Here is a 72,089-nt window from a genome sequence, read left to right as displayed (position 1 = left end):
GTGTTGAGCACTTTTTGGTTAAGTATATGGCCTTTGACCTGATCATCCTTAGTCTGCATTTCTCTGTACAATTAATGTTGAAAATACCCATTACATAAAATATTTCTATCACATTCCCCTCTCTGATCATTTTAACACGATCACATTCTCAATAAAATGACCTGCTTTTGACCTACATCTTCCTCTACTTAGTTTCTTTCTAAAAATTATCTGATGTCAACATTTCTCTCTGCTCTCCAAATATCAAAGACATTTTTCTCCAACTTAATCATTTGTACACACACACTGTCCTTCTTGCTTGCTTAACACTTCTTAACTTTCTCATTAGTGCATGAATACATCTAGCAGTATATATACTATGATAATCAGAGTAAGTAACAAAGGCATAAAACGAACTTTAGAATTAATCCTAAAAATTTAGATAATCAAAATTACTTGAATTAAGTATCAACTTATTATCAACTATTGTTGTCACACTAATCAGAATCATTTGCTGGCCCACGGTTGAACTCAGACCCCATGCTTGTCTGGCCAATCCCACAGATGTCTCAGCATTTTCTTCCTCCAAGATGTTGCGTTTTCTTTTTGACTGGTGTATTTCCTCGATTTAGTTTGCGTGCCGTCAGGTTTGGGAGGTTTGCAGTGCGACACGTGAATTCAGGTATCACGCTCGGCATCCTTGATGGCAGTGTTGGTTGTCAGGATGATCTCATGGCCCCAACCACTTTGGACAATGCCACTCCTTCCTCAGGAAGTCTTTGTCCCAGATCCACTGTCCCTAGGTTCGTCACCTAAAACCGGCAAAGCAGCTTTCACCTGCGATTGGATATATTTTAAAGTTTTAGTTGAAGACATCATATACTTTCTCAATTGTTCATCGACCGCCACAAGGTCCTCATGGGGAGGAGGCTTGATTCCCACTCCCATAGGCCAACCTTTAAGAATTTAATGTGGGCTGAGGTCTGTCCTGGTCCCCTTTCGGGCTCTTATGGCCATCAAGTCTATTTGGTTTTTACAGTCTGATTTGCCCTTTCCACCTCGTGGATGAGTTTTCAAATTTATTCTTAATCCGCTTAATCTTGCCAATTTTGTGATTAAATTTATTTACAAAATGTGTCCCATTATCACTGGACAATCTTTTTGGTACTACCCATCTTGGGATAACTTTTCCAATTAGAGCTTCTGCTACAGCCGTTGCATCAGCTTTTCTATTTTGGAAACACTCAACCCACTTTGAAAACATGTCAACAATTGCAAGACAATACATATAACTTTGGCATGGTGTCAACTCCAAGAAATCCATCATGATGTGCTGAAAAGGAAGTTATTTTGTGGGGTGGGTGGAGTAAGTTTTTGGCTTACTTCATCTTCCCACGTTATTCGCTGCGCAAATGTAACAGTTCTGACAGAGTTTCTCTGCCACAACTGTAAATCATGGGGCCTCCCAAGAAGTTCCAATTTAATCATTCATTGCCAATTGAGATGTGGTCTTCCTCGTGAGACCACTTTGTGAAATTTGGATACAATTGTTTTGGCAGGGAAGGCTTTTTGTTTTTGTGTGTTACTGTGTAAATGTTACTACAGGTGCCTCTCAGAAGCTACCAGGGCTGCCATAGACCAGCCAATAGCTCTGGACGTCTCCTTCGTAGCATGGTGAGACAGATCCCTCACCTTCATCAAGATCAGCAGGTCAGCCTGGTAAGCCTACGGTATTCCCATAGTGTGCAGAAACACATTGGCCTGACCTGCAGCCATATATGCCTTCCCAACCAAAGTCAAAGTTGTTCCGAGTGGTTTAAAGGGAAGGGTCTGGGCCTTAAGGGATGATGCCGTGTCAGGGGAGAGATAGCTCGCGAGCATCTGCTCCGCCTTAGGCATCGCCCCATACCCATGATCTTTGGAATACCCTCAATTCGAAACCTGGGGGCCAAAGCCATGGGAAGATAGTGGTTTCTTCCATGATCTCGACACCTCGGAGTGGAGATCTGGAAAAAATGGCAGGCCCAGACGCAGAGGTTTGCACTTGCAGAAAACATTTGTCGAGTTTTAGGATGGAAGTCCTGACTTTCAGCCGGCCAATCGATGTTCAGTCTGGCCACGGCACAAGTGACAACCCTTTACCAACTCCTCATAAGCAGGGGCTTGAGGTGGCGAGTCCTCAAAATCTCCTGCCTTGATGCTCAGCACATCAATCTCCTCAGAGGAAGATAGCTGAAACTTCGGGCCCTCACTTGGAGCGGAAGAAACCACAGAGTGTGCTTCCAGACCCAGAGAGAGAATGCTGGACCCCATGGGTGAAGGCAGAGAAAAGGCTGAACCCGTCTCTAACCCCTCTACGACATCCATATGCGAACCCCACAATCTCAACTACCAATAACCTCAGCAGCAGGGGGGCCAGAACCGCGGGGAATGTGAGCCTGGGCACCCTCCTTGAAGGGTGCATTGCGGGAGTGGAGCCTAACTACGCTGTGGAAGCTGCTCACAATGAGCACAGTCAGCCCCCTCGAGAGCTGACCGTGCACGCTCCGCTCCGCTCCCAAACAAACTACATATAAATCATGTGTATCACTGCCCGCGAGGGCAGGGAGGAACACACAATCTAAATGATGCCATTATAATGATACATTTAGTGGATTTGACATATAAAACTGCAGACAGACAGTTTCACACAGAAAGATTGATATAATCCAAACAATAAATAGATCCCAGGCCTTCACATAGATTTTATAACAAATCAACAGATGATAACACATACCTCAGAAATTTGATTAAATCACAAAATTGACATAAGTTAAACACAACTGAACAAGCTAATGTTGCGTAGTTTGCTGATTTGTGTACCATTCAGTAGCGTGGATATGAAAATCGAATAAATCACTGTTATAGTAGCGTGGTAAAAAAAAAAAAAAAAAAAAACACTTTATAATAACGTTCAGTTGTAAGTCATTTATAAGTGGTTAGTTAATGATGAACTAATCATTTACAGAACATTCATAAATGATTAGCAAGTGATATACTAACATTGTATGTATGGTTTGTAAATTCTGTTACAAGTAATTTACAAGTGATTAGTAAATGATTAACTAATTTACGAAACATGACTATGCGTTCATAAATGATTAAAGGTCCCGTTGCATGCGATTCCATGTTTCAAAGTTTAGTTAGTGTGTAATGTTGTTGTTAGAGTATAAATAATATCTGTAAAATTATAACGCTCAAAGTTCAATGCCAAGCGAGATATTTTATTTAACAGAAGTTGACTACAAAAAACGGTTGGATTGGACTACACCCCTCTACTTCCTTCATTAGTGACATCACCAGAACCGTGTTTAGACTAAACTCCGCCCACAGGAACACAGGCATATTGATGGCGAAATGTCAACAGACGGTTGATGTTTATCTATAATCGGATACCGCAAAAGTTTAATTCGAAGTTGTTAGTTTGCTCTGTCCATTTCACCCCGGACTGTTTTTCTAACCTGGGATAATATCAAGCAGACTTCTCTCAGCGTTTCATACTGACGAAGGGGACTATTTCAACTATATTCCAGCAAGCGGTAAGTACAAGTAGTGATTTAATATGGAAGTAGCGATCAACTTCACATCGTTTATCTTAGTAGGATGAAAATAATCTTACTTAAACTGTGATTAATATACAGAAAGCGATCACAGAACAATCCCTTTCCAAACGGCCAAGCTGTGACACACAGCGCGAGTTTATATGGACACTTGCCAAAACTCGTTATGAAATCAATGACGCTGTTACACTGCACAACGAAGCTCTTACTGTATTTATATGCCTCATGTTTGCATTGGTGAAATCATTAGTGAGTGCAGAAACTGCGTTGCAATGATAAGATCTTTAATGCGATCAACAGGCTGTCATCTGCTCAATGCTCATCATCACTGCAATTTTCTATGTGAATGAAATAGATCTAAATACTTAAAAAACTTCTCACGATTCGTTAATCCCAATAGCTGTAATAGTAAAAACGTATAATAGCTGTAATAGTAAAAGTTTTCCAGATAGTTCCACATGTAATGCCAGATATTTCATATGCAAGCATGTCAGCCAATCACAGCAGAGGGCGTTTACACTGAAGTCTCACAGAGACACGCCCCTTCAAACAGAGTGTTCAAACCAGGGAATGAAATCAGGCTAGGAAATATGCCTTTTACTTCTAAATTATAACAATTTTTGATCTAAAAAACATACTAACATTATAAGGGCACCCCTGGAAACATGATAAAATAATACAAATAATCCATGGAATGGGACCTTTAATAAGTGATATGTTAATTATTTTATGTATGTTTTGTAGATTCAGTTATAAGTCATTTACAATTGATTAGTAAATGATTAACTAATCATTTACAAAACATGACTTGTAACGAAATTTACAAAACATACATAAAATGTTAGTATATCACTTTCTAATCATTTATGAATGTTTTGTAAATGATTAGTTCATCATTAACTAACCACTTATTAATGACTTACAACTGAACGTTATTATAAAGTGTTGCCAAAAAAATATTGTAAATAATATCACAGAGAAACACTGACTTTGATAAGTTTGCAATTACCTTGATAAATAGGTGAAGGAGAAAGCGCCATCCACTTGGCAGGGCCGCTGTGACGATGCAGGGTTGAATCAACGGAGGAAGCAGGATCCAAAAGCAACAGATTTAATAAATAAACTTGAAACAAGACAGACTTAGATAAGGGAACAAGACACAGGAACAGAACAACCAAACTAAAACAACATCACAAATGACAAGAACCCACAAACACTGAACCAAGACACAGGGTATAAATACAGTGACTAACCAGCTAAACAAGATAACAAGGGGGGCGTGACTAAGAGAAAACACCTGGGGATACTAATAAACTAGAAAAACTACAAAGGACTACAAAACATGACACAGAACAGGAAATAACTAAAGTCCACACAAGATGAGGGAAACACAAGACAGGAATCATTACATAGCCCCCCACTTAAGGAGTGGATTCCAGACACTCCTCAAAAAACAATAGTCCAGGAGGGTGGTGGATCGGAGGCGGAACTGGGGGCGGGATGGAGGGCCAGGCCCATGGAACGGAAGGGGGCCTGGAGACTGCGACAGGACGAGAGACCAGGGTGGAGCAGGCTGTGCAGGCGACCCGGGCGGAGACGACCCTTCTGGCGGCCACGGCGGAGACGACCCTTCTGGCGGCCACGGCGGAGACGACCCTTCTGGCGGCCACGGCGGAGACGACCCTTCTGGCGGCCACGGCGGAGACGACCCTTCTGGCGGCCACGGCGGAGACGACCCTTCTGGCGGCCACGGCGGAGACGACCCTTCTGGCGGCCACGGCGGAGACGACCCTTCTGGCGGCCACGGCGGAGACGACCCTTCTGGCGGCCACGGCGGAGACGACCCTTCAGGCGGCCACGGCGGAGACGACCCTTCAGGCGGCCACGGCGGAGACGACCCTTCTGGCGGCCACGGCGGAGACGACCCTTCTGGCGGCCACGGCGGAACAGGAGACCACCCCTCTGGCCATCCTGGCGGATCGGGCTGGTCCAGAGGTGTATTGCCCCCCCCCAAAATTTTCTTGGGGAGGCTCCCCGGTAAAGAGTCCTGGACCAGCGATGAAGAGGGCTTTGAGCTGGGCAGGACCAGCGGCGAAGAGGGCTCTGAGCTGGGCAGGACCAGCGGCGAAGAGGGCTCTGAGCTGGGCAGGACCAGCGGCGAAGGAGACTCTGGACTGGACAGGACCAGTGGCGAAGGAGACTCTGAGCTGACGTGAAGTGCAGGCTCGGCTGGACTGGCGTGAAGCTCTGGATCGGCGGAAGTGGAGTGAACAGTCTCTGGATCAGCAAAAGCGACGTGAACAGTCTCTGGATCAGCAGAAGCGACGTGAACAGTCTCTGGATCAGCAGAAGCGACGTGAACAGTCTCTGGATCAGCAGAAGCGACGTGAACAGTCTCTGGATCAGCAGAAGCGACGTGAACAGTCTCTGGATCAGCAGAAGCGACGTGAACAGTCTCTGGATCAGCAGAAGCGACGTGAACAGTCTCTGGATCAGCAGAAGCGACGTGAACAGTCTCTGGATCAGCAGAAGCGACGTGAACAGTCTCTGGATCAGCGGAAGCGACGTGAACAGTCTCTGGAATGAGAGCTAATGTGGGAGTACCACGTTTCTCTTCCGTGATCCCCACAGCATATCCCGAATCACTCAGCTGCAGGGCCAAGTTAATATAAAGTTCTAAAGTGCCGTGGGGAGAATGCAGTGGCATGGTTGACCCAAGTGGCTCTGATAGCCCTCCTCTAAAAAAGATCATGAGGCACATAGGGTCAATAGGGGTAACATTTGCCAGATTGATAAACTCCTGTACGTACTCCTCAATTTTCCGGTCTCCTTGACGGAGACACATAATCCGTGCTACAGGATTCCTGGGAATCATTGTTGCTGGATCCTTGTTGTTTGGTGGGTTCTTCTGTGACGATGCAGGGTTGAATCAACGGAGGAAGCAGGATCCAAAAGCAACAGATTTAATAAATAAACTTGAAACAAGACAGACTTAGATAAGGGAACAAGACACAGGAACAGAACAACCAAACTAAAACAACATCACAAATGACAAGAACCCACAAACACTGAACCAAGACACAGGGTATAAATACAGTGACTAACCAGCTAAACAAGATAACAAGGGGGGCGTGACTAAGAGAAAACACCTGGGGATACTAATAAACTAGAAAAACTACAAAGGACTACAAAACATGACACAGAACAGGAAATAACTAAAGTCCACACAAGATGAGGGAAACACAAGACAGGAATCATTACAGCCGCAGTCAGGGCGTAAATAGTCTTTTTTAATTCTGCTTCTTATTCTTCCTTCTCTTTTTAATAAAATATTATAGATTTGACATTTTAAACCTGTTTGACGTGTTATGTTTTTCAGATAAGTGAGTGAGCAACATCGTCAGACTGAACAGTAGCTTGCTGTTATTATTTGCTCCTCTCAAATGCATCATCAACAGTATTCAACCATATTTACGAAGAACGGTAAATTGCTGTACAAAATTTCCTGTAGTTTTACAGCAATTATTTCACAGTGTGGACCAGCACTATCCAGCATAAACCAGCCTGGACCAGCATGGAATCCAAGAAAAAAAAATATATATATATATATATATATAATTCTCACAAATGAGTCATACAGATAGTTATGTTAATAAGAATCCCATTATTGTCTGGCTACTAACTGTGGGTGGAAGCCTGTGCCACCTAATATATAGTATATGTATGGTAAATGTTCACAACTATAGGTCTTCCAAATAAATGGAAAGAAAACAAGCAGAGATGTAGGCCTACACCAACAATCTTCTTTAACTGACACTTGGTTGACAGATGTTTAAGACATACTTGTACAAAAGACACATAATAGGCTAAGTTGAGAACAAAAATAAAATACACAAAATACAAATTTATACCAAAGAAAAAGAATCCTGATAACAGCCAGTGGCCACCTGTAAAAGTGTATCTTGAGCTATCAATATCCCATAGGATAATTCATCATTTAGGAAGGGGGGAAATAAGGAAAATCCAAATAAATTCAATTCAAACCTCGAAACAACAAAAGTACCCCAACTCAAATGAATACAACTCATGTGAAAACCACAATCCACACAGCAAGCAGACAAAATTAATATAAATAAGGTAAACCCTCCCAATTGGATAATAGCCTAAGGGATTTGACAGCAGATAATCAAAGGTGTCATGGCCACTCACAGTACTCAAGAGAACAATAAACAAAAAAAAAATCCAAATAAAAAAAAATAGTACAACTGAATCAATCAAATAGAAAAAAATACAACACCGACTAACCCTTGTTGATTATAAGGGATTTGACGGCAGGTAATCAGTGGCGAGAGCCAATCACAGCACTCAAAAAAACAATAAACAGAAAATACCAGAAAATACCAAATGAAAGGAAATACAATTGAATCAAATAGAAAAACACCGACTGATCTCAACATATACACTCGTTCACACAGGAGTGTAAAACACTCGCTCACATACAATGCGCTACTACTGTATGTGGTGCGATTTGAGGACATTTAACTTCTAAATTAACTTTAGCTGGAAAATAACTTTATTCAAGAACTGCTTTAAAGCCAAAACAATCTCTGTTACTTTAAACTATCCTTGTATCTCTGTAAAGCTGCTTTGGAACAATCTACATTGTTAAAAGCGCTATATACATGAAGATGACTTGACTTGACTTGACAAAACAGCAACGGACAGATTTCTATAAAATAATCACCCAATTTGGTCATTAATCACACATACACTAAATCTAAAATTACGTCTTTAAATGGCAAACAACTTATGTATAATAAATAATTCGATGCAACAAACTATGAAATGCGTTGATACAGTTTGAGCACCCTCAGGCCTACGTCCAACATTAGATGGGAATTTTCCTTATCCACAGCACTTAACCCTTTCGCCCATCCCATCCTTTTATCTTTCATTTCATTGTAATTTGATTATATTTCACTCTGTTCATCAGAAAGGGGTCCTCTTTCGGTTTGCTCTCTTTAGACACAGACGGGAAAGCATTTGTGTTACTGTTCTCATGCCATGTCAGGTCTTTCAGTCGATCTGAAAGCACTGTGTTAGGCCCATGTTTTGTCCTTGATAAGTCAAATAAATATGACATCTTACTGTTGTTCCAATTTAGGGAGGCCATAATCTCACAGGAGACTCCAGCTTCCTGTGTAAATGACAATAACAAATTCTCATCAGAATTGTGCATGGAAGAGTGAAGCAAATCTGTTCTTTCATATCTGGTGGCTTTTATCTCAAGAGCAGTTGTGTAGCGGGAGGCGAAAGACACTCTGCCGCTAGTTCAATTAGCACTTGTGCAAGAAGTCACAAAGAGCTGTGAATTAGAGTTTGAATGCAGGATGAAAAGGCTCTATTCACTGAAGGTCATACAGAATGTTCTTGATGCAGGAAAAAAGATTTCCCAAAAGACATTCCAAAAGAAAGGCATATTTACACAAAGGATGAAGTGGATTAAAAGAATAGCAAATGGAATATAAAAGTTCACTCTCTTTTCTTATGTGAAACACAAAATGAAAAGTTTAGTGGAATGTTTCCAAAAAATATAAGTGAATGGTCGGTCAAGTTCCAAAAACACCACATAAGTAAAAAATCATCACAAGTAGCTTTTTCACATAGGCCTACTGAGGTTAATAACAATGCTGTTAGTGTGTGTTGGATATCAGGAATGGTGAGAGAACATTGTGCTTGGTACGTTTTTCGTCTTCAAACCAAACTTGGGTCTCCAGCCAACAAAGTTTAAATCCTGTCTGGCTAGTGCGCTTCTCATAATGTTTATACATTTAGTCAGTAGGCAGAGAGTAGGTGGTCTTTTGTGGCTGTTCAAACACATGAGTGTCTACACTATAAAAGTAATCCTGTCGAATGCATTTTCCATTACCTCTGTGATTGAAAGTGGAAAACTCAAAATGTTTTAGACCCCGTTTACACCTGAATTTAGCGCTGTCCACTTGTGATCCGATTGACCAAAATGCATCTTAGGCCACATTTACACATAGCCGGATATATAGATATTCGTGATTCACGTGATTCAACTCAATAGCTCATTAACCCATGTGATAATGAGCTGATGAGTTGAATCAGGTGTGTTTGATTAGGGAGACAAAGAAAACGTGCAGTGTTGGGGGTACTCCAGGACAGGTTTGGGAACCACTGGTCTATAGTGTTTCATCGCCATCTAATGGCCTGGCAGAAGAATACCGCATTTTTAGTCGTTTTCGCGGATCAGTGTGAATGGGGATCGTTTTGACAATGGTGTCTTCTGTATGTGGAAAACTCAAAGGAAAAACTTCTCAGTTTTAAGCATATCGTTGTCGTGTAAACATACCCTCAGGGAGAACTTGGCTTATAAGCATGACCAAACAAAAGGAATTAATAAGTTGATTAATAAGCCACTTAAGTCTTTGTAAAAAACATTGACCTGTAAGGAGCCATGGATTTTTTTTTTATTATTATTTTTGCTGTATTTATTCATGCATTTAGCAGGGGCTTTTATCCAAACGACTTACATAGAATTCAATGTACTTTTTACTTTATTGCCAGTTCACTCCTAAGGACACAAAGAGACAAGGCCTCATTGGACTACACAGAGCAGTGCCACATTGGGCCATGCATAGACAGGCCTCATTGAACCACACAGAGCAGGCCACCTAGGGCCATACATAGACAGCCATACATTGGACCACACAGATTTTACCACATTGGACCACATGGCCATAATTGACCACAGAGACGAGGCCTTGATGAGCCTCACGGCCATTATAGACCACAGAGACAAGGCCTCGATGAGCCACAACAGCCGCTAATGCCACATAGAAGACAAGGTAGGACTAGACGAGCACATAAAAAGTGTGCTTTTTTTTTTTTTTTTTTACATAACAATGACATGCTACAAGGCATTGATAGACCACACAGAACTTATGCCCCGAAGGGCTGCTGGCCAACCATAGGCATATTTTAAAGGACAAGACCAAGCCGCTAAGGCCACACATAGACAAACCACGCAGAGACAACGGCTACTAAGCCACACTGAACCTATGCCCTGAAGGGCCACACGGCCAACAATGGGCATCTTTTTAAAGGACAAGGCAACAATGACACTAGGCCAAAAATACCCACACAGAGACAATCCACAAGGCCACTAATGCCACACAGATACAAACCACTCATAGACAAGGCCACTAGGCCACATAGAACCAATGTCATAACTGGCCACAAGACCACGGGACAAGGCCACATTAGGCTACATGGTCACAGTAGACCACACAGAACTATACCTGGAACACTTTAATAGGTTTGTGTAGCCATTAACACTATCCTACACAATAATTAACATGAACTATCAATACTTTTAAAACCCTTTAAAATTTTGGTTTATGTCAATTTCTACAAATGCCAATTTTTATAGGCTATTAAATTAAAGTTAATAATAATAGCATCATTAAGAACTAACATGAATTAACATTAACAATGGACAATGGATTTTTTTTTTTTGCCCCCACTCTCTGACCCCCTGAAGGCCGCTGTGTATTTCGCACCCTGACTAAGACACATTGGGGGAAGCCTTTAAATAATTCTATGAATGCATATAAAATATGCAGAATCGAATAGCATCGAATTTGAATGTGAATCGTCTCAAATCGAATTGTTCTGAATTTACAAAAATAGTTCTTGAATTGAATCGAAAACCTACGAATCAAAGATAACCAAGTGACGTAGTCCTTTACTGTGGCAAAATTAAATTGGCGAGTTTGCTTCAGCGGGCGTTCCCAAAGAGTAATTACATCATGACATTCCTTGAAAGGGAACCCTGACATACTGATATTAGTATTCTTCCTAAGTATACTTAATAAAATACTTGAACTTTACTTAAGTAGACTTAATAAAGTGAACTTAAAGTATAGTTGTTGTTGATTTTGTAAGGGAAGACATGAGGGTGAGTAAATGTTGACAGGCATTTAATTTCGAATTAATTATTTTCCCCTAATCTTTCTACATGTATTCCGTTTGCAACTTGTAGCTATTGGAATGTCAGCATTGTGATTAAAAAACACTTAAGATGCCAGTTCCTCATGCTACATTAGCTCCATATGGACTTATACACACAAGCATTGCGGTGTTTTCCCCAAAGCCCTTAGCCACTAGAGAGAGAAATGAGGGAAAGAACGAATGAGCGCAGAGAATTCCTCCATCATCAAACAGATGGTTTGAAGCATCATTAACATGTTAATATGAATGTCTCTCTCCCCTCTTTCTCCCTATTTACTCACACATATACAGTCAGACACAATCCAGTAGTCAAGTTTTGTGATATATCTTATATTTTAGATTCCGTAATATAAGGAACAGGTTATAAGCCAAGCCATTCCGACCCAACACAATTAACCTTTAACCCTTATGTAGTTTTGTTCATGGTTATCGAAAATGATGGCATGTCATGCATTCTATCCATGTTGGCAACTGACAATTAAAGGTTGTATCAGCGATTTCAGGCCCAAACATAAATGATCACATTCATCTAATCTTTCCTAACGATCCGCTAGCTGCCCGCCCCATAAGCAGGTCGTCAAAAAAACGCTTCTCTGTAGGCAGCCTAGGCTCTGAGATCTGCACACAAGAACAGTTGGTTTCACCACCACTCAAAACCAAAATAAATAGTGTTCCAACCAATCACCGACAGGGGTGGGTGTTGTGAGGTTTTGCGTGCAGCCGTCATAGGCAGCCGTGCACGAGCGCAAAACCTCACAACACCCACCCCTGTCGGCATGCTTATATGGGGCAGGCAGCTAGCAGATCGTTAGGAAAGATTAGATGAATGTGATCATTTATGTTTGGGCCTGAAATCGCTGATACAACCTTTAATTTGGCTATTGCTTAAAGTGAGAGATTAATTTGTACAAAAATACCATACAATACGAGTTTTACTTGTTTCAATAGTTGGTTATTCACAGGTGACACAACTCTAAAGTTAATAGAAACACTGTATAAGAAGGCAATAAAAGTGTTTGATAAAAAAAACTTTAAGAAAAAAAAACTCATTCCATTACTGTAAAATTCAATTTATTGAGTTTTGAAAATGTAAAAAAATTAAATTGCCTGTTTTATTCATAAAGTCTGGCATGGACTTGCCCCACGTTAAATGAGTTTGTAAAACAGAGGACAGATTGTGGTATTGGTACCAGGTCTGTTCTGAGGGGATTGTGAAGTGCCATATGAAACATCTTTTGGTCAGAAAGCATTATCTGTGATAGGGAGCAAATATTGGAATAGTTTACCACAGTCAGTAAGACAATGTTCTACTTATCACACTTTTAAAGATCATCTTAAGAAGTGGCTTATGCGAATCAGGTGTGTAAACATTTTTCTTAGTAATTTTAGTAATGTGTTTTGGGTATTGTTTTTTTTTGTGTGTGTTGTGTTGTGTTGTGTTGTGTTGTGTGTATAGCTGAGTATTTGTTCTTGTGTGTACCTGCCTAGGGACTGCGGACGTAAATTAGCAATGTTGCTAATCCGGATTGTTCACATTGTGTATTTTGTACAAATGTTCATTAACATGCTTTGTCCCTATATCAAATAAAAAACAAACTAACTGTCAAAAGATATGGCAATCATTTTCTCCTCCCTTTTAAAAGTTGATAAGCCTAACTATTCACAATTACATGGTTTGTTCCATTTCACCATTTGAATAAATCTTATTTTCTGCTACTTTCAACTGTATCATAAATGACCTACGTCCTACATTACTTATAACTCCAGCAGTTGAGAACCACTGCTAGATTATACTGTCCTTTTATTTGCATTTGGCGGATTGTTTTATCCAGTTGAATTCAGGATTTACATCAGTTCTTGTATTCCCTGGATATCAAACCCATGACCTTGCCATTACATGCTGTGATCTTAGAGCTACAGAACTGTTATACAGTACTATAATTATACAGCAATATATGACACTGTTCTGCAGTTTGTTCTCTTTGTACAATCTTAAAAGCAGTTAAAGATTATATTTTGAGGACCCTTACACTAAAGATTAAATATAGCCTAGTGGCTCCCACACTGGTGAATATGTAAATATTTTCTGCACACTTTCCTCTCAATAATGAAATAAACACTTAAAAAATGACAGCGCTGAGAAAACAGCATTTAAGAAAGCATCTGATCCTAGCAATGTGGATATGTTTGCATTAGGACTGCAATTTGGCACTCCACACATCACTTTATACAATAGATAAAAAACAGTGTCAGTGTCAGTTATAGTTTCTACTATAAAGCAGCTTGCCAGTGTGTTCATGCTTTAGTTTTACTCATGTCTGATCTTGATGGACTGAACAGAAGAAATGAACCAGAGAAGATGTCCATGTCAAAGAAGGCGGAGCCTCAGCTCACATGAATGAATAAGTAAATAAATTTTGCACCAAGGCCCGGTTTCACACAAAGCGAAAAACCTGTCCCTTTAGACAGTCCCATGTTAGAATATTGGAAGAACTACTAGAAAAAAAAACGATTTTTTTTTTTTTTCTGTCGTCATGACTCATCTTGCCTAGGGCACCAAGTGAGGCTGGACTGTCACTGGTGTCTCTTCAAAAAATAGATGCTCCCTGAGTGCAGTTGAAGCTAAAGTTCAGTTTAGCCTTAAGGCCTCTGTGCAGCATTTCAGATAATACTGTACTTTTACAGTATGTGCATATTTTCTATTTTTCTGTGTGTACATTCCTGAGGCAGCCTCAGGTTCTCTTACGAGAGTTCTCTCGTACTGCGTCTTAGCTAAGACGCTGCGGGAAAAGTCTCTTTTCACGAATATTGAAGCAAAAAATTATCCTTAATTTTAATATTTGTAAAACGCATTTGCCACAGTATGCAGCCATAGGCAAGACGGCTCGTTTGCTCATTGGCTGTTGTACTAGCAAATGCATAAGCCTATCGAGCGCAGGCTGATGCAACTTCAGACCAATGAGGCCACTTCCCGCCGACGCGGGCGTGGCCTCGCCCTATAAAGGTAGCTCGAAAAGGCTGACTCACTTGATTTTTCACCTCTTCAGCGAACCTCTCACATCGCTGGATCTCGGATAGGAAGCAAGCGTCGTCTGAGTGCAAGCACATCAGCGGGACGAGCCATCTGAAGTCGCTGGCCTTCGCCGCCTTCCACTGCCGTACCTGCTGCGCTTTCCGGCGCTCATATCCTTTTCTGTTTCTCTGTGTGTGTGTGTGTTCGCCCTGCGACACACACTCGTAAAAGAGCTCGCGTCTTTTTAAAGATGCCTTCCTGCGGCTCGTGCCGAGCCCCACTCAGCGAGGGAGACCGTCATGTCATCTGTGTCTCCTGCCTGGGTGAAGATCATGCAGCGCTCGCACTCGCTGACGGCGGCTGCCCTCACTGCGAGCTTATGCCTTTGGCGACTCTGCGGACTCGCCTGGCACTTTTCTCCGAGCCTGCACTCCCCGCCGCGTTGCCGCGCCGTAAAAAGCGCCGCTCCCAGCGGATTCCGGAGCCCTCTACAGCCCGACCGAGCTCGCCGGAGCGCCCGCTCGCTTCGCCGGCCTCGCCTATATCACTTCCTGATGCTCAGCGCCCGCAGTCTGCCGCCGCTTCATCAGAGGAAGTCGATTTCAAAGCCGCGTCGGGGGATGAGGACACGTGCTCTCTGTTAGCTTCGGGCAGCGGCGATTGGTCGAGCTCTGAGGATCTCGCGCTCGCTGTTCGTAAGCCTAACAGACGAGCCAACATCGAGAAAGAGTTGATGCGGGTGCTCTCGCTGGCCGCGACGAGTCTCGGCCTCGAGTGGTCTGCACCAGCACCTCCCTCTCGTACCCGGCTGGATGGTAGCTTCCTTCCCGGTGAGCATGCTTCTCCTGAGTCTAAGCCCGCCCCCTTTCTTCCTGAGCTTCATGAAGAAGTGGCAAAGGCCTGGAACGCTCCCTTCTCAGCACGAACTCGTTCGTCTGTTTCTCCAGCATTCTCCGCCCTGGACGATGCTAAAAACAGAGGCTACCAGTCACTTCCGCCGGTTGAACAGGCGATAGCGACGCACCTTTGCCCGCCCTCTGCTGGACGGCGGACGAAACCAGTGTTGCCATCCAAAGCCTGCCGCACGACGTCATCGCTGCTCGCGCGAATCTTTTCCGCTGCTGGGCAGGCTGCGTCTGCACTACACACCATGGCCACGCTGCAGATTTTCCAGGGAGATCTCCTCCGTAAGTTGGACGAGATGGGACCTGATGCAATCTGCCTCGCGGATTTGAGAAGCGCTTCGGATCTCACCCTTCGCGCTACTAAGTCTGCCGCTCAAGCTATGGGACGTGTTATGGCTTCCGCCACTGTGGCTGAAAGACATCTGTGGCTGACGTTTTCAGACATGGCCGAGTCTGAGCGCACCGCGTTCCTCGACGCCCCGCTGAATCCCACTGGTCTCTTCGGATCCTCTGTCAATGAGTTCATAGAGAGATTCGCAGAGGACCAGAAAGCGTCACAAGCCTTCAAGCACTTCCTGCCGAAGCGCTCCAGTTCTGCAGCGAGTCGTGCTAAGCCGACCCAGCGGAGCTCTCAGCCACAGCCCCCTCCTCCTGCTGCGTCATCACGACAGCAACGCAGCGCGAGACCCCGCTCTCGCTCTACCAGCCGTCGCCCCGCGCCGCGTGGCCCACGGCAGAGGATTGTGGTGAAACCGGAAGCCCCGAAAACATCCTAGCACGCCTAGGAAAGCGCCGGTGTACAAGTCCCGCTGCGGCCGGACTCACACCCAAGCGCGCCGCTGTTTCAGTTCCAGGTATTGCGACTGTCTCAGCGTCTTATGCAACGCGCAAGCCCGTACAGTTGCCCGCTTGCCTGCACACAAAAGCCGTTTTCACGGCTACCCAGATATATCCCATAAAGAGTGTATTTTCTGGTGTCCCGGCCACGGCCCTTGGTGCTATAAATGTAACGCTGATGCCCACTTCTCAGTGCCCATCCGTACACACAAGCACAGCCCTTCACACAGGGCTCGCGCCCATAAAATCGACTCAAGTCGATCGCGCGCACTACATAGTAGACGTGTCCACTCCTCAGTGCACACGATCACTATGTCACGCACGTCTGACGGTTTCTGTAAAAACGAAACCTGTGCACGTTCGCTCTGCTCAGGCAGACAACGCGCCAGAAGTAGTAAAGGTGCGCGCTTCCAGCCCACACTTACTCACAGACGATATGAGTCCCACGGGACCCGTTCAGCCCTCCCTCACTCAGCTAAGCGCCATAGTGGGGTCGAGGACGAGCGCTCTGCCCGCCGTCATCAGCGCGCCCCACGCCTCGAATGCCGCAGACATAACGCCTGTGTTACAGCACACCGAAGCGCTTCCGTTGCTCAGTCAACAGAGTGCGCTTCGCATCCAACCCTTAGCCATCCATGCAGATGCATGGGCAGCGCTTCCAGGGGTTTCGGAATGGGTGCTAAGCATTATAAAGAGAGGCTACTCGCTACAGTTTTATCGACGCCCTCCCCGCTTTACGGCGCGTGTCGAAACTACGGTGAATTCGGAAGTAGCACACCTACTCCGAGCCGAAATTTCAAAACTGATGAGCAAAGGGGCTATAGAGCCTGTATCTCATGCTCAAAGCGAACGGGGGCTGTACAGCAGATACTTTCTGGTCCCCAAAAAAGACGGGGGCTGCAGACCCATACTGGATCTGAGACAGCTGAACAAAGCATTAGTGAAACGCAGTTTCAGAATGCTTACGACCAGGAAAATCCTCGCGCATATTCGCGAAGGAGACTGGTTTATGTCAATAGATCTGAAGGACGCGTATTTTCAAATACAGATAGCGTCACGTCACAGGCAATACTTGAGATTCGCCTTCGACGGTCAGACATACCAGTATACAGTCCTGCCATTCGGTCTGTCCCTAGCACCTCGCACATTTACGAAGTGCATGGACGCAGCGCTCGCCCCTCTCAGACTCAGAGGCATGCGAGTGCTGAACTATTTGGACGACTGGCTGATTCTGGCTCATTCACGATCAGAGCTCATGGAGCACAGGACCATGTTACTCGATCACCTCGAGAAACTCGGTCTCAGAGTCAATTGGACGAAGAGTTCACTGAACCCCAGTCAAACGATTTCGTTTTTGGGCATAGTTCTGGACTCACAGTCTATGACGGCGCGGCTGTCGCCACAGCGCGCGCTCGGCATTCAGCGCGCAGCGAGATCTCTCCGCTGCGACGCGTCCTTCCCGCTCAAGACGTTTCAGAAGATGCTAGGTCTCATGGCCTCAGCATCGCCAGTTCTTCAGCTGGGCCTGCTCCGCATGCGCCCCCTGCAGTTCTGGCTGAAAGCGCGGGTGCCACGCAGAGCGTGGACTTCTGGTCGATTGCGTCTCAAGGTCAACCAGAGCTGCGTTACAGCTCTAGAACCTTGGACGGTGAACGACTGGTACCAAACAGGTGCAAGCCTGGGGACTTCCTCGAGAGTGAGAGTGGTGTCCACGGACGCCTCCACCTCGGGATGGGGAGCGCTGCTCGAGGGCAGACCGTTATATGGCCTGTGGTCAGAACGGGAAAAGCTCCGACACATCAACTGTCTGGAAATGATGGCAGTAGAAAACGCGCTGACACGTTTTCGTCCCCAAATCAGGGGCCACCACGTCTTAGTCCGTTCGGACAACATGTCGGTGGTGTCCTACATAAATCGCCAGGGCGGTCTCAGATCCCGAGATCTGTACAGGTTGGCGGAACGCCTCCTGGTATGGGCTCAGCACAACTTGCGCTCGCTAAAAGCAGCTCATGTGCCTGGGATACAGAATGTGGGTCCAGACAGGCTGTCCAGGAACAACATTCCCGCGGGCGAATGGTCTCTACACCCACAAACAGTCCAGCTGCTGTGGGAGAGATTTGGCAGAGCGGAAGTGGACCTCTTCGCGTCCAGCGAAAACGCTCACTGCCCCGCGTTCTTTTCCAAGAGCGAAAGCGCGCTGTCCCAGAGGTGGCCGCGCCGCCCGCTCTATGCTTTTCCCCCCGTCTCCCTCCTTCCAGAGGTGATAGAACGTGTGAGGGAAACGAAATGCTCAGTGCTGCTTGTAGCACCACTCTGGAGGAACCAACCTTGGTTTCCAGAGCTGATGCAGTTGGCAGACACTGCCCCATGGCCGGTGCCATTGAGAAGGGACCTTCTCTCGCAGGCCAGGGGCTCGATTTGGCACCCTCAACCGAAGTTGTGGGCCTTACACGTGTGGGCTCTCAACGGTTACCCGCTGATTTCTCAGTAGGAGTGCTAAATACTATCACTCAGGCTAGAGCACCGTCGACTCGACGGCTCTATGCCTCAAAGTGGTCGGTATTCTCCAGTTGGTGTGTGGCTCGGGGATGCTCACCCCTCGACTGTGAGGTAACGGAGGTTCTCTCCTTCCTTCAAGAGCTGCTGGATAAGGGCAGAGCCCCATCCACGCTCAAAGTATATGTGGCGGCTATCGCAGCGTTCGCTGAGACAACGCTCGGTCAGTCGATAGGAAGGAACGATTTGGTCATCCGCTTCCTCAAGGGAGCTAGGAGACTGAACCCTCCCAGACCCCCGTCGGTCCCTGTTTGGGACCTCTCTACGGTCCTGGAGGCCATGAAAGGTTCCCCTTTCGAGCCCATCCAGTCGATTAGTCTCAAACACCTGTCATTTAAGACAGTGTTTTTGCTGGCCCTTGCTTCAGTGAAGCGCATAGGGGACCTGCACGCGCTCTCAGTGAGCCCGTCGTGTCTGGAGTTTGGGCCTAGTGACTCGAGAGTCATACTCAAACCTAGGCACGGCTATGTGCCGAAATCCCTCAATACACCGTTTCGGGCTCAGGTTATATCCCTGTCCGCCCTGCCGGTGTTAGAAGAGGAAGGAGACTTGGGCTCTCTCTGCCCTGTCAGGGTTTTAAGAGCCTATGTGTCTCGCTCTGCTGCCTTTAGACAGACTGAGCAACTATTTGTCTCGTTCAGTGGACGTTCCAAGGGAACGGCTGTTTCGAAACAAGGCCTATCCAGATGGATAGTTGACGCCATAGCGTTGGCATACACCTCCAGGGGTCTTCAGTGCCCGCTGGGTGTCAAAGCGCACTCCACGAGAGGCGTTGCCTCTTCGTGGGCCTGGTCTAGTGGAATATCTCTACAGGATATTTGTATGGCGGCAGGCTGGGCCTCGCCGTCTACATTTATCAGGTTTTATAACCTCGAGGTTCCCGCTTTGCAGGCTAAGCTGTTATCGGTGTAATTGAACACTGAGTATGCAAGCACAGTGCGTTACTACTATCTTACGGGCAGTTCTACGTAAGACCCATATTCCCACTTTAGTCAAGGGTGTCTTGTCTAAGTGATGTCTTATATTACGTCTGCAGACGCAGCCACATATCAGAACGGAGAGTTCCTCCTCTTGTTCTAGGACTCTATGTCAGTCCCTCTGGTGATTGTGCACTGTAAATCCTGGGTCAGCCTCCAGGTTTATGGTTGTTAATCCCTGCACGCACGGCGTCTTACATTGGGTTCCCGCAGCGTCTTAGCTAAGACGCAGTACGAGAGAACTCTCGTAAGAGAACGTACTCGGTTACTAACGTAACCTCGGTTCTCTCTAGAAGAGGGAACGAGTACTGCGTTCCCTGCCGTGCGTACGATTCACTTTGGTTCGCTTCTTCGTTGAAATAAATCAAGTGAGTCAGCCTTTTCGAGCTACCTTTATAGGGCGAGGCCACGCCCGCGTCGGCGGGAAGTGGCCTCATTGGTCTGAAGTTGCATCAGCCTGCGCTCGATAGGCTTATGCATTTGCTAGTACAACAGCCAATGAGCAAACGAGCCGTCTTGCCTATGGCTGCATACTGTGGCAAATGCGTTTTACAAATATTAAAATTAAGGATAATTTTTTGCTTCAATATTCGTGAAAAGAGACTTTTCCCGCAGCGTCTTAGCTAAGACGCAGTACTCGTTCCCTCTTCTAGAGAGAACCGAGGTTACGTTAGTAACCGAGTACGTTTTCTGTTAAGAAACCCTAGATATGTTTAAATCTGCAAATCCTTCCATAATAATAATTATAGGATAACAAGGAATATTTAAAGGGGTCATATAATGGTACATGCACTTTTACAAGTTGATTGTACTGAAATGTGTGTTGGCAGTGCCTATACACAACCATCATAAAATCCATCCAGTGTTTTTTTTTTTTTTTTTATCTTCTTATATGTTTTCCCCCATCTCAAATCAAGCCGTTCGATTTTGTGATTCACAAAATCGAAGCCCCTCCCACGATTGAACAAAAGGGAACTGGAGCGCTGCTGAAATCCCTTGTATCCTCCGGTGCTCTTGGAAGGGTAATAATTGAAAAAAACGTAGGAAAAAATCCAGGTCCAGGCACTCAGTGGATACAAAAAGTGATACAAAAGTCTTTATTAGAGGGCTAAAAAATTAAAAAACACCAACGCGTATCGGCCCACTGGCCTTCATCAGGGTGTTAGTGACAAACAAACAGGAGCAATACTTATACAGTGATTGATTTCAGGTGTGCCACTCTGGCACATGTAACACAACTCTTTGGCCACTAGAGGCAAAAGTTAGGTTCATACAAGTAACAGGCAAAATACAATAAAAAAGATCTCTTAGTGGAAAAACAACACTTCAAATATCTAATATTCTCCACACAATATATAAGATCAATACGTGTGAATAGGCTACAGTTACCTCTCATAACTCTAGTGTCATAGACAAGATGATTCAAAACAGCATTAACCAGAAATGGGTACTACATTCGACGACAACAAACTGTACCTATAGAGGCATAAAAAAAATCACAAAAAAGGTGAGAGATCAAAATCCTCATTAAGACCTGGATGTTTGGTGGCCCTCAGAGAATAGATCCAGTATGTCTCCCTTTGTTTGAGACGTCTAATTATGTCCCCACCCCTGGCATCAAGGCGAATAGCCTCAATGCCCACTACTCTTAAGGTAGAATCCCTCCCATGATTAGATTCCATATAATGTTTAGCCATTGGATAATTGATATTACCAGTCCGGATGGCATACCGATGTTCAGCTAGCCTGTCTCTTAATCTCCTTTTGGTGAGGCCTATGTAAAAACAACCACAGGGACATTCCAAACGATAAACAACATGGGTAGTATTGCAATTTATAAAGCTGTTAACAGTGTAAGTCTTGTTATTAAAAACATCAACAAACATGTCAGTTTTAGTCATATTCTCACAATAATTACAATTACCACAAGGAAAGTTTCCCTTGGGTTGACGCAGCCAGCATTCACGTTTAGGAGCAGGGAGGTAACTCTTTACTAATTTATATTTAATTGTGGGGGCCCTCTTGAAGCTAATCCCAGGGGGTTCTGTGAATATTTCCCGTAAAGTCGGGTCATATTCAATAATGCTCCAGTTTTTTCTTATAATGTGTTTGATCTGAACAGCCTCCTTGCTGTAATGAGTGACAAAATAGGGTTTCTGAGTTGACACTTTTTTGGGTCTAGACTGGAGCAAGCTCTTCCTTTCAAGTGATTGGGCTCTATCATGAGCTTGAATCAAAGTTTGTGACCGATAACCTCTTTGTCGAAAACGCCGCTGCATATCCGTAGATTGATTTTGAAAATCCTGATCTGAATCACACATACGTCTTAGTCTCTGGATCTGTCCAAAGGGTATGTTATCAATAAGCCATGGAGGATGAAAGCTGTTTGCATGTAATAAGGTATTGCGATCAGTTGCCTTCCTGAAGATAGATGTATGCAAGAATCCCTCATTATCCTTTGAGATCCGTAGATCCAGAAAGTTTATGGCGTGTAAGTCATAGTCCAGACTAAATTTGAGGTTCTCATTCAGGCTGTTGACATAGGCATGAAAGTCTACAAGTTCATTTTCTGACCCTGAAAAAATAAGGATCACATCATCAATATATCTGCCCCACCACAAGACTTTATCTTTAAAAGGGTTACTTTGGGAAAATATATAACGCTCCTCCCACAAGCCTAAAAACAGATTGGCATAATTGGGAGCAAAGCACGCACCCATTGCAGTCCCCTTTTCTTGTCTATATAATTTATCTTGAAAGAGAAAGATGTTATTCTTTAAAGTCCACTCAGTAAGTTGCACTAAGAAGTCACTGGGAGGCATCAAATATTCAGGTCTAGATGAGAGATAATGTTTTAAAGCCTCTAGACCCTCATCATGTACAATGTTGCTATATAAAGACTCCACATCCATCGTGGCCATAATGCAAGAGCCTATGTTACCTATTTGCTCAATTTTCTTCAAAACCTGTGTGGTATCTTGAATATACGAAGGCAAATCCGCAACAAATGGCTTGATGAAATAATCCACAAACTTGGAGGCAGGTTCTGTTATTGAGTCATTCCCACTGATAATCGGTCTACCAGGTGGATTTTCCAGATCCTTGTGGACTTTGGGAAGCATATAAAAAGAAGAATAACGTGGGTGTTGACAGAGCAAAAACTCTTTCTTAGTAATCCAATTGTGTAATTTTGCCTCATTAAGTAATTGGTCTAGCTCTCTCCTCATACTGTTCATTGGGTTGGATGAGGGCTTTGAGTAGTACTGCGTATTGTCAAGTTGGCGAAGAGCTTCACTTATATACTTCTTCTTGTCCCACACACAAACAGCACCCCCCTTGTCCGCACTTTTTATAATTATGTCATCTCTCTCTAAAAGCCATTTAACCCCTCCCACTCCCACGATTGTTGATTGACAGCAGCGTTTCAACATAGACCCTGCTTTACAAACGAGGGTCAGTATAAGAAGCTGCTCCTGAAAAAAGGATCGGAACCAACTATTCGTGTTCCTGCTGCACCTCCAGAAGAACTGAAGTGAGTGTAACGTTTTATTGACCTTTATATTAATCTTTATATTAATCTTTGCAAATTGCTAGCACGCTTCACGATGAATGCAGCTAAGGTTTACACTCAGGGTACATTATAGCATGTTTCTATGTACGACGTTCTCAATATAATTCATAATCCCACGTTTATAATGAACAACGCGTTATGGTGTTATTGTGTTACAAACGGTGTACGCACAGAACAGAGGGGCGGGGTGAGCAAAGCTCATTATCATTTAAAGACACATGCATTTAAACGGCGTGCTAAAAACAGAGCTGTTTTTGACCAGGTAAAATTAGTGTTTTCTTACAATACTAATGAGAATTTTTAATTAAAGTATATTACAAACTTTTAATTTAGACCCTAAAGAATCATATTAGCTTGTACAAAAATGGCATTATATGACCCCTTTAAAACTAGAGGATATTATAATAATTCTCATCTCATCATAAACTAGACAAATAAAGTATACAAATGAAACATTCCTCATCTCACAAGAGACGAATGAATTAATTATGATGAATTAATTATGCTCCATAAATTACCTCGGTGTGCCCTGAACATTAAAATGTCTGTGAAGATTGACCTGTGATCTTGTCATGAACATTATGTGCAGCATTAACTGAGGGTGACCCCCGTTTTTGACTAGTTTGAGTCCATCATGCTTTACTGGCCTCATAGCACTGGGCTCTCGGAATGATTGTCATTTCTACTCAATCTGTATTTTACTCTTTATTTATAGCCCACAAGCGTCCTGCCAAGATTTAAAACAGACGCCATCAAGCTTACAAGTTTTTTTTTTCCTGTTAAGCCATGGTGAACCTGTATATATTTCAGACAGTCGGATCTCAAAAATGTCACCACTCTTCCTATAGTTTATCTGGAGGCTGCTTGCATCAGGAAGCAAAGCCACTTCAGAGAAGTGTAGAGGTGTCAGAATAAATAAAGGCAGTGGTGATACAGGACAAGGATCCATATTATTCTGGGTATTTTGCATCAAGGAACAAAATTAGTTTCCACTATGCAAGGACTTGCTGTCAGAAGTGACACAGGAAACTAAATGATATTGCCAAGTCAATAAGCCTTTGGCATAGTATTCATTATTCAATACTTTGGTACATTATTCACATTTTTCCATAGGAGAGAGTCAAAGTTCCTTTTTCATGGATATTGAGTATTTGAGTTTTAATTTTGACTTTGGAAGTTAAGTTGTCTAACTGTTGTTTCCAAATTATTAATTGACCAGGCACGCCTTTGTTATTTTCTAGCAATAAACATTAAATGACTATCAAAAGTAAATACACATAAAGGTATACAATTACTACCAGAATGGATAAACAAATTAGCCTAAATGAAGCTGTCACTCAGTATAGAGGGTAGTTACTGATAAACATAAACTACTGGTCAAAGATTTTAATGTTTTTTAAAGTCTCTTATTCTCACCAAGGCTGCATTTATTTGATAAAAATAAAATACCGTAATTATTGTGAAATATTATTACAATTTAAAATAACGGTTTTCTATTTTAATATATATATTTTAAATTATTTATTCCTATGATGGAAACACTGTAACAGAAATACATTTCTTTCAGGATTCTTTGGTGAATAAAAAGTTCAAAAGAGCAGATTTTATTTGAAATATAAACCAATTATAACATCATAAATGTCACTATAAATGGAAGCTGGTTTCTGCCACTGAATAAAAAATAAAAAACTTTAATTTAAAACTTTTCTATTGCAAGTTTACATCTGTTGTATATTGTATTAATGCTGTTTATGTGACTACATTTCCCACGATGCACTTTGTGCATGTGTTTCCGGATTTGTTCCAGTGTTATGTCAGTGATGTATGAGAGAGTAAACAGAGCAGTCACGTTAAGTTTGTGTGTGTGTCATATTTGCCTGCATATGCTGTTATACTCTTCTAAAAGACATAATAAAGTGGCGACGAGGATCTTGTTAATCCGTGTGTGTGGTGTAAATGCGGAAATGAAGCGGCTTGACGGCGAGATCGCTGGAAATGAGAAATAATACGAGCCTGCTGCTAATCCACGTCTTGACTGAAGAGGGGGAAGAAAGACAACGATTCAGATAAGTGACTGAATTGATTGAAAACGACAGAGAACGGCACAAAATGACAACAGTTTTTGGCAACATTGGTCCCTTTGATGAAAGTAGTGAGCAGTGGAGCTCTTACACAGAAAGATTTGAGTACTTTGTAGCAGTGAATGCAATTACTGAAGAAAAAGTTGTACCCACTTTTTTAAGTGTGATGGGTCCAAAGACATATACACTACTGCGTAACCTCCTGCAGCCAGAAAAACCGGGAGAGAAAACGTATGATCAAATAGTGGGCACTCTCAAAGCGCATTTCTCTCCAAAGCTCTTAGTAATTGCAGAGCGTAAAGTAAATTTCGATTTCACAGACGAAATCAGCTGGAAGTAGAAACCGTGACAATGTTTGTAGCGGTGCTAAAAAAATTAGCTGAACACTGCGAATTTGGTGAAGTGCTAAATGATACACTTCGGGACAGATTAGTTTGCGGACTCCGCTGTGAGGGCATACAAAAAAGACTGTTAACAGAGAGCAACCTGACACTACAAAGAGCAATTGAGCTGAGTGTGTCTATGGAATTGGCTGCGAAGGAAGCACAGCAGCTGAGCTCAAACAATAAAGTGTATAAGATGGACCGAAAAACAAACTGAAAATAAAGGCCCATGTTTTCGCTGTGGTAAGACGGGACACTCACCTGTTTCGTGCTGGTTTAAAGATGTGGAGTGCCGCAGTTGCAAAAAAACGTGCATGTAAAAATAAAACAGAAATGAAGAAAAAAACGCAGCAGAAACCAGTATACAGAAGGAAGCAAAAGCAACGCGTGTTTGCAGTTGGGCAGGAAAACAAGGAGGTTACTGACACATCTGATGAGGAATTTCCTTTGCATGTGCTCACTGTCGCAATGGTACAAAGGCTTATAAGGTCACCGCGCTGCTGGAAGGACAGCCTGTGAAAATGGAGATTGACACTGGTGCTGCTGTGTCGCTTGTGTCGGATGCGGTATACAGCGAAATACTGAGCCACCTGCCACTCACACAACCTGATGTGGTTCTTAAGACTTACACTGGGGAAGCGGTGACCTCGAAAGGATTCACTCAGGTAACAGTTGAACTGAACGAACAAACAAAAAAACTGCCACTGTATGTGGTCTTGGGTGGTTACCCCTTCGTTGTTGGGACATTCTTGGCTGGAGCAACTCAAGGTGGACTGGCCGGCCATACATATGACACGTAAAACACTAGACCTTGAAGGTATTCTCCAAAAACACAGTGATGTTTTCAAACAGGAGTTGGGCAGCATGGAGGGAATCAAGGTGAAATTGACTGTAGAGCCGGGAAGCCAGCCAAAAATTTTAAAGGCTCGGCCCCTTCCATATGCGCTAAAACCCAAGGTAGAGGCAAGCTTAGCTGAACTCATGAAGGAGGGTGTGCTGGAACCAGTCAGTGTGAGTAAGTGGGCAACACCCAATGCTCCAGTTTTAAAGAAAGACGGAGACATAAGTATCTGTGGGGATTTTAAAGTCACTGTAAATCCAGTGTTGTCAGCAGAACAATACCCCTTGCCTCACATTAATGATCTTTTTGCTGGGCTGACAGGAGGGCAAAAATTCAGCAAAATCAGCCTCAACCAAGCGTACCTGCAGATGCATGTTGAGGACCAGTCCAGAGAACTTCTCACCATCAACACCCACAAAGGCCTATTTCGGTATAAACGGTTACCATTCGGAATTACTTCGGCTCCATCCGTTTTTCAGCGAGCGATGGATCAGATTCTGGCGGGCCTTCCAGGAGTGGTGTGTTACTTAGACGAAATTCTAGTGACTGGCACTGATGAAGAGTCGCACTTACAACACCTGGATGCTACCCTTGAGAGACTGAAAGAATACGGATTGAGAGTGCGCAAGGATAAATGTGAATTTTGCCAGTTTTCAGTCGAGTGCTTAGGCCATGTCATTGATGCCTCTGGTTTGCATACATCTCCATCCAAGGTTAAGGCCATTGTGGATGCCCCAGTGCCCGAAAATGTAAGCCAGCTGCGGTCTTTCCTTGGTTTACTAAATTATTATGGGCGTTTCATTCCAAACATCGCTATGCTGCTGAAACCTCTGCACAAATTGTTGTGTCATGAGAAAAATTGGAGGTGGACCTCTGAATGCCAGGAGGCATTCAAAAGAGCAAAGGAGACACTTTTAACGTCAAATGCCCTCACTTATTTTGACCATTCTCTTCCCATCCAGCTGGCCTGTGACGCTTCTCCATATGGTGTGGGAGTTGTCTTGTCCCACATCATGCCAAATGGTCGAGAGGCCGATCGCATTTGCTTCCAGGAGTTTGAGTAAAGCAGAAGCAAGCTATGCTTAGATCGAGCGAGAAGCGTTGAGCATTGCGTTTGGAGTTCGCAAGTTTTATCAGTACACCTTTGGAAGGAAGTTCACGTTGCTGACCGATCATCACCCACTTGATGCAATTTTTGGCCCACACCATGGCATTCCCTCTCTTGCTGCCAGTAGGATGCAAAGATGGGCTTTTTGTTGTTATCTGCTCACACCTATGACATCAAATATTGGAAGTCGGAATTGCACGGAAATGCGGACGGTCTGTCCAGATTACCTCTCGCTGACAGGATAAAAGAGGCACAAGATGCGGAAATTTTCTGCTTCAGCCAGGTGGAAAGGGCCCCAGTAACAGCTGTGCAAGTACGTAAGAGCACACGCAATGACCCTGTCCAAGGTGATGACCTGGAGCTAAAACCATACATCTCTGGACGTCATGAACTTTCAGTGCAGTCAGGCTGCTTGCTGTGGGAAAGGAGAGTGATTATTCCCCCGGCTCTGCGCAAGCAAGTGCTAAAACAGCTGCATGTGGGACACTGTGGAATGGTCCTAATGAAAGAAATTGCCAGGAGTTACTTCTGGTGGCCTGGAGTGGATGGCCAAATTGACGAAAAGGCAAGAACATGTACGTCATGCCAGCGCATACGTAATGTACCACAACTGGCACCGCTGCACCCATGGGAATATCCAGAGAAACCACGGCATCGCATTCATGTTGATTTTGCAGGCCCAGTTGAGGACAAAATGCTGCTGGTTGTCGTGGATGCACACAGTAAGTGGCCTGAGGTGGTTATCATGAAATCTACCTCAGCTGAAAAGACAATTTAGAAACTGGGAGAAATTTTCAGTAGATTTGGACCTCCAGTGCAGCTTGTCTCAGATAATGGCCCCCAATTTACATCTCACGAGATGGTCACATTTCTACAAGCAAACGGGGTGCAGCATATCACGTCATCACCTTACCATCCTGCAACAAATGGGTTAGCAGAAAGGTTTGTCCAAACCATGAAACATGCGTTGAAAGCTTCACTCGGGCAGGGGACATTTCATCAACGCCTTCATAGCTTCTTGCTGTGCTATCGCAGTACTCCGCACGCAACTACCAAAGTGTCACCAGCGTCTTTGTTGTTCAATAGAGAGCTCAGGACAAGCTTTGAGCTGCTTAAACCTGCAACACTCAAAGAAACTGTCTTACGACGGCAAAAGAATCAGGTACAGCGACGGAAACTGCGAGCCAAGGACAGAACCTTTTCGATAGGCTCACCAGTGCTGGCCCGGAACTATGGTGGTGGTCCGAAATGGGTTCCGGCTACTGTGGAGGCTCAGACGGGTCCAGTCTCGTATAAAGTCAAAACTGCTGGGAATTTTTCTTGGAGGAGACACACTGATCAGTTACTTAAGGGAGCCAACGCATTTACGGATCTTCCCGAAGTCGTGGATGTCACTGACCAAATTAGTGACAGTACGCCAGCTCCTGAAGTACTCACCACTGAGCCTACCAAGACCTCAAATTGTCCATCTGTAAAGGAACAGGCATCACCTGGAAGAATAGCTACTGCTCTTGCAGCAGCTAATGGGGATCTAAATAAACTAAACTAAACTAAACCTGTTGTACCGACAGAAAATGGAAACCAAATAGGCCGCCGATACCTAGTTAGGGAGCGGCACCCACCTCAGCGTTTCTTGGATTATACTTAGTTAGGAGCTACCCTTATTGTTTCGGGGCAGAATAATCCCCAAAAGAGTTAGCTAGGGTTTGAGGTAGTCTACCCTCACTCCCAGGGAATTAGTTGTGTTCATATAAATAAGGAAATCAACAAGAAGACTGAATGTTCTGAGTAAAAAAATAAATTAAAAATATGTTCAAAAGAGAACTTGAATTTCATAAATTCATGACTACTGATATTAGTTTAATTTGTAATCTTTGTGTTACCTCAAAGAGTTAGGGGGAAGGAGATGTTGTATATTGTGTTAACGCTGTTTATGTGACTACATTTCCCATGATGCACTTTGTACATGTGTTTCCGGATTTGTTCCGGTGTTATGTCAGTGATGTATGAGAGAGTAAACAGAGCAGTCACGCTAAGTTTGTGTGTGTGTCATATTTGCCTGCATATGCTGTTATATACTCTTCTAAAAGACACAATAACATCTAGACTTTTTTTTTTTTTTTGCCGAATTGTGTGATATAAACTCGCAATTGCGAGTTATAAAGTCAGAATTGTGAGAAACTCGCAATTGTACGAAAATGTCAGAATTATGAGCTGACTTTTTCCCTCAGAATTGGACTTTACAACTCACAATTGCGAGTTCATATCTCACGTTGTCATCTTGAGTTATAATGTCAGAATTGTGAGTTATAATGTCAGAATTGTGAGTTATTTTGCAATTCTGACATTATAACTCCCAATTGCGGGTTTATATTCTGTTATTGTGATAATAAAGAAAAAATCTGAATTGTGAGATAAAAGTCTTTAAAAAAAAAAAAAATTCCGTGGTGGAAACAAACCTCCATAGTTTACTGTCACATTTGATTAATTTAATTAATCTTGTGACTGTGCGGATGAATATGGTTCCCTCAAGGTCGCGTCAGCTGACGTAATGGGGTCGTGTCCAGCCACATGACCCAGTGTCTGAGACACGTGTACCAACTAGTCAATCATGGCAGACGCGGTGATGATGTCGCAGGGTGCTCCCGAGCGGATAAAAAGGGCACCTGAAACAAGTCATCAGTTTCAATGTCTTCAGGAAGCAGCTTATCTGTGTGCTGTTTAAAGATTGCAGTGTGTGAAAGAGAAGGAAACATGCCGAGCAAACAGTTTAAACGCTATATCCATCCATGTCCACATTTCATAATGCCTGGCGATGGTCAAGATACACTCTTGCCGAGGCAGCGTGCAGCCTGCAGCCGTGGGGATCCCAAACGCAGCTGCTTGAGGAGTGTGAGAAAGTTCCCCTCACTTCTCCCCCGAGCTCTGCTGTCCTCATGCCTGAAACGGAAGCCCGCTCGGCAGTTTCTTCCGTGGAATACAAGGACTCATTGCTCGCTCAGAAAAGTGTGGAGTCAGTAAAAACAGACATATGTTTCCTCCATATTTTTTTGGCAGAATGCCAAATACGATGAGTTAGTGGAGCTTATGACTCGCGCTACAGTCAGACTGAGTTTGGAATGGTCCGGCTCGAAGCGTGAGATCGCAAGCAGCCACTTAGAAGAGCGATATCTGCGCAGTCATAAGTGCACTGCTCCGGTGAGCCTTCCATTTCCTCCAGACCTGCACACTGAGGTGTCAGGTTCGTGGGAACATCCATTCTCTGCTCGCATGTCTCATTCTGCTTTGAATTATTCTTATGTAGAGGGGCTGAGTGAGTGGTGTCATGGGAGGATGCTGCGGATGGAGAGGAATTTATCAAGTTATCTCTCACCGGGGACATCCTCATCGATGAAGGCTCCTGTTTTGCCCTCTAAGCCATGTCAGTTGACAACGAGGTTGGTGGACACAGCGTATTCAGAAGCTGGACAGACTGGCAGAGCTTTGCATACTATGCCAGTATTACAAGCTTACCAGGCAGACCTGCTTCAAGGATCCCTGTTTCGCCCTCTGGACTGTTCGGCGCTGCCGTTGAGACGGTAGTGAACCAATTTAGAGAGCCGCCTTTGGGAAGTTCATTCCTCGCCGTGTCCAGGCTCCTCCTAGACTGTATGAGCCCTCGCCAGGGACGAGTTCCTGGAGAGAGGAGCAGAAGGCTAGTGTAGCCGCCCATGCCTCCCCTCCGAGGAGAGGTGGGCTGTCACGCTGTCATAGGAGTAAGCCGCTCTCGTCAGAAAAATAGTTATACATCAGAAAAAGAGAAGAATGCTTAAAGAGCAACTTGCAGGTTAGAAGACCCAACAAGTCAATGTATAGAAAAATAATGTAGGAACTAGATTTTCTTAAAAAAAAAATTATAAATACGCTACAGTGGCTTCTGGAGTCGTTTTTGTGAGAAAATTTTACTTCCGCATCTGAAAATGGGCGTGACGGGCGAGAGTCGTGACGTGGCACGAGGGAGAGCTGTCGGTTCAAACAACAGGGAAATATGGATTGCAATGACATTTCGGACGCTGAGGAAATTGTTGACGGACCACAGCCATACAATTATGAGCCTGCTAGGCTGCCAAGAGAGCAGGGACAGGCCAGGATCAATGTTAGACAGAACATATTGGAACTTACAATAACAGAAACTAAGCTTTGATCAGGCGTTTGTCATGCTCATTAATATCCGCCCAGACTAACGTTACGTGATATAACTTAGCGGTTTCTCATCGAGAGACAGAGAGATATTTATTCCTGCTAACATTTTTTGTTCCATAGGTGCTTGTGTGGGAAATGCGAGGCAATGTTTACAGCTGAGGAAAGTCAGTGTTGCAGGGAGGTGGATGCATACTGGGCCTTAGTGGAAAATGCCAAACTTGCATGGTTGCAGTTAGTGTTACTACAGTAAAGCCATGGTGAATGTTGCTGATCTGTGGACACTGGATAGTTCGTTCATTCATTGCACAATGTTTATTCCTGGTTTCCACGTCAGCGCTGTTTGATCCGTTAATAACGGAGAAATGTGAATATTTCTCACTAGATCTCGCAGCGATGTTATTACTTCTGTGGCGAATTCAAATGCTTGATTTACTGGATCTCGCAGTTACAGTGTTGCTTGATCAGGCTCGCGCTGCACTAGTCCAAACTGATAAACGGTCCACACAAACACAATAACGAGTAGCTCAGTTTCGTTCCGCTTACATTGCGTTTGCCAGTTGATGTTGTGCTCGCGCCTACATCCGGCGGGAGAACCCGAAGATGCGTGCACTGAAAGAGCTCAGGTTACAAATTACAATGGATGTAAATGAAGAAACCGAGTTCTCCGACGAGCATGCCTATGACCGAGTGTGCGGTGACAGACGCGGCAGTGAAGTCTGCTCTCTTCACCTGAACAAAACGCACCCAAGAACGAAAAGCCTTGTTTTTCCTAGAAGGAAAATGATGGACACGATGTCCTGACAGGCTGGATTTTGTGCAACCAGCACAAACACAATAATTTACCATTATGGCTTCTCTAAAAATCGATCTAAAACTTTCTCTGTCGCTCACTACTGCTCTAACTACTACACCCACAATGAGAGCGCTGGCTGAACGCGAGCTCATATTTACCTCGGCATACGTCATATGACGCGTTGCTATAGGGGGAAAGGCGTATTCCAGAGCCTAGCACATTTTCATCAAAATCTCTACAACCAATTAGATTTCATTAGTAATTTCTACATATATGTTTTTAAAAAACCTCTTCAGACAAAATCAAGTATTAATTCAGTTATAAATTTAACCTGCAAGTTGCTCTTTAAGTGGGGTTGCTATTCAGGCTTTGCCCTGTTTTGCATTCATTCTTCTTCTCATTACTCTCTGCCATCCCTTTTTATTCAAACTGTTTCCCTAAAATATCCTCCCTGGATGGCTGGCATCAGGTCGAGCTGGCACAGCGTGTTTGGCTCCCTGATAATATATACCTAAGTAGAGCAGACAGATATTTGACATTATCGGTTATTAAGTGAGGTTATGCTCCTTCCCATTGCAATGTTGTTCAGGGTGTTTCCACTCGCTGGCTGACTTTTTAAGCTTCAGTGCCTAAAGCTCTAATTATTTTAGGTCTCCAGGCAGGCACTTGTCAGCATGGCGTAGTTGGTATTGACGTCCCCATTGCGTCAGCTGACTTGGCGTTGAGTTCCCCCTGAAAGGGAACATCTCAGGTTACACATGTAACCATGGTTCCCTGAGAGAGGAAAGAGACGCCGCATCAGATGACGCAATGGCGATGCATCACGTAGGACCCAGTGTCTGAGGCACGTGTACCAACATGAAACCATGGTTCCCTGAGAGAGGAACGAGATGCCACGTCACGTTGCCATGCTTCGGGCGTTCCTACGTGTCTTCCTTGAGACATTTGAAGCTGATGACATGTTTTCAGGTACTCTTTTTACATCCCTGCGTCCGCCATGATTTACTAGTTGGTACACGTGCCTCAGACTCCAGGTCAGCTGACACAGCATCTTGTTCCTCTCTCAGGGAATCTTTCAGATAGTACAGAGACAGGCTGGTGACAGGTGATTGTCAGCTCGCACTGCACAATGGGTCAATGAACTATTAGCAGCAGTAACATGATGTTAAGTAAATGTAAAATGTAATTAAGTGAAATCAAGCTTATTGTTTACAATTCTTACAATTATATATAGTAATATAATTATTGAATGTATTATAAATATTAGGGCCGTGACATTAACGCGTTAATTTCGATTAATTAATCTGAGACAAAATAACGCGTTAAAAAAAAATAACGCAGATTAATCCATTCCGTATTGACCTTTGAACCTGGAGCCGTTCTAGCCACAATTCGACTGTAAAATGAAGGAGGGAGACGAGAACGCGCTGGCGCTGCCTGGATCATTGATTGGAACATTTACTTATAAAAAACAGCCGGCATTTCAACGTTGATTCACCGGTGAACGTAAGGGACCAAGGTCGAATCAATGTTGGATTATGTTTCGATTGTGCAAAACGAATCAACGTTGAAATTGTGACGTTGTTTCATTGTTGATTTCGTGACGTTGTTTCACCGTCTCTTCTTTCAATATGGGTGAATAAAGATTGTATGTTGACGTTGTTGAACCAATGATGAATTATGCTTCGGTTTTGCAAATTGAATCAACGTTGATATCGTGACGTTGTTTCACCGTATTACCTGGCTTTCATCATGGGATAATGAGTCATGACAATGCTGACTGAATTTGTGATTAACTGTACACTAAAATATTGTTAACTGTCAAATTACTTGCAGCAATGGCTTAATTAAACACATTTAATAAAAATATAACACATGCTCAAGATTGTAAAACAAGTTTTATTCTGAAAAAACAAAAGTCTAAAAATACTTTCTAAAACAGATGAAAAACATCTCAAACTTTAAATTTCAGCATTTTCGAAGTAATGTTAAAAACCTGTAAAGCAAGTGTAAATAATGTTTATAATTTAATGTTTAATATCAAATGTATAATTTAATAATGTTCAATTGTATTGTATTGATTATTTGCTAGGCACAATTATTTCAATGCTCACCCTTTGAACATTTGAACATTATTTCAATAACATGTTCAACACAATTATTTTTAATTGATTGACAGCCCTAATTTATATGCAATTAAAATGCGATTAATTTCGATTAATTAATTAATTACAAAGCCTCTAATTAATTAGATTAATTTTTTTAATCGAGTCCCGGCCCTAATAAATATATATTTAATATATACTTCTTACAATACTTATTCATATACAATATATTCAGGTTTAAAACAACTTAAGCATCTGTTTGTACTCATATATGAACATGTACACTGCCGTTCAAAAGTAATTATGCTGAAAATTCAGCTTTGCATCAAAGGAATAAATTACATTTTAAAATACATTCAAATAGAAAACGGTTATTTTAAATTGTAATAATATATTACAATATTATGTTTTTGTATTTTAATTCAAATAAATGCAATTAACTATTTACAGCAATTAATTCATGAATACATTTCTAATAAATTGAATAGCATGCCAAGCATTTTGTCTGTATCCTTTCTTTCATGTTGTCCTTGCATAGTCTCCACCATGGTTTGCTGTGCTGCATGGGGATGCTCCAATCGCTCAGAGAAAGGTGTGCGAATGTATGGCTTCCCCGCTGACATGGAGAGGAGAAAAAAAATGGTTGGCTCAAGTCAGCAGGAGCAATCTAATTATAAATAAAAATTACAACAACAAAAACATTTGTGAGGTAATTATACCTAAATGTATTAGCACCTTTTCACAAAGAACACCCCAAAGTATTTACTAGAAATAAGGGAGTCATCAGTGTTACCTATAACTGTGCCTTTAACCACCAAGTGATATGTACAGTATGTGGGTATAAAAGAACATTTTTTAAAAAAGAGTTGTGTTTGGAAACTAAACTCAAGTCACTCTGCAGGCACATTTTGAGGCAAACCAATTTGTCATGATCAAAAATTTCAAGAGTAGGCAGAGACCAGATGTTTTTCCCACCATCTTTGTGCATTGTCTTGTGGTCAAAAAGAGGAGGGCCCCTGCACCACGATACACCCCTAGACCTGTAAACATACAGCACATCGCTGCTGATCACAGCTATAGTGTTACATGTGACACATATATAATAAGTATGAACTTGTACTAGTTGAAGTAATATTTCTAATTTTGAAGTGATGTGATATTATTTAGCTATACCATGTATTCTGCCTCTATCAGTTTCAAAGGTTGAGGAAAAAAGGGATGAGGACACTCAGAGAAGGGAAAGTGACAGTGAAGAAAGAGAGGACATGGCTAGTGAGGAGAGACAGGGACAGGGACAGGTGACAGTCAGTCAGCAGCAAGTCAGCCAGCAGCCAGTCAATATACCAGTGAGCCATCAGCCAGTCACCTGGGTCTATTAAAAAAATTAAAGTGCAAAATAAAAATGCAAGAATGAAAATGAACCTCTCAAGAAACCAATTAAATTAGGGATAAAAATGTAAAGAAATTTTTTTCAAAAGACCAAATTAAGGCATTAGGAAGACGAACCACAAAAGGGATGAAATGGAACAGTGACATAAGGCATTACAAATTTGCTTTGCAGCCGGTCCAACTGGTTACAAGACACTACAGGAATTGCAGATTCCCTTGCCAGCAATCAGAACCCTGCAAAGAAGGATGGAATGTGTTAAATTTGAGCCTGGTGTGTTGACAGAGGCATTTGATTTTTTAAAACTGAAGGTAGATGGATTGGCAGACCTTGAAAAAGGGAGTGTGTGCTGTCCTTGGATGAAATGGCAATCACTACAAGTGTGAAGATGCACATGCTCACAGGCAAACTGTATGGTGATGTCACTTTGCCAGGTCACACAGGAGTAGCAACACATGCTTGTGTGTTTATGTTGGCTGGAAACACAACTCCAGGAAACAAGTAGTGACATATCATTACAGTGGTAATTCTACCAATGGAACATAGTACAGGCCAAAAATTACAGAAATAATAGAGAGAGGGCAGCATCCATAGGGCTACATGTGCTTGATGTCACCACCGATATGGGTAGCCCTAACCAGGCCATGTGGAAATCCTTTGGGGTCGACCACACCAAAACATCTGTGCCACATCCAACAACACCAGACAGGCATCTCTATTTCATGCCTGATGTCCCACACCTTGTAAAAAATCTAAAAAGTGTCCTTGTCCGTGGACAGGTGTTAAAAATTCCAGAGAATGTGGTTAACAAAGAGAACCTACCTTCCAACGAGGTTTCAGCGGTCCCTATTAAGGACTTATTGTCCTTTCAAGAAGGGATGGCATTAAAAGTAGCTCCCCATCTATCAGCTGCAGCCATCGAGCCAAGCCACTTTGAAAAAATGAAGGTTGGTCCTGCTCTTAAAGGTGCTCTAAGTTTTTTGTCACATTTTTGTCACATTTTTTGTCACATACAGCAAACATCTCCTCACTATCCGCTATCTGCGTGTCCCCTGAACACACTGTAAAAAACCCCGCGGTCTCTGTAGACAGTCCAGGCTTCACAAACGGCAACAAAAACAAGCTGGTCCAGCCTGGACCATGTACATAACAAACAGTGTTCCAGCCAATAACCGACAAGAATGATTTGGGGGTGGGGGTTGGGTTGTTAGTGCGCGTGCACATGAAGGGGGGTGTGGGGAGTGGAGGAGAGAGAAGCATGAAGAGGGAAGTTAGCTAGAGGAGAGATGTCCTAGACAACGACAACAACTAACTTTAGAATTATATTCTCTTGAATTTTGATATGGCCGACACACGACCAAAGAGACAACCTTCTGATGAACAAATAGCAAAGAATAGGGAAAAGGAGAAGGAACGCGCAAAGTCCCGAATTTATATCAGAAAAGCCTTTGACTCGTTCATGACTGTTTCAGGAAGCACGGAAGGGAGGGGGAGGGATGAGGAGGAGGGAGGGTCGAGCTAACCTCCGTTTTGTTTGACAATACTTTGAATGTCAACAAGAAGTGATGTCACCCAACATCGCTTAGAGCACCTTTAACCCTCTGGGGACCAAGCTGTTTTTGGGGTCCTTGAGATGTTCTGACATGCCTTGACATTTGTGCTTTTTTTCAGTTATTTATAAACATGTTAATGGCTAAGGTGTAAATTCACTCTATATAGCACAAACAGGGCTACCATAATATGCGAGCAACGTGTATGTAGATGTTTGTATTTTTAAGAGAATAATGTTTATGCGTGGTTATTGGAAAAAATAAAAATGAAAGTTGCTGAATTAAGACCACAAAACACATATTAAATATGTGTCCACAAGACTTTTGACTAATGGATGTTGTCCCTTTGAGTTCTAGCTTCAAAATGATGTGAAAATAGTCTTGCTTTATCGTTCACAAAAAAAAATACATTGATTTAAATGGTGTAAAACAGGTTTTGCTTGGAAAGCCAATATGCGAGGAGGAGGAGTAGTTTACACCTTAGATTACAATGTCCCACCCACTCTGCATAATGACTCTGCCTAATGAGCCATTCATTCAGGTGTGACACTGACTGAGCCACAATGCAAGGACAAAAGATGTATTTAGACTTACATTGACCATTTAAGATTTCGCTTACATCTCTCTTGTAAATATGTTTTGCTATTTTATTAAAAATGTTACAAATGTTACAAATGGACAACAATAATTACAATTTCAACAATATTTCAAGTGTACTCTTTCTTTGTAAAAAAAAAAAAAAAGATTATAGGCCTACATTTTATCATATGTATTCATTAGTTTGAATATAGCCAACATTGGAACATCTAACATCTTAGTCTATGACTTTATTTTTGACAAAAATAGTAGGCTATTTTATATATATATATATATATATATATATATATATATATATATATATATATATATATATATAACGTTAGATATGAGCAGAAATTGCTAAACAAAAGCTTATTTGATGTGGCAGTATATTCTACAGTAGCCTAAAAACTGTTTAATACGTTGCTTATACAAATATATTTTATTTCAACATATTTCAGTCGATTTTTACTCATCTCAGTAGGCTATAGCAAAGCAGTTTATTCTTTCACACACAGACACGCGATTCATATTTAGGCTAAACAGTCTTTACAAATATGTACCCTTCATTCATCTCACAGAAAGGCAAGTCATATTATAGAAATGCGATTCATCTTTTTGCGGTTTACATAGGCCTACACTAACGTTATTCCATAACGTTATTCCACATCAACACTTGAGAAAAGAAAACAGCCTACCTCACTCCTCAGCGGGATCTGCTCCTCATATCAGCACTGTTCTGAGGAAACTTTTCTCCATAAGGTAGGCTATATTATGCCTCACTCGCGGCGCTTTGTTTACAGCTGATGTGGGGGCGTTTCACAGACTGAAATGGTTCTCAGAATTTGCATTTGAATAGCACGTGCTCTCCGGGGAGTGGTCAAATTACTTTTGAATGGCTCGTAATGAGCTCGACTGGAGTCGCTCTCTTTTTATACAGATTACAGAAGCTGAGAATATTTGTTTTTTATATAAATTACTTCATTTAAAAGATGCGATCTCAAGCTTTATGCCCGTGGGTCTGTTTGCCTGTTTGACTGAATTTTCGCGGAGTTATAGATCATTTTCGAACGCGTTTCAAATGGGAGTTTACTGACAGAGAGAAGGCAGAAATCGCATCATGTTCATTTTTCTTTATTTGTCAAAAGGCAAAACACTTTATTTTTATTGTGAGTATACAGAAAAAAAATAGAAACTGAACAGGATCGATTGATGTATTACACGAAAATGAAAGATCAAAATGAACAGAGCATTAAGTGTTTATTTTTCATTGCTAAAAAAGAAAACGAGCAAAACGCGCCGGCGCGTTTTTGGTCCCCAGAGGGTTAATGTATCTAGTAAGGCAACAAGTGCTGGGCTGAAATATATGGTGCAGCAAGAAAACCGCCCTCTCTCCTACCTGACTACAGCGTGGTTCCTGGAGCAAGTGGATCATTGGTTTGATCTTATGTCATCTCGCCATCCAATTACAGCACTGAGCAGGGTCAAGATGGAGGAGTATGAAAAGGCCAACATCTTCCAACAGGATATCATCCATCTATTCCATGGGATGAAGATTGGTCATAAGTGAGTTTGGAAGCCTGTTAAAACAGGGGTGATAATGACAACAAAATCAGTTTTGGGCATACAGGAAGAGATGCTGACATGAGGACACAGGTTTGTGTTAACTTCAAGGTTCACACAAGACTGCCTTGAAAATCCATTCAGCTGTGTGAGGTCTAAAAATCCCATACCAACTCCAGTGGAATTCCATCATGCACTGAGAATTATATCTGTAGGGCAGTTCCTCACCACGTCTGGGAGCTACCAGGAAGACGACAGTAGCTTTTTGGCAGACTTCCTGGACACAGTGGAACAATATGTCACTCTATCAGTCAGAGTGGAACAGCTGATGGTGGAGAACAGAACTGCACCTGACCTCACAAAAACTGAGAAATGTATTCTCTTCCATCTTGCAGGCTACATTGTCCACAAATTAATCTTTTTTGCCAGCATCTGTGGAAAATGCAAAACTGCAACACAACACAATGACAATCCTGCTGGAGATAACAGCATCTTAGTGAACTTAAAAGAGTTCAAGGCAGGTGCTCTTTGTTGTCCCTCCCAAGAAGCCTATGACTTAACTCAACAAATTGAGAAACTATTTAGGACCAAGACTAGTTCCTACCTCATGGAGCTCCCCAACACAGTGGATGTCTTGGAAGTCGCCAGTCACTCTCCAGTAGGCTGTGGAGTACAAGAAAAAATCTCCAAAAGATTTATACGGCTGAGGTTGAGGATTGAGGCAAAAAAATCTTGGAAGCAAGAGCCAATCTATAAAGAGAGGAAAAGGACCAACAGTAGCCAAGCGCCAACTGTTTGGTGTTTTAAGCCCCCAACGTCGTCTTCAAGGCAGCGCTGCATGGAAGGCACTCCCCACCCCCTACAGTTTCAGCCAATCACAACACTGGTGCTCAAATAACTTCTTCCCTCCGAGCGATCTTGACTCCACTCAACTTGGTACGGTGAGGACACATATGCCGAACAGGAATTTGCCCTTGTCGTCTCAGGGTCACCAGCCGAAGAACCTGTTTGATGGTTTGACCGCTCACACCTCCACTGGATTACATTTTTCCTGGTCTTCATATAGCAGAATCTCCCTTTTCCATTCTCATGTAGGCCAACCAGGTGGTTCCTCATGAAAAGGTCATCTGGAATAGTCCCAACATTTTCTATTATGCACTGTATTCTCGGATCTCTTTCTTTCCTAAGACCATTCTCAATGGACTTTCTCCAATATGTCTCCATTCTCTAAAGAGGAGGAACATAGAACAGACGATTATACATAGTACACGTACGCATACCTCCATATCTTGTCAACTATTAGCAACCAGTATTGTAAAGCAACCTAGAAGTCAACTCCTCATCTAATTCGTCAGTCCCTTATAGGTATTCCCATGACCACACATGATGTAAAAATCACTGCACCATCAAGTATATTTGATATTTTTCTTGTGCTATCCTGATTATAAATTATCTACTTCGCAACACTGTGTGTGAGTAACTTGGAACTTGCCCAAAGTGCCATAGTTATCTGAAATTCAACAGGCTGCCTCAGAGGTAGCCAGCGTTGCAAAGCTAGGCGGAAGTCAGTCGGTCTTAACCTACTTATGTCAAGGTGTCTTACAGCTATCTAGCAACAACTGGATGTCTGTGAGTAACTCAGTGTGACAACATCCCCTCAACTGCCTTGAACTGCCAATTCAACAGGCTGCCTCAGAGTTAGCCAGGATTACAAAGCTGCTTGGAAGTTAGTCTGTCTTAACTACTTATGTCTGGGTACCTTCCAGTTATCTCACAACCAATGGCTACCTGGGAGGTACCAAGTAAAGGAGCTACCTACAGTACGTCTAGGGGCCTTCCATTTATCTATCAACAACAATGTCTGTTACCCAGTTACCCAGTGTGACAACATCACCCAAACTGCATTGAAAATATCTACAATTCAACAGGCTGCCTCTGAGGTAGCCAGTAATACAAAGTTAGCTGGAAGTCAATGTCTGCACCTACCTCTGTCTAGATGCCTTCCATTTATCTAATAACAAATGGCTGCCTCCAAGTTAGCCAGTGTTACGACATCACCTCAGCTGCCTTCCAGTTATCTACAATTTAACAGGCTGCTTTAGAGGTAGCCAGTATTACAAAGCTGCCTGGAAGTTAGTCTGTCTTAACCTACTTACGTCTAGGTGCCCTCCCAGTTATCTATCACCACTGGATACCTGTGAGTTACAGAGTGTGACAGCATCACCCAAGATGCCTTCCAATTATCTACAATTCAACAGGCTGCCTGCAAGTTAGCCAGTGTTACGATATCACCTCAGCTGCCTTCCAGTTATCTACAATTCTTAGAGGGAGCCAGTATTACAAAGCTGCCTGGAAGTTAGTCTGTCTTAACCTACTTAGTCTGTCTATAACCTACTCAAGGTGCCTCCCGGTTATCTAGCAACAACTGGATACCTGTGAGTCACCCAGTATGACAACATCACCCAAGCTGCATTGCAGGTATCTACAATTCGACAGGCTACTTCAGAGGCAGCCAGTCTTACAGAGCTAGTTGGAAGTTCCAGAGTTGGAAGTGGTCTGTCTTAACCTACAACAAGCAGCCTTCCAGTTATCTATAGTTCAACAGGTATTATAAAACAACCTTGAAGTCAGTCTCTCTTGTCTAGATGCCTCTCAGTTACCATGTCCAGATGTCTAGCAGATATCCTAAAGGATGCCGCTGCTTATCAGTTAGCTTGTAAACAATCTGAAAGACAACCACTCAACCATGCCTCATACCATGTGCACCTCACTTAACCCTCTGGGGTCTGAGGTGTTTTCTGGGCCCTGGAGGTGTTCTGACATGCTCTGACATTTGTGCTTATTTCTGTTACTTGTGACATTTTCATGGCTAAAGTCTGATTACACTGTATTCAGCACAAACTCTGCTACAATAATATATCAGCAGCATGTAGGTGTTGGTGTGGGGAGGTGTGATCACATCATTAATATGTATGGCTTTCACACCTGAGAAAGACAAAGACCCTCCCCTAATGCCCTATTAGGAGCTATCAGGCTCTGTCATTCTGAGCAACCTTGCACAAAGAATGAGGAGATTTAAAAAAGAATGGCTGTTTGATTGTTTGGATTTATTTACAACACAACATAATCCAAAGATACACAACAAATGACAAAAAAAGCAAACTATTGAAAACAATGATCCAAAGACAGAGACCTTTGTGCCATTCCTGAAAACATTGTACATACCTTTCATTTCCAAGGTGTTTGATTTTCACTTTACCATGTTCATATACAGAGACTCATGTGAATGTTGAAGTCAGCTGGACTCAGTGGCATCTGGGCCCTGAAAGAAAAAGAAAAAGTGAACATACTGATATCAAGAGAAACTCTAGGCCTGCACGATTTTGGGAATACATTTTAGATTTTTCTGGTTAAAATAGCTTTTTAAAATTCACAGAATACACACACACACACACACACACACACGTTTCCAACAATATATAATATAATGAACACCAGGTTTGTTGTGCCTTGATATTTTTCATATTTTTATATTTTTTATAGGCTATGCGCAGTGCTGCATAAAATAATAATAACAATAACCTATAGCAGCCTATAAATCTTCCAAAAGATTTCAGTAACAACTACGCTAGAGAAAAATATATTGATTATCATATGTTACTTCAAATGTTTCCATTCGTTATGATGATATGAAATGAGATAATAGTAAAAACATGAAGCCTAATGTTTGGTGCGTTTTGCTTTTCAAACGCGATCGCGCTCCAAAATATGATACATTCAAACGCACAGCATGCTCCAAAATATGATACATTCAAACGCAGAGCTCGCTCCAAAATATGATACATTCAAACGCACAGCATGCTCCAAAATATGAAACATCATGGTTTCCATATTATACATATCTACGTTTGAGCAGATATCCACAAACACAGTAACAGTAAACACGGGTCTAAATATTATAATATTCACTATATACGTATTTCATATTTAGTTTATAATGACTTCTTATATAAAACAGCAGTACAATACACATTTAGCACAATACTTTATTTCTGGCTTATTTGAAACATAACTTTTGTTTTCATTCTCACCATGGTCCCCTCAGCACTCCTGACCTGCATCATCACTGATGGTCCATCACAGAACAGTCTTGTGGCATCACTAATCCTCCACCTACCAGCACCCAGTGCATATACAGTATGTTACTGATATACACTAACAAGTTTAAGTATATAACGCATTAATAAAATACATGTTAAGTATGATTACTTCTATAATACAGTAGTATTCTGGTATTTAGTATGATTCCCCATTTAGCCAAGTATGCTTCCTTTTCAAAACTGCTCCCCTATTTTAAGAGGGTTTTTTTTTTTTTTAAGGTCCATCAACTTCCTTCTGACATAAATCCAAAAATCAGCTGAGCTGAAATATAGACAAGTAATAGTCAATTGAATCACAATGCCTAACAGCACTCCACCCAATTCACTCTAAATTTATATCAATAGGGTGCATTTTATTATTAAGGAATTTTATTCTTTAATACATGTAATAAGGAACAAGCTTGATATCCTCATTTTTACCACTTCCACCCACCACTGTCACACGTGGTCAAACGTTATATTTAACTAATATGTAGCTAACTGACCCCACCCAGCAAAAAATATGTTTAGACTCCTTTTCTCTAATTCCAAAAACGATGGATGAAACTAAATTAAGAGAACATATTTTACAATTAATGTTCGTTACTAACTTTATCCAGTAGCCAATCCTAGCCTAATCTGTTAGTTATCTGATAACATCCCTTAAATCTACTAATTTAATGAGTAATAATCTACTAGGAGGCTTTAAAGGAACACGCCGACTTTTTGGGACTTTAGCTTATTCACCGTATCCCCCAGAGTTAGATAAGTCCATACATACCCTTTTCATCTCTGTGCGTGTCGTAACTCTGTCTGACGCACCCACCGCTAGCATAGCTTAGCACAAAGACTGGAGGTAAATGGCTCCATCTAGCATACTGCTCCCAATAAGTGACAAAATAACACCAACATTTTCCTATTTACATGTTGTGATTTGTATAGTCACAGCGTGTACAAATAACAAGGTCACATGAGACACAGCCATCTTCTAACCGTATACTGTGAACTATATTCTCAGAAGGCGAAGTACTGCTACTTGGGCGGAGTGATTTGCCAGCAGCATCTGAGAAGCCCCGTGGTGAGGTGCAGAGAGTTCGCTCAGAGTTGGAGTAAATCACTCCGCAGAAGTAGCGGTTAGAAGATGTATACGGTTAGAAGATGGCTGTGTCTCATGTGACCTTGTTATTTGTACACGCTGTGACTATACAAATCACAACATGTAAATAGGAAAATGTTGACGTTACTTTGTCACTTATTGGGAGCAGTAGGAGCGTTCCATTTGAGTGAATGGAGTTATCGCAACTCTATCTCCATATGGATCTGCTCTGCGTGTCATGAGGCTTCCTACACCGTAAACTAAACACAGTAGCGAACAATGACGTTGATTTTACCATATCAATCTGAGCACGAGTCTGATGATGACACATTGGAAGAACTAGTTATTCAACCCGAACCTCACTGTAAAAAATGTACCGTAAAATTTACAGTAACTTACTGGCAACAATTAGCCAGTAAGTTACTGTGAATACTTTTTACAGTAAGGGTACTGTACTTCTATTTACAGTATTTTATGATTACACTGTCAAATCAAAAACAGTTAAATACTGTGATTTTAGTTGATTTTACGGTCTTACTGTAAACTTTACAATATTCTACTGTAAAAATCGTATACAGTAATGTTACTGTGAAATCTACAGTAGATAACTGTCATTATTTTTTGAGCCATTTTTTACAGTGCTCCATAGCAAGGATGACTTGAGCAGGACGTTTCTCAGTGATACGCTACTCAGTTTGAGGTACATTATGATATGTTGCAACTGTGATTCCTCACCATCAGCATTAACAAGTGCATGTCCATCAACAAACCGATTATTTTACTTGTACAAATTTTTTTACAGAGTATTTTTCTAATATATTGCGGTGAACACGTGGGAACTGTATCAATAACATTGTATGCAATGTATACATTAGCCGAGCTCTAGCGTGAATGACTGATGTAACAAACGTTGGTAAAAAAAATCTTGCTCCATGCTTAATCTTTCCTCAAAGTAGTGAGAACGACAGAAAATCTGCATTAATAGACAAAGTTTTAGGTAATAGTGGCCCACAGCTGTCCCTCAGTTCTCACCATCTCCAAAAAGCCAAGCCAAAGGAGTAACGTTTCTATATATACGGATATGACGGATAGATATGCTCGGCGAGTGACGTGTACGGATGGCAAAAACCATTTGGTCAGGTCTAAAATATAAACACTTATAATTGGCTTAACATAGTAAATCAGGGTAAGACAAAAACAAGTAACATAGTGGGCCTTAAAGGAAGGTTACATATTTCTTGTTTATATATTATTTTGAGCACTGCATTTCTCTGTATCTCAATTTTCTTTATTTTTATTTTCTTTCCTGTCAGTTCACGTTCTTCACTGGCACGAGTTGTGTTTGTTGAGATGTATGTAACTCCCAAGGGGCATATTGCCTCAAAGACCCTAAGCTTCTTAAGTTATTGTGATGTTAGGGTTTTGTTATTCTTTTTCTTCTTGTTTTGTTATTTTGTGACCTGCATCCAGAAAGACAAGGGTGCAGGTCATAACAAGATGTTCTCTGAAGTGGAGGTTTTATTTCAGCAAAACACATGGATGGTCAGCTAACATCACCAAACAGTCTCCTTGTGCATCAGCAAAGTTAAATCAGAATATGCATGGACTGTGGAGAGGAAAAATAAGGCACCACTCCACCTGGCAAAACCTGCACAATTTCTAGTCTATGTATCTAGAGCAGCACAGTGGATCCAGAACATAATGTTCAGCCTCCTCCCACATCACCATTGTGTGAAATGGCTTCTCTTCAGTAGACATTGATAAACTCATCACAAGCTAAACTAGAAGTGAAAAATAAACAAAATAAGGGTGGGCTTCTAACATGCGCAATCAAGAGTAATTAAGGTGGGTTATTTGCTTGAGCATTAATTAGCACTTTGATCATCTTGTTCTTGTTCAGGCTTAAAGACAGAAAAAATGGTTGTGCATTTTATTTTCAACAAGCATAGAAACACAAAGTGAACATTGATTTTAAATATCAATAACATAAAAAAAAGAGATCACAACTAATTTAGTGCCATATTCCCATCAATGACGATTGTTTGTTTTCATATGTGTGTTTGCATATTGGATTGTGTGTGGGTGCTGTGCAGAGAAATTGTTTATCTAATACATCTATTAAATGCAACAATTAAAATATGAGACAACATTATGAGAGAAAATCTACCCATCAAAAACCTCTTATTTTGAATGTAACTATCATTTCAGAATGGAACTCAGTTGATCTTACGACAGATGAATGACTGAACACCCAAAAACAAATTGCTGCACTGATAATAAGCCTTGTTATCTGACATTTTGTCTGTCAAACTTACTGACATTATTGTTATTATTCATGTTGCATTGTACAACACTTTTGCTGCTATTGAGTTGGGATAGTACTGGTAAGGTTAGGGATAGGTTTTTTGGTATGGGTGGGTTATGGTGTAAGGGAAGGGTCAACAGTGTAATTATAGATGAGATTGCAGAAATGAATTACAACTGTAATTGCATGCAGGTATTTAAAAACAAAAAGTGCAATTTACATACAATTAAATACATTTATGCACACAATAGCATTGTATCAAATGATAATTCATAGTTTTCACATGACATCAAGCTATAAGAACACCTACCTGGAGGGCAAAGCAAGGCTTTCCTCCGCTGCCCGCCAGCCATTTTAGCAAGTTTGTAGTAAGTACTAATGTAGTAAGACAGTAATATTAAAATAACAAATTCAGTATACACCTAATTGATGATGCACACTTTGTAAAGGCAAGCAGATGAACACAGAATATAAACATGAGGTTTCTCGTTAAGCGTTTTCTCCAGTATATGATGTCGACTGTTAGACTTCTTGACACTTTGGTAGATTTTACCCTACAATTCAACAATGTATTGTATTTTGTTGTTATATTTAGTGTTTCAACCTTAAAACCGGATTCAAAAGCTTGTGTGAGCTGACTTGCAACGCCATTTCTTTTGTCTGGCATTGACAGAGTACTGACCCTTGAAAAGTGGTGGGGGTGGTTAAGTGATCGCTGTCATAAGGTCAATACTTAAATGAAGATCAGGGTCAGGGTCATCTAAGAAAAATCAGCAGTTTAACTGAAAAATTGTCTCACCTTCAAGAATATAAAATAAACACAGCACACTTCTGACCGCATAGCATCAAGGAGCACTTAACTTGCCTGAATAATTCATTTTGAAACATGTACAAAGCCATTTTTGTGACTTCTTGTGTCATGTTGCAAGGGTTTGCAGAAGAAAATGGCCTGTATCAGCAGAAACCTTCTAGATCAGTGGCACCAAGATGGTTAAATTGCAGGGGCCTTTAACCTTCATTTCACACTGAAGTGTGAACCCAACCCAGCAAGTATAAATTAGTGTTTCTGTAAGCCTCTGTGAGGATTGACTTCTATCCATTTGTTGTTTTTTCCAACCTAGGGATGTACTTCAAGGATTTCTTTCTATAAATCTCCAGTGTTTTGTTGAATTGGAATGATCTAAAAGCCTTTTGAAAGTCAACACAAGCTTGTGTCCATTAGAAAACAGGATAGAAATCTCAATTTGAGGAGGTTTCTCACAAAAGTTCAGTTTAGACATACCTCAATATATCCCAGCCATCAGACAAACAAACTCCTGTTTCAATGTTTACTCAATACCTGAATTTAAAGTTAAGAGTTAAAGGAGGATGTTCTCAATGATCTCTAAATGATCTCATCCATCAGCTCCCCCGTAAGCTACTCCCTCTTACAGCATCTGTAGATTTCCATTCACTGACCCTGGATCTGTGATCAAAGCTTCTTATTCTATCTGTGATCTCTGCTGATGGAGGCTGCGTCTGTGTCCAGACCTCTAGAATTCTCCCTCCTTTCCTCTCTGTGTGTGATAGGGATCTTAAACACTTCACCAGTGTTCTGCTTTTATCTGGAAGGAGCGTTAATGTGCCTCATTACTTGCTTAGCCTGTTCCTCATGCACTGTGTAAGAGCGATAGATGGAAGGAGCAAAAGGAAGGGAGAAGGGGCAGAAAACGAAGGGGGAGAGAAACGCAGTGTGATTTAGAGTAAGAGAAGGCTCCTTTGGGGTTTGTTCGAGAAGCTGTGGATTGGCAAACTCAGCAAGGCGTGAAATATGCACGGTTTGTTCTTGCTGCTGTTGAGTTTTTAACACAAATTTAAAGATGTGTGTGCGTATACATATTAAAAAATATATATGTTATGTAACCTAAAAAAACATCTTTGAACTGGTTTTATTCCAGTCAAAAATATGATTTAATATCACTGACATATTAAATCCTCCAAAATGTTTTCAAAATACATTAAAAATGTATTTCATTTAAAATATATATTTTTAAATGATTCACTACTTAATATTTGAAAAATAGCAAGTCATGGTGCAATTACAAAAATCATGCGGTGCAACCAACCTGAAAAAAAAAAAAAACATAATTACAAACGAAATTATATCATAGAGAGGACTCCTGAATAGACTTGTGTGTCATGCTCAATAAGTCAATTAATCAAAGCTGTCATGTGGTACGACTTCCCAAAGACATAAACATATTATTTATTCAGTAATTCATGATATTCATAGTACTTTTTATCCTGAAAAATATATTTAAAAAAAAAATTTCTGAAAATAATAATTAAGATGTCTACACATGTATTCAGGGTCTAAGGAAAATATGTTTTTATTTATATATTTCTCTTAATTTTTATGTACTTGGTTACACTAAAAAATATTTTAGAGTACTTAAAACCAACAAACATGAATACAAAGACATTTTTATGAACTTGGCACTTGTGATTTAAAATATATTTATAAAAGGAACTCTTATGACACGTACGCATTTATGGAGGCAAACTCTGAGAATTATTCATGTTTTAGAAGTGCGTGATCAAAACTGTGGGGAAACGATCTGCCACAGTCGGCCCAGAGGAGTTCCAAACATCTCCTTCAGTGACTATATGCAAGAGGGAGAATTTTAGTGACTGCTAGACCATGGTTCATGCCATCAAGAGGGGCAGGAGAAAAGGGGAGGGGTTGAAGTTTCGACAGGTGTGAGAGCTTGTTTCACACTAGAGTGCACAGCAAATAAACATACTGAAATTGGTGTGTGTTCACGGAAGGCTGGTTCACAGCTGGTTACGAGAGAGAAATGCAGTGCGGTTTTCCTCTTTGACAGTATGAAATAAGAGATGGGAGTGTGGAATACAATATTTATCCGGAGAGACAGCTCCAGCATTTTTTCATAATCAGTCGTTTATGTTTGCGTATAGGTGCATGTAGATAGCAGTGCAAATGGAGATTCTTAAAACTTGCACAAACCACTTTGATCTGAGAATTTCAAGGCAAGCAACTGAAAATGAGAAAGTAAATAAGACATTATTCACAAATTTTAGAGCTGTTATTGTGCTCTTAAGCATTATTTAAAAAATACATTTTAAATATATTTAAAGAATATTGAATTTAGAAATGTTATCAAGTATTAATTCATAAAGATCATTATTTTACAGCCTGAACTTGTCATAAAGGGTCAAATTGTCTGATATTTTAAAAGATTTACTAACCTCTACACTGTCATTAAAGTCTGAAGGGATCAACTCTATGATATTATTTCTTGTACTTCTCCATGTTATGTGGAGTGTTACTTTTTTAATGAAAAAACAAAATTAATTTTAATACCAAAATTAACTGTCCAACTCTCTCTTTTTTGTGACCTCTTTTGCATACCTGTCAACCCTCCCGTTTTTCCCGGGATTCTCCCGTATTTTACATTGCTATCCCGCTATCATCCCGTTTAAATATTTTCCCGTATTTCTCCCGTATTTTTAATCTTTCTATAATTTTTTTTTTTTTTAAATCCCAATGGGCGCAAACCAGTTAAGCGAAAATCCCGCCCTGCAGCTAATTTCATTGGTTAAGGTTACAATGACGGGTAGGTTTAGGGATCAGTGTTTGGTGTAGGCAATCAGTACTGTGATTCACATGACCAATAAAATCTTTAGAATCGGCTGCAGGGCGGGATTTCCACTGAAGTGGTTAGGGGGAAAAAATCGCGCGAAGAAGAACAGCAGCATCCGAGGATGGACGAACATGAGAGAGATGGCATTAACACACGCAATTATGTCAAAATGTCCGTTTTGTCGAGTATCCTCATAAGAGCAGTCTGAGCTAGCAGTCTTAAATTAGTTTAAAAAAAAGTCGTAAATGAAAGCAAAGAGTTGTGAGAGAATGAGACGCGAGTGAGATCCGTCAGCGGCTGTTTTTAAAGAGACAGTAGCCAATAAAGCTTTCTGTCAGTAAAGTTAATCAAAGAACAAAGGTAACAGAGAAAAGCACTCACTGCTCTTGACTAAAGATCTTTTTTTACTTTAATAAGGATTAATCTATGTACAATTTAAATTGTATGCAGTGCAAACTGTTTGATAACTTCAATTTCTGTATATTTTTCCTACCTGTTAGACAAATATTTAAAATATACTGTTTTATGTTTTTCTACCTTAATTTGGAGATTAATTGTGAAATTATTACATTATAAAATGTTAAAAAGTAAGTTTTTTTTAATGGCAATTAATCGTGATTAATTAATGCAGTTAATTGTTGCAATTGATAAAAATAAATAAAGAAACATGATATAAATTAAAAAAAAACAAAATAAATAAAGAACCCCCCCCCCCCCGTTCAGATTTCCCGTATTTTGGTATCCAAATGTTGACAGGTATGCTCTTTTGTTGCCTCCATTTTTATTATTTGTATATTATTTGAAGAAATCAATAGAAATTATATAAATTAATAAATTAATGTCATGTCACTGACTCCTATACCAATCCTTGTTACAGACACAACTTTATAAAAGAGAACGCTGATGTTTATTTAAATGTTCATTTCAGTTGCAAAGGCTGTCAAAAAGATATTATACACTTTAGCAGTTACGCCCGCTGAGGGGACCCAGTCATGTCATTCTCAGCTCAGTTCAAGATTCTTTGATTTAGACAAATCGCAGAGGATCTGGGTTTTTTAAATTGTTCACTTACAAGGAAAGATGGTGTAGAACCACTGCTCCCCCACATGGCGATCGTTCGTAACTTCTCCCTCAAGTCAATGTTTACAGCCTTGAGAAAACGAGGAGTCTCTCTTGACGAATCTTGTCTCTCTTTTACACACTCACACACACACACACACACAATGTTAAAAGGGCCTCGTCACCAGCCTTTTTGTGTGCACAACAGAGGCCTTCCAGACAGGATGCTTTTGAAAAGCCAAATGTCAAACGCAGAAGTTTTGGACAGGTAGGAAGGTGATTGAGGTAAAGATCAGTCAGGTGTATACAGGGGCATTTACAGACTATAAAGAAGACTGAAAATGACACAAAATGACATGCCTGCAGGGACACGTAGCATGAATCTCAATTACTGCCAGTTTATTATCTTTGCTCATGTGTGGGGCCGTTTGTACACCTTGGTATATTTGGACAGAGATTGTTGCTGTAGGTGACAATTAGCCTTTCATGCTTATGAGAGTGATAATCTCCTTTTACCCTTGTCGTGACTATAATGACAAGTCCAACGCAGATCAAATACAAAGAGAATCATCAAAATATGTTCAGGACACCAAGTTGAAAACCTCATTAGCATAGTTCTTAGATGTGACCTTCAACATGATATGGGGTATAAAGCCTCTCGGTGTATATGTGGTGTGCGTGTGCACCTGCCTTTTTATAGCAAGATTCAATAAAAGCTGCCCTCAGTTGGATTTATCTTACGAGCCCTATGATAACAATCAGGCTGGTGTACAAAAGCATCGAGGGTGCTGCTCTTTGAGCTGCAGATGCACAGAATCAGTTTGATAAATGTCCTGAGCCCTGCTAAAAAGAAAGTGGTGTTCAATGGCTGTCAAATCTATCATTGTGTGTTTAGAGTTCAAATGAGAGTGTGATATTGTTTGTGTGAAGACTGAAGTAGCACATATACACTCACTGTCCTGAGCAGTTTTCCAATGAGAAAAGAAGGGATATGTCATCTGCCAAAGCCATGAGAGCTGATTACTGTACTTGTTACCAGGGCAACTTGAACAAAAATAAAACGCATATCGTGTACGTTCTGTTCATTGTGAACAGAGATCCAAATGTCCCTCTTGACATAAATTTAAAAAATAATCTGTACTTCTGTTTTTACAAATCGGTTCGTGGTTTGCTCTCATATTATGTGTACTTTGTTTTTTGCATTACAGAGACTAATTAAGATTTTTAAAGGCATAATACACAACATAATGACCTGTATATTTCTTTCTGCTGTGAAACACAAAATAAGATTTTTGAAGAATGCTTAAATAGTTTTTTGTCCAAAAACAAACATTTGGGTGAATATAGCAGTGTTATTTTAGTAGTATAATAGTATAGTATAAAATATTTAAATGAGCTTTTATTTATATTTTCAGGTTTCATTCGAATTTCCGTTAATTTATGTTTATTTTAGTTTCAAATTTAGTCATTTTAGAACTTCAACTTATTTATTCAGTTAGATGACAATGCAACATGTCTACGTTTCATTTAAGTTTTGAATCTAATATTTATGTTTCACCTTTATTTCAATTACCAAAAAAATATACTTTTAATAGTTTTAGTTAACAATAACAGTACTTTAAAATAATGACATGATTTTGATTGCAAATTTTCCTTTGTGAGAGATAGTATGCGGCAACATTTCTACTGATGTTTAAGTAGGGGTTGCATGCTGTATAGTCCACGCAATTTATTTAACCTCATAAATATTGTCTTCTGCAGATTTTATTATCAAAGATACAATTCAGAGTTTGTCTGCAGAGCAACTCCAGAGTCAGAGTCATACATTTCATACAGTATGCCACTATTGTATATCCCAACCTATATTAAATGGAACAAGATACCTCATTCATCACGTTTTCTCATATGATGGTAGCACAAAGAGGCATCAGTTCATTACATGTCAGCACAAGATCATCACATATCTTTCCTTTATGACAATTCATATGCGAGGACATTCCACTCTTTTACAGGCCTCTATACACATTTTTTGATACTGTACAAACAGTAGGCTATATTCTATCCCCAAACCCGAACCCTACCCTTAAACCTACCTATAGTATGAACTGTGATTTATGAAATATGAAACAAGATAAAAATAAGTTTACTTAGGTTTAAGAATGGCCCTAGGTTAACAATTTTAAGTGTAAAAAGCCAAGTTTTGAGTCAAGTTTGAGGGCAATGTCCCCCAAGCATAAAGGTCACAAGAAAGACATTTTGTCTAAAATAGATCATTTCACAAAATCCATCTCAAGAGGCTCCAAATCTGGGGTGTGAATTGTGATAGCCACCTCTATGGATACCTTAGAGGACATTGATTTGAGTGACAGTTACTCTTCCTGTTCTCTAAATGAAACATTAGGATGCTCCACTGTGCTCTCTCTCTCTCTCTCTCTGAAAGACTATGTATAGGCTTGAAGTGATATGCTACACTGAAAATCTAGACAGAGAAAAATTATTGTACTATTTTTAAAGATTTAAATTAAAGACATAACAAATGGCTTGACATGTTCATATAATGCATACAGAGAGTATAGAATACATAATTGCCGTCTGCAACAGAGGGGCTTAAGCAGAGACACAACTTAAGGCTCAAATGGCATTAACTGTTCCAGGAAAAGCAGATATATGTGACATCATGCGCATATCCCTTCATGTTCAAATCCCTTCATGTTATTTATTTAACATGCAGTTCAGGCCAATGGTGATGACAAAATGATGCACTAATTCTATAATAATTTGACAAATTACTCTATTATGCTTATACTGAGGTCACAACGGGAATTTAAAGATGGGGAGGCTTTTAAGTTTCATTTTGTGTTAAAGTTTGATATGATTTATGAAGTTTTACTTTAATTTTAAGCTTACATTAGGGTGAGTGTTTGGGGATATATTTGTTGGACCCAGTTTTTCAGTGAATATTGGATGTAACTGAATAATATTTGTATAAAAAAAGAATAAATAAAACACTCCATTTATGGCTTTGGGTTGGTGTGCTTTTAAAGCAGATATGTTGAATTCTTTCCATTCAAAGATCAATGAATGTATCAAACTTGCTATGTGAAAGAGCCTTGGGCATTACATGATGTTGCCAGCTTTTAGTCAAATTCAGTATCATTGTTTGCATGTCTTTAGTTCTAAAAGCTGCATACAGTGATTTTTTAAATGCTTATACTGAAAAATGTCAACCCTTATTTATTTTTTTAGAACTTTTCATTTTATCTTTTTGTTTCATGTAATTTATTGAAGCAAAAGGTAACATTGGCCACGTACATACGTTGTCAGTGAATTATCAGACTCAAAGGCAGATAGGCAATGAAAACTGCATTAGGATATGAGCACACAGGCAAGTAAACAGAAATATAGCTGGTTGGGGAGAATGACTATATAATTTTGTAAAAATTTTATCAGGGTTCTCAAGTTTTATCAAAAGCTTGGAGTGAGATCATATGCGGTTAGGGGAGGAGCCCTAATGGAGCCCCGCCCCCCAATTTTACCCATTGTTCATAATTAACCAGCACAAATTGAAATTATAATAATTGGTAAATCTGATAAATGACAGAGCAATTCATCACATCAAATATACTCTTTACTGTTATATTTCAAAATTACAAATATACAAAAATTACAAAAATATAACAAATTGCTCCAAACAGTTTGGAAAAACAAATATTTTTGCATTTTGAATGTGTCTAGGCGAAATGGTATAATGATTTATTGTGTGGTGGGACATTGTGAACAAATTACATATTAGAGTATTAAGGTGTGTGTGTGTGTGTGTGTGTGTGTGTGTGTGTGTGTGTGTGTGTGCGTGTGTGTGTGTGTGTGTACAAGAGTACACACTCCAGCTTAAGAAATGTGTTTTGTATTGAAGAAAATACATCTTCATTGAATACCTTCCCATACCCACTAACATTTCCCTTAGTTTCAGATAACGTAAGCTAGCCAAACTGAGCCAAAGCTTCTGGCCTGGTTGCAAAGTAGTTGTAGAGTTTTTGACTGCATCAATAATAATGTATACGATGGGCTATATTAAATGTTCTAGCCTAAAAATGTTAGACGCTCTTTCTTCCAACTCACCTTCTCCATCATGACGTGTGTTCGCGCGATGTTGTTGGTTACCTAGTAACGAACGTACAGTGGCCGAGAATGTTCCGTCAACTTCCGTGTGTTCGCGCATCTATGTTGCCTAGTAATGAACGCAATCTGACCGAGATACGTGCTGGCGGCAGGAAACTTCACTTTGTGTGCCTGCGCCTCGTATATAACGTTATATATAAAGCTTGCAGGACAATTTGGTTGGCATTGCCTTTTCAGCGTGAGAAATACACGGTGTGGCGTGTGAGCGTGTGAACTGGTTGAATTGCGTGTGTCTCACGGCCAATGCGTGAGACTTGAGAACCCTGATTTTATTTACATGAAATCATCAAATTACGTCTATATATCAACTGCATGCAACAACAAACTAAAACAAAATATTACAACTCACCTTAACAATCAGTGGGATCACTGGGCTTGTTTCCCTGCAATAATATGGTCCCAACGAGGAGGGATGGGTGACAGTGAGACAAAAAAGTGTGTTGCAAATCCAGTCTGCTCCGTAACTTTGTTTTAGTGGTTGCCAATGCAGCCGTCGCAGCTATCTTTGAATATGTTGTGTTTTAATCCAGAAGCCTGCAAGGAAGGATGTCTGAAACATACTTTTCAGCCCGCCGTCATTTGCGATCTCAATGAGTTGATGTTCTTCATGCACTGACATGGATGATTTCTCGGGCACATTTGCAAATGGGTCATGGACCCATTCCTTTGCTATTCTTCGATCACTTGCATTTGGGAAGTAACACTCAAACTCTATTGACAGCAAAGCTACTGTATGTGATCGCAGACCAGCTGGAAGGGAGAAGGCTCAGGTTCTTTCTTTCCCAAATGATCAGATAATGTTGGAAACATGTCATAATGTGCCCTTTAGCACTCACTGTCCTCACAGTTGTAATTTTGCTTTGAATGCAGACACTTTGTCTGCCAACTTAAAAACAGTTGTCCTTCACCCCTGCATTGACAAATTACGATCATTCAGCAGGTTGAATATGTCACACAGTTGCACAAGTTTACCAATCCATTCATCATCACTGAAGTGTGCTGCCAGGGTTGACTTTTTCTGAAAATAATCTCAGTATTGGCTCTCTTAACTCGTAAACTCTTGCTAAGGATCTCCCCTTAAAAGCCCCCTGACTTCGGTGTGTAACAAAATGAGTTTGTGTTCTGCTTCCATTTTTTCCGGAAAGCTGTTTGAAAAGACGGGAGTTGAAGGTATTTGCTTTGATGTGGTTAATTATTTTAACGTCATTCAGCACGAAAGTGTGAAGTTCTGGTGATAAAAAACGGCTGGCCAGCATTTCCCGGTGTATGACACAGTGTGTAGATTCACATTCGGGCGCAATGTCTTTGATGCAGGTAGTGAGTCCGGACAGCCGTCTGGTCATAGAAGCAGCCCCATCTGTGTATTATTCCAACACAAAATGACCAGTTAAGTTTGCCCGAAATGTAGTCATTCAAAGACTTGAAGATTTCTGCCCCTGTTGTGTTAGTTGGCAGTGAGTGCGCACACAATGTATCCTCATGCACGGCGACTAATTAACCCTTTCTAACAATTGCTCTTCAATGTCCTCTGCAGTGTCATCAATTCTCTGTGTTACAGTGGTAGCTGAAAGAGGAATCTGGCCGATCTTAGCTGCAGCTTTGTCGAACGTTTCACGGAAAATGTCTTTGGCAACTGGTAAAATCAATTCTTCCCCAATGATGAAGGGCTTCTTTGCTTTAGCAATACGGTCAGTGCAGCTTTCAAAAGTTGCTGTTCCCTTTGTTCCATTCAAAATAATCGAAACGGTTTGTCTCTCAATGCTGGGTGCTTAGTTTCAAGATGCCAAAGCAATTTTGTGGCCTTTATCGACTCATTAGCCAATTTATCTCCACATATTTTACACATGGGATTTGGACCATGTGAATTGCCAGTAGAGACAAAACCGTATTTTAGATATGAATCAACATATTTTTGGTTAAAGGCGGCTTTCCTTTTCCCCTTTTTCTCATCAGCAGGTGTTTCTGCATTGTTGTTTTTGTTGGGTCTTTTCGTACCTCCTCCACTTAGGAAACTTTCAAGCAATGTTTGTTTCGCACTAATGTTAATATTAGCTGAACCTGAAAGTGTGGAATTTCAGAATGTTTTCTGAAATCGTGCCTCTGTAAATTTGGATAGTGGCTCTTAAAGGGATACTTCAGGATTCCACCTGATGTATCAGTAGAAAACCCGTAGTGTTTTCGAATTACCGTGCTTTCCTCCCTCATGTCCCCCTAAGACGAGAGATTTATGTATTTTTTGTCTGGAAAAAATCCTCCGATGATGCAAAAATCATCATTTTGCGTCATCGGAGGATTTTTTGGCCAGAGGCTAAAGACTACAGCCAGTAGTGGGGGCTGTTCTGCATGATCTCACTCACATAATGTACACATAGTGTCAGCCGTCTTTCTTTGGAAGCTAAGCTAGCAGGCTCTTGTTCTGTGGAGAAAGCTGAGTAGTAGGAGAAAGCTGAGTAGTAGGGGTTACCATCCTCTTTTTCCCGGACATGTCCGGCCGTTGAGATCGTCCACAATGTCCGGGATTCAGCTTTTGCTTTCTGCAGTCGCCATTCATTGTTTACATGCACACCTTTTGTTTCAATCTAACTGAATTCATTCCGATTGGTGAACCTGAATGTAAAGTTTACATGAACGCTAAACAAGTGATCGGTTGATGTGCTTTTTAACATTGCTAAAAAAATTCCCGCTCCTCCGTCGCTCATCAGTAATCACGTCACCGGCCTCGCGCCATTCTCCCGCGGCCCTCAGCCTCGTCCTGCTCACCACAGTAAACATAATGAAGGCGACTGTAGAACGCAAAAGCCGAATCTCAGACATTTTGGGTGATCTCGAAATCCCGGGCAGACTCGTCATGGAGACTCACTAGTAGCCTAGTCTTGTTGTTTAACTGCGCGCTCTTACCGGTAGGCGTGGCTTGGTAGTGGCCTCGTTGAGCAGCGAAGCAAGTGCATTCTGGGAGTTGTTGTCTTTCATTGTCCCAAACTGTCTTGTAATTGCAAATGTTGTAACATGTAGGCCGGCCTATACATTTTAATTGCACTAACACGCAAAATGTGTAACACTGTGATTTAAAGTGCAACCAGCAGTAATATAAGAGATGAACTGTTACTATCCCATATTTTAAATGTTCAAATTCAGTGTTATATTTTATCAGTGACAGTGTAATAGTATTGTGCTCTGTGTAACAAGTCAAAAGGGGAATTATCCACAGGAGAGTAAAACCAAATAACCCTGTTCCCAAACTCTATTGGCTGAGTGATTTTCCTCTGACCTCAACTCAGATGTTTCCATATAATGATTCAGTTGCTTAATCCCTAATCCAAATCTTCTAAAATCCATCAAACATGCAAGTTGTTCTGTGTCTAACCCACTGGAAATAATCCTGTAAGTAAACAATATGGAAAGCTAAAGCTCTCTGGAAAATGAACAGTGGGATTCGACAGATACACAGAGAAAATTTTGGTAAGACTCATTAGATAAACAGAGGCTCGTCAAAAGGGGTGAGAGGGATAAATGGGTAATTCACACTGAAAGAGCAAAGAATAAACTCACTGGCAGCATACAGATATTTAAAGATATAAATATGTTTAAGCTTGATGAAACCTGGATCAGACAATGTCTCTCTGTATGACATGAGTCTCTGCATAGCACCAGCAAGTGAAACATCAAAACCAAGGAAGGTTTTATTCAGTTCCAAATATGGCTGAAATGGATTTGGCTAGTGTAGCTCATTAGAGCCAGAACAAGGTGTGATGACACAGACCTCCAAAGGTGGAGAGCTGCAATCGCTTAGGAATATTAACATTTTGGATCTTTGAGGCCTTCCCCATGGTTTTTTTTTTTTTACTGGTGCAATGGGTTTGTGTTAAATTTGTCAATATCATGAAAGTCAATATAGTCAGTATACCAAATCAGTCTGTCTTAGTATGAATTAAATGCTATTTGGAGCTTGAAAGTTTTGGACCACACTGAATGTCATATTGTGGACAAAAGGCAACTTAAAAATTCTTCAAAATAATATAATGTTTATGTGTGTTCCGCAGAAGAATAAAAAGCCATATAAGTTTAGAACGAAGCAAAATGTTACACTCTGCCTTGGTTTTAACTTAAATTTAATAAACAAAATTCCCTGTGTCTCAAAGCTATATCTTAAGGAAACAGGTTTATTTGCCTTCTTAAACTGAGACATTACTTTTTTTTCTTTTTTTTGATGCTATTTACACTAGGCCTATTAAGCTTATAGTGCAAATAGTGGCAGATATTTGCACCTCAGTGTATTACAGTGTGTTTATTGTAAGTAAAACCAACCATATAAATATGATTCAGCATATAATTGCATTAATACCTAAGGGAGGAATTCCACCCCATTTTCCAAAATGAAATTCAGGCCCTGTGATTTAGATCGGTGGCTGATCGATTGGTGTGCCTCTAATAGGCATTCAACTGAAAGACTGCATTACTGTCGGTCACAGAAGCCCTACGGATTGCAAAAGCTGCTTCCAAATCTTCACTCCTCATTCTCCTGGATCTGTCTGCTGCCTTCGACACTGTGAACCATCAGATCCTTATGTCCAGCCTCTCATCACTGGGCATCACAGGAACTTCACTCGACTGGTTTGAATCCTATCTCACAGGTAGGTCCTTCAAAGTCGCATGGAGAGGCGAGGTATCCAGAGCACATCAACTGACCACAGGGGTTCCCCAGGGTTCAGTTCTTGGTCCCCTCCTCTTCTCCATCTACACTACATCACTGGGACACATCATACAGGCACACGGTTTTTCCTACCACTGCTATGCTGATGACACACAACTCTTCCTCTCATTTCAACCAGATGATCCCACAGTAGCTGCACGGGTCTCGAGCTGTCTGGCTGACATCTCCACATGGATGAAGGAACATCACCTGCAGCTCAACCTGGCAAAGACTGAGCTGCTCGTCCTCCCTGCCAATCCATCTCTACAGCACGACTTCACCATCCAGCTTGATTCATCATCAATCACCCCATCAAGGTCGGTCAGAAATCTGGGAGTAACGTTTGATGACCAGCTGACCTTCGCAGATCACATTTCAAAGACAGCTCGATCATGCAGGTTTGCGCTGCACAACATCAGGAAGATCAGGCCTTTCCTAACTGAGTACGCAACACAACTCCTCGTCCAGGCCCTGGTCATTTCTAGGCTTGACTACTGCAATGCTCTTCTGGCCGGACTTCCAGCATGTGCAACCAAACCTCTTCAGATGATCCAGAATGCTGCAGCTCGTCTTGTCTTCAACGAGCCCAAGAGGGCCCACGTCACTCCTCTGTTAATCTCTCTGCACTGGCTACCTCTCGCTGCTCGCATCAAGTTCAAGGCATTGACGCTTGCTTACAGATCTATCACAGGCTCAGCTCCCTCCTACTTTCACTCACTCCTACGAGCCTACATCCCTACCAGACGCCTACGATCAATCAACGAGCGACGTCTCGTGGTTCCATCACAGAAAGCCACAAAATCACTTTCCAGAACATTCTCATTCACAGTTCCATGCTGGTGGAACACTCTCCCCACCCTCATCCGGAATGCAGAATCCCTGACAACATTCAAAAAACAGCTGAAAACCCATCTCTTCCGTGAGCACCTAACTTCATAAAAAATAAAAAAAAACGTTCCCCTTTAAAACCTCACTTATCATGCTTATGCTACTCTGAATAATGCCTGAACTTCGTATTTTGAGCACTTCTTGCATTGTTGTTGTTTTTTGCCTCTTCATGATGACTCGCTTAATTTAGTCCTGATTTGTAAGTCGCTTTGGATAAAAGCGTCTGCTAAATGACTAAATGTAAATGTAATAGGTGTAATATTTAATCTCTACTTTCGAGCACTCCGTCGTGTGCATGGGACACTGCAAATATTCATCACATAGTACATACTCATAGAAATCATGTGTCCTCCTTCAGTCGCTTTTTTAGCTAATTGCTTAAATAACTTAGCAACACAAACCATGTCATGTGTAAATACATTTATTTGACTTGACTCGAATGGACCATTCCAAAATTTTCTTAAGTTGGTTACAATTTAATATAAGTAGTACACTAGTACTTAGTTTTTACATTAGAGTCTGTGTCCTAAAATCCCACAATTCATTGCATTGATGTCACATTTCCATTCGCTATATTCAGCGTTTATGATTATATTTAACACTTTATTTCCACTTTTTGAATATTTTCTTATTTTTTTATTTTAAATAAATGCATCTCCAAGGTGATACGAGATGAGAATGCTGAATGTACATCAACCACAGAGGTACGGCAGGTCTCTGAAAATTCTCTGAGATCTCTGTGTGTCCCAGAAGATAAAGTGAGGAAAGGCCATTAAGGTGAGGAAAATTGGATATCTCCTAGAAGTGGGAAAGTAAGAAAGAGGAAGGGGGAGATTGTAATTGGGAGTCTCATAGCGGATGCAGTGGATTGTGGGGAGAAATCAGTATCAAATTTAAGCCCCGGTCAAGGCCTAACTCAATCTTTGTCTGGCAAGGGATAAACCAAAGAAAAATCGTTCTGCTTTCATAAGACTCTGAACAGCAGGAGTAGAGAAAGGCCAAAAACAAATTTATATACAAAGATTTAAAGAAAGAAATGTATCCGCAACATCAGACAGGGATATTTAACAAATATATAGAATAAGTAGATGATGTAGCCAATGTAGAGCAACACTGTCACACATTCACTTGCACTTAGGACCTATTTCTAATATGTGAATCTTATAATAGTTCATATTTGCTTTATAGAAACTGAAATGCAGCTATATTAAAATTTCATTTGCACAGTCTATTTTGAAATAAAAATACTAATAATCATTTTAGAGAAAATATTCACACCCATTAGTAAAGAGCACTGGCTAATTGTACCCCAAATAGTGTGGTGGACTGGTGAAAATTGGATGTTGTGAAGTAAAAAGTAGTGATTGTGGTTTGCGCAGTGGTACTTGAGTCTGGCTTGAGACTTTTCCAATCCAACTTGTTATCCCCATCATAATATAATGATAACCTATAAAATTCTAATAATTATGTATACGTTACCATCAGGGCTTGACGGGTGGATTTCAGCAGTGGCATGTAATGTAGTAACTCCTACTAGCCACTTTGGCGAGTTGAAAAAAAAAAAAAAAAAAATATATATATATATATATATATATATATATATTAGTTTACAATTTAGTCTTTTAAAAGGCATCTGAAATAATACACTAAGTGCAATGTGTTGAAATGCTTCCATTCCAATACTCATTTTTTGCAGAATAGATACACTATACCAGCTGCGCTTTGTCACTCTCTCATCTCTCCGACAGCAAGTTGACACACAAGCCCACCTCCCCTCCCTCACTCATTTATTTTGCTCCGAATGAATATTGTTGCTGTTACAGGGCTTGATTTTTGGCGTGGGATTGCAAGTATTACGCATAATTGTTCTCATTCGCACAGATTTTGTGCTCACACACAAAGTGCACGCACATAACGCTGCCTTTCAGTACTAAATTGAGCTCTTTTTGTGCTGCTTATTGCTCTTAAACAGTCAAATACACAAAATAAAGTCAAAATGCCAGTCTTGGTATTCATATAAACACAGTCAGTTATGTTTTAAACAGTTGAGAAAGAAAACATGTGTGTAACAGTATAGGCTAATGGATCCGTGCATCAGGTCTTAAAGTGACAGCAGCCTAATGTACCTGCTGCCAAATTATGAGATATTAAAAAAGTGTCCCCATGGTATCAATTTCAAAACTGTGACCAGTGAAAATGCTGAGTGGCTAGTAACTTTGGAAAACTACTAGACACAGTGGCTGATGAGCAAAAAAGTTAATGTCAATGTCAAGCCCTGGTTACTCTGATATACTAGTTTGATTATAGTCTACTATATGGGCTATACTGTATATTGTTTACAAGGGGATGATAATGGTTTTGTTTTCAAAAACTTGCGTTTTCAAGCCCTCAAAATGCAGTTTTAAATGACGGCCAAAACACATAAATATTTTTCAGCTTTTAGTTGAAAACGGTGTCGTGTAAACAGCCCCAATGTCTTGCCTTAAAAACAAATGGTGCAGCCAGATTAAGTACAGAGTTAATTAGAAATCAACTTGTACTTCCTAAGTGAACTTTACATCTTAATGTAAAGCTAACTCTGATTTATTCTGAAGTTAAGTGTTATTCTGTCATGACAACTCTCGGAATGATTGGCATGGTAATGGGTATGACAATGTTGTATGTTTGGTCTTGGTGGAACAGATTTGCTACGCTGCTGCTTCTTCTATTGCTGCTGCTGCTGCTGTAGGTTATTGATGCTTTTTTTTCCAAGGAAATTACTGTAACAGATTGTTTAGGCTTTGCAACAGCTCTAGGATAAAGGTATTTTCCAGCTAAAGTTAGTTTTGATTGATTGATTCCCTTCCGTTGCGAAGATCATTAGTTATTAATGTAAAAAAGCAACATAATGGCCCGGTTTCACAGACAGGGCTTAGACTAAGCCAGGATTAGACCATAGATCAATTAGGACATTTAAGTAATTTTTATAAACATGCTTAGAAAAAAACATTACCGATGTGCATCTTAAAACTAAAAAGGCACTGATATATTTTTAAGATCAGTCAGTGCAAGTTTATTTCAGTGGAAACAGCTCAGACTTACATTTTAGTCTAGGACTAGTCTTAAGCCCTGTCTGTGAAACCAGGGGATGATGGCAGAGCTTTCAGCTTATAGATTCCCCTTGTCACAGTGTCTGGTTTGTGTTCCCCGGGTAAACACTAGAGGTCCTCTTCCTCCACGGTGTCATTCACTCATTTGACTACATTTCCCATCATCCTGTTCTGTCTATTCATTGATCATTGCACACAGCTGTTTCCCGTCACCTTGTTAGTTTCTGTGTATTTATACCCTTGCTGTTTCAGTGTTTGTTGTGATGGAGTCCTTGTTGAATGTCACACCACTTCCTGAGGTCTGTTCTTGCTTGTTTCTTGTTTTGTTCTTGTTTTTGGATTGCCTGTATGGATTTTGACCCTTGCCTGGACTGGATTACGAATATGGATTACCCAATAAAATACTGCAATTGGATCTACCTTTTCCGTGTGTGTATCGTGACACCCCTATCCTAGAGAGAGTGAAGTGCTACTAAGTGCTAATGTGGATTTCTGTCTAGATATGTAATAACATTTTGCAAAAGAAAACCTTAAAAAGGTTCATTATAAAGTAAGACAGAAACACACCTGTCACTTTCCTCAGATGTAGGTTAAGGCAAGTTTCAAATCAGTGCTTCTCCTGGGAGACTAGTGCTAAATTAATCTCCTTATTTTAGCACCATCTACTGTTTTAGAAGAGAAGTTGCTCAACTGCATTTGAGAGAAAATCTGCCTGGACAGATTTTAGAAAATTGAGCTGAGAGATCTCATAAAAAGCCAAGTGTCTCACAATCATAACAGACTAGGGTTGGGCGATATATCTCATGACATTGTTAGGCGCATCTCGTCAGTAAAGCCGGTTCCTTGATTAGTAGTAAATCGCCATCACCTGCTTTCAGATGGAGCGGCATTCACTACAAAGAGCCGTAGTTAACTGACAAGCTGAGCCATATCACATTAATTATCGCAGGCGATACGTCCTTCTGGGTCAAAAGAACAACCCCAATATCTGGGTAGAAATAACCCCAAAATTAGGCCACATTTACACATATTTAGAGAAACGAATATTTCTCCCCCCTCCGTTTTCAAAAATAACATCGTGCACACAACATAGTTTTCAAAAAAGTTGTCGTTTACATCAACCCGCATAAATACGCCGTCGAGCAACATCATAATTATGCCAAACCTATGGGCGGCAGTGTAGGGAGAAGGATAAAGCCATGCAAGCCAATCAGAATCCTCAAAATCGACAACAACGAATAGCACGAGCGACTTCCAGTTCCTTTCAAAACAACAGACATGGCGCGAGATTCGTTTGTGTGGACAGGCAGCGAAGCAAATGCAAACAGGCCAAAAACGTTTGCACAAAAGTAAAAATGAGTACCACCTTAACAGCATCCATGATCAAATAGTAGCCAAACAAACTCTAAACATAGGGCGCTCACATGACGTAAGCGTTTTCTGGCGCATAATGTGACGTTTGAGAACCTAAAACCCCGTTTCTCCCAGTTCACACAGCAACACATAACCGGCGTTTTCAGAAATCTCCACTTTGGCCGGAGTTTTTAAAAATAAAAATTTATTGGATAAAAACGGCGTTTTCGTGTAAACGACAGGCCAAAACGCAGGGAAATATCTGCGTTTTCCCATCGTGTAAACGGGGCCTTAGTGGATCCTTTTTTAACCCAGGAGTTGGGTCACAAAAAACCTAACTTGGGTTACTATGCCAGTATGCCTTATTTCAGAAAATGAAACTTTGGTTTGCATTATATTACACACTTCAAACACTTTTACATTTTTATTGCATTAAATTAAATTAAAATCTATATGAAAAAACACACACTTGGACATGTTTATTTTCCTATTTATTTTAGGTCACACTGTAATAACAATATTAGAAATAAAAAAATAGAAAAATAAACAACAATTATCTGAAGAGCCTCAGGAATTTAAGCCTGGGGCCAACTTCGGGGACAAGATTTTTGATAGTGTCCTCATCAAAGAGAAGAAATGCCTCTTCATCTGAAAGACAGAAAACAAGACAACATGAGTATTGTTAATAAGTCGAGACAATTGTGAACCACTCACCAGACACTTTCATTATCAAGCTAACAAATAATCACTTTTAAGGGAATGCTGTGGTTTTTTTTTTTTTTTTACGTCTGTACTGTCTTTTCTTTCATTAACAAGTGTAATGACATTAATGCAAAGGTGAATATCTGACCCATTCTTATGCATAACAGCTTAAAGACAAGGCACAAGTATCTTTTAGGGTTATAGAGATATGCATACCCCACTGTCGAAGAAGTTGTGACTTTCACAAAATCTTGCACCGACACATTTAAGCCTTATCAAAGAAAAATGTTTAGGTATAGAGAGATGATATAAGGGCAGTAAGAGTAAAATGCTCACCTCTAAAATTCTCTATCAGCTCAGACAGCCGCCACACAGTTAGCTTATCAGCGACAAAGCTGTCCATTCAAAATGACCTGGAGAAAACATAGCAATATAGAGGTTAGCAACAATTCGAAGACTTGACCCGCTTCTTTAACTCTCACTACTTCAGCCAGTAGAGCACTATATAATATGATAAGCACGGCACAGCTGGTAAACATAACTCAACTATTGTGTTGCCTCGTCGCTCTGTAGCCGTAGCTAAAGGGGGTCACACACCGGACGAGAAGCGCAGCGCCGCGTCGCATCTAGGAACACTCAAGGTATCGCACACCGGACGCGCACTCTCTCAGTTTATGGCCGCGCAGCGCCATGTCTTTCAAATTCGAACACATTATTCTCTATGAGTGTACACACACCGGCGGCACGCGCCATTCGGCGTCTGTCCGCGGCGCCCAGCAACGGCTCAGGACCGTGTTCAAAATCCTGCCGCGCCACAGAGCGGGTGGAAGCAAGGTCTCCTCCCTACCTCTCTCTGCCGTGCACGCGCTACGCATGCGCGCTCTTGCTCGCTCACTCTAGATTCCGGGAGATTTTAACTAATTTGCGGGCATCAGGGAGCCGCGATCAACATGTGGGAGACTCCCGGAACTTCCGGGAGACTTGGGATGTCTGTGCACCGAAGAAGCACAGGCCAAAACGGATCGAGCGCGAAGCGACGGTTATTTCAAACGACAGTTGAGAGAAAATTCCAGAACAACTGCGGGCGGGCGGGCCCGAGAGAGAGAGAAAGCCAACCCTATAACCCAGAACATGGGTTACTCTCTGAAAAAATGACCCATAATTTTAACCCAACACAAATAACCCAAATGGGTTGAAGAAATAACCCAGGAGTTTTTAGTGTGTGTATGTTTTTAGTGTGTTGTATGTGTATGGTACAGATTGCCAATACAGACAGTGTTTCAAGTTATTGTAAAGATAACTGGGGACAGACTCAAAGACTGAAGACACTCACTTTAGTTAACGAGTGAGAATCGGGAGTTTGCTGGCCGCGAAAGAGGAGTCTGTGGCTTGTCTTCAGAGAGAGCGCAGCCGCGCACCGGAGGACGATATCCCGGAGGCCTACTGTGCAGAGGAGTTGATGGCCTTTATTCAGAGGGCGCGCAGCAATGCACAGGAGGAAGATTTCCTGAGATTTCTTCAGTGCAGCTGAGTCAAAGTGAATTCAGGTACCTTTGTGTAAGTTTGTTTTCCCGCTCAGGAAAGTGAAGCGGTCAGTTTGTTGTTTCAAAGGCCACCACGTTCCCCAGCAACGTCTCAGGCCTGCAACGGTGTGTGTGTGCCCACAGTGTTTCGTTATCATATGTTGTTATTCAGTGCACTTAAAAACTGTGATTTTTGACCATTTTCATCTATAGTGAAAGTGTGACATACACATTCATTAATTTTGACTCATAATATATTGCATATTTGGTGTGCTATTGTGTCCATTGGTGATTTGAGATAAAATGTGAATTAATCACATACTGTTATTTGTTTATATGATCTAATTTTACTTTTTTATTTTATACAAATTAAATTCTTTACATTTTGTTACTTTCAAAGAGATTTATTCTTTCAAAAGAGATTATACCAGTCAGTTTAAGCATAAGTGAGTATAGTTTTATAGAAAAATTCATTCATTTAGTGACACCAGAGGGGCCTAACTTCAACATCTGTAGGCGTATCGTTAATGAATCTGGAGTGCTGTCCTACTTAATTACAAGAAAGACAGGTAGGGGGCGCTACATAAATACCTAGGATTTTGTTTATTTTCTTCTAATAGGTTTAAAAAATAAGCAGATCTAGCAGATTTTAAGGCCTCTCTGTACGCAATCGTGCTCTCTTTCCATGAAATGCAAAATACCTCTAGTTTTGTTTTCTTCCAGTTGTGCTCAATTTTTCTGGCTGCTCTCTTAAGGGCCTGAGTGTGCTCGTTGTACCACGGCGCTGGATTACTTTCTTTAATCTTCCTTAAAGGGATTGTTCACTTTGAAATTAAATTTTGGTATGTTTTAGCTTACCTCAAGGGCATCCAAGATGTAGGTGTCTTTGTTTCCACAGTAGTTTAAATTTTGATATTTTTAGGTCAAACCTTTCTTGTCTGTCAGTCATATAATGCAGGTCTATGGTCACCACCTCAAAGAGCATGCACAGTGAAGTCCAAATTAAACAATTCCCCATCGTAAGTACACATTGATGGCCTAAGACACGAAACGAGCGGTTTGTGTGAGAAAACGAACAGTATTTATATAGTTTTTACCTCTTGTGAGTGACGTACATGCACGAGAGATCACTTACAGCGCTTTCCGGCGCTTGCGCAGACTAAGCCAGAACGCGTGCACGCGTCACACACCAGGAAGCGCGCACGCCCTCAGATCACTTGGACGTGGTTGTGTACAAGAGGTAAAAACGATATAAATACTGTTCGTTTTCTCACACAAATCGCTCGTTTCGTGTCTTAGGCCAAGCTGAGCCATATCGCATTAATTATCACGGACGTATCGCCTGCGATAATTAATGCAATATGGCTCAGCTTGTCAGTTAACTACGGCTCTGTATAGTAAATGCCGCTCCATCTGAAAGCAGGTGATGGTGATTTACTACTAATCAAGGAACCGGCTTTACTGACGAGCTGCGCATAACAATGTCATGCGATATATCGCCCAGCCCTAACATATATTCGTTTTTGCTACAATGGAGGAGCGGCACATTTCACTACAAACGTTGTGGGACGCCATTCAACAGATGACATGCTGACATGCTTTGATGCAAAAGTGGATCCCATACAAAGTAGTCTGAGCAGCATTTAGAATTCTTTAACTACTCTGGGAAACAAGTTAATTTACTAGAGCAGCATGTAGGAGCTAATGAGGACAATCTACAGGAGTTTGTGGCTCGGGTTCAGCAACTTGAGAAAAGTAATTCTTTCCTGCTGGACAAAGTTGATGACTTGGAGAACCGGAGCCGACGCTGTAACCTCCGTTTTGTGGGAGTGCATGAGTCCGCTGAAGGCGGTGATATCGTCGGTTTCATGTCTCAACTGATCACACAGCCCCTGGGACGAAGCAACTTCCCTACTACACCGATCATTGAGAGGGCCCACCGCTCTCCGTCTGTCCAACAGAGTGACAGAGCCAGTCCCAGGTCAATCATGATCACACTGCTTAACTTCCAGGATAAGGTAAAAATCCTTCGCCTTGCTAGGGAGAAAAAGAAGTTGGAATATAGCGAGAGTCGCATTTTCATCTATCCAGACTTCAGTGCCGATCTGACGAGGAGACGCCGGAACTTTGATCCTGTCAAACGTAAGCTCCGTGAACTCAGTATGAAGTACTTTCTTCGGTATCCTTGTACGCTGTGTGTTATTCTTGATGGCAAACAGCAGCGTTTCAGCTGCCACAAAGACACTGAAGCTGTCTTCATGTCCACTTCAACTTCTCCCTAAGTTACCTGATGAGGTGAGGCCAATGCCAATGACCTAGCAGTTGTATACGAGCATATCAGCAGTTACTGCAGAACAGCAAAAGTGGTGCTGGACTTGATGGTTTATAAAATAAGTTTATCAAACTAGCATCCCATATACTTATGTGTCCACTTACTGATTTATTCAAACTCTCTCTGTCTTTTTCATGTGAGTTACCAGTCATTTGAAAATGTGCACGCATCACTCCAATATATAAAGGAGGAGATGTATTAGATCTTAACAATTATAGACCCATATCTATTATATGCTCTATTGCTAAAGTGTTTGAAAAATTCTCACATTTTCTTAGTGCAAACAATATCTTATCACCATTTCAATCTGGCTTTAGGTCTAACCACTCTACATCTACTGCCCTTCTTAAATTCACCAATGATGTGTTATCTGCTGCAGATAATGGTGAACTTACAGGTGCAATATTTATTGACTTGACTAAAGCTTTTGACCTTGTTGATCACTATTTACTTTTAGATAAACTCTATGCTATAGGCCTGTCTAAAAATGCAGTACTGTGGTTTAGTTCATATCTCCACAATAGAAAACAATGTGTCATCCTACATGGAAATAAATCTAATTTGCTGATTCAACAAAGAGGTGCGCCCCAGGGCTCAACTTTGGGAGCACTCCTTTTTTCTATCTATGTTAATAACTTACCATCAATTTTTAATAACTGTTGTGCTCAACTTTATGCCGATGCCGATGTCTTATATACATCTAAACCTGATCTTCCACTAATCCAAGCGTGTCTTCAGTATGATTTCAAAATTTTACAAGATTGGCTTTTTCATAACAAATTATTGCTTAACAAAACTAAATCATATATTATGATTTTTGGTACCAGACAGAAACTCAAATCTGAACCCGATTCTTGTATAATAACTTGCTCTGACTGTACTCCTCTGCTTCAAGTTGAAAAATTTTAATATCTTGGTGTATGGCTTGATTCTGAGCTGTCTTTCAAACCACATATTGATCATGTTTTACGTAAAGTCAACTATGGAATTAATGTTCTTTATCGATCTCGTAACTGCTTTACTCAGAGTGTGCGCAAGAAACTT

At 41.1% G+C, this 72,089-nt stretch overlaps 2 long non-coding RNA genes across 2 annotated transcripts; both read right to left on the bottom strand.

Annotated features, from left to right (window-relative positions):
- Nucleotides 1-34,553: 34,553 nt before the first annotated feature.
- LOC311286769 lies at nucleotides 34,554-37,293 on the bottom strand. Its single transcript, XR_014626639.1, has 3 exons — nucleotides 36,684-37,293; nucleotides 36,474-36,590; nucleotides 34,554-36,339 (listed from the first exon to the last, which is right to left on the bottom strand). It is a non-coding gene; the product is annotated as an uncharacterized lncRNA (long non-coding RNA).
- A 3,461-nt stretch (nucleotides 37,294-40,754) lies between these two features.
- LOC311286525 lies at nucleotides 40,755-52,375 on the bottom strand. Its single transcript, XR_014626579.1, has 3 exons — nucleotides 52,303-52,375; nucleotides 43,272-43,368; nucleotides 40,755-41,273 (listed from the first exon to the last, which is right to left on the bottom strand). It is a non-coding gene; the product is annotated as an uncharacterized lncRNA (long non-coding RNA).
- Between the last annotated feature and the right edge of the window lie 19,714 nt (nucleotides 52,376-72,089).

Source organism: Rutilus rutilus, assembly GCF_951802725.1.
Source record: "Rutilus rutilus genome assembly, chromosome: 2".
Taxonomy (NCBI): domain Eukaryota; kingdom Metazoa; phylum Chordata; class Actinopteri; order Cypriniformes; family Leuciscidae; genus Rutilus; species Rutilus rutilus.
Note: the sequence above shows the minus strand (reverse complement) of the source record. Positions and strands in the feature narration are given on the sequence as shown.